The sequence below is a fragment of the Tubulanus polymorphus genome, chromosome 9 (genome assembly GCF_964204645.1).
Source record: "Tubulanus polymorphus chromosome 9, tnTubPoly1.2, whole genome shotgun sequence".
NCBI lineage: Eukaryota > Metazoa > Nemertea > Palaeonemertea > Tubulaniformes > Tubulanidae > Tubulanus > Tubulanus polymorphus.
Genome location: NC_134033.1, coordinates 15,835,101 through 15,907,189, shown reverse-complemented (window position 1 = coordinate 15,907,189; position 72,089 = coordinate 15,835,101). Strand labels below are relative to the sequence as shown.

The following is a 72,089-nucleotide window of genomic DNA, read 5'->3' as shown; positions in this document are numbered from 1 at the left end:
CAATATGTCAATTTTAATACCACGCAAAAATATCCGTAATTATACATCTCGCGTCGAAAACGGAATGGTAATTTCCGATTAGACAGGTCTCACCCTCGGGATAATCAGGTCTATATAAAAATGTATTTACGGATATCCCTTTTTGTCAGCCAATCCTTTCTGAAATGTTATCTTTCCACATCGTTTCAGATTTTAATTAAGATTCGTCGCGATCACACGAAACCTCCGCGAGAAGGGAATACATTTCGTCAAAAAAAAAGAACTCGACGCCAAGCGAACGGCGACGGAAAACGAACACACGCGAAGGACGGTGCATTAAAACCAGGCGTTCAAAAATAATTGAATCATTACAATTTACATCATATCGGTCGTAATGCGATCTGCAGGCACTTTTAAATAAGTTTCTATCTGGAAGCAACTTAATGGAAAACTGTCGACGTTCGTTCGCTGGAGCTGATGTCGGATCGAGTTTTAGTTTCATATAAAGGTCAAGGACGCGATATAGATAATCAAAAATCCCAAATTGAGGAAAACTTTACGTTCTAAACTCCATTATCACAAAGTGGCAACAAGGCAGAATACCAAAACCGTTAGAAAATAAATTGCGGAATTCTTTGGAGAAGAACGACATTTAGTCTACCGTCAAGTCTGTTGTACGTTTAATTTTGCCCGCTATGACGTCACTACGGTCGATTGTTGCGTTCGTATCTATGGCGATGCTCGGTGTGGTCTGGTCGATACGGGTGCCGGGACTACCGGATAAACAGTACGCTAGACTGGGCGATATAAACTTGGGCGGAATATTCCCGATCCAAGGCTACAGTTCTAGTAAACCGTGCGGGGATGCGTTGAGAAACACAGCTATCATGCAGTACATTGAAGCGATGGTTTACGCCGTAGAGCTAATGAATAACAGAACTGATATTCTGCCCAACGTAACGCTGGGATTCATCATTTTGGATAGTTGTATCAAAGATATGACCGCTATGGGTCAGGCGTTACATTTCGTACCGCGAGATGGCGCTAATGCAACTACTACCGGTCAGTCGGACGGAACGCGACATTACTTCCCGGTCAAAGGAGTCGTAGGCGCTATGAAGAGTAGCAGCAGTTCCCTGGTAGCGAAACTTCTCGGCCAATTTCACGTGCCTCAAATTAGCTATTCGAGCACGGCGGACGAACTGAGCCGTAAAGATGAATATCCGTATTTTCTTCGATTAGTTCCTCCCGATAAATTCCAGGTACGCGCCATGATGGATATATTAACGCGGTTTAATTGGACCTACGTATCGGTGGTCTACACGGCCGGAACGTACGGCGAAAATGCGTTTAAATCTCTATCAGACCTGACCGACTTAAGGGGCAGCTGTATCGCTTATTCGGCGCGGGTTTACGAAGATACGACCGTTAAACAATACGATACGATCGTCGATAGGTTACTGGAGGTGAAAGCGGCGCGAGCTGTGATCGTGTTCGCTGGACCGACGAACGCCAAAGGTCTGTTCGCGGCCGTGTTGAGGAAAAACGTTACGGGGCATTTTATATGGATTGGCAGCGACGCGTGGTCAGCTCGGGTAAATCAGATGTCCGGCCTAGAAGAAGCCATCCACGGCGCTTTACACGTCTTACCCATATCCGTAAACGTACCGGATTTCAATCGTTATTTTCTGACGTTAAATCCGACGAACAGGATGTCGAACCCGTGGTTCCGAGAATTCTGGGAGATGCAGTTCGGGTGCTCGTGGATAGTGGGCGGCGGAGAGCGACCCCCGTGTAACGAGACGGGACCACTACTGCCGGGTCACGTGCGACCGATGACGTCAATAGCACCTGTTATCGACTCGGTGGAAACATTCGCCCGCGCGTTAGATTCGTTAATCCGGGACCGCTGCGCGAATACCACCGATAGGGCGGCGTTAGTAGCGTGTATCGACGGTCCTAGTTTGTTGGAATATCTAAAGAATACGACATTTCGTGGTTTGACCGGTGACATATTATTCAACGAAGAATCCGATTTAATGGGTACATACGCGATCGAACAGTTCGTCCGCGGCGAATCACTACGCGCCGGTGCACTATATCATAAACAGAAAGTAGCGCTGTGGTACGCGCGTGAGAATACCATGTACTGGAACGGTTCCGAGGTCAAATGGAAGCCATTCCGACCAATAACTCCCCCTGGCGGTGATGAAAACGACGTCCTTATTCCGGAATCTGTTTGTTCGAAGCCGTGCGAACCGGGCCATTTCTACCTGCCCCGCGAACTGTCCTGTTGTTGGGAGTGTCGCGCATGCGCCGTTAACGAAATCGTAGTCAACGAAAGTACATGCGAACCGTGCGCGAAATTGCATTGGCCCAATCAAACCAGTTTCCTAGAATGCCAACCGATCGAGCCATATTTCATGGAAACCGACGATGCAGCTTTCTACACGTTGGCAATGTCGGCGGTTGTAGGAATCATTCTGACCCTGGTAACCACGATCGTGTACATACTGAAACGCAAAGAGAAACTGATCATGGCTTCGAGTCGGGAACTCAGCCATTTGATGTTGATCGGGGTTTTCATCGGATACGTAACTGTATTTCTATTGGTCGTAAAACCGACAGTTATATCGTGTAGAGCCGCTTATTTCGGGTTTAGTCTCGGGTTTACCTGGGTCTACGCGCCGCTGCTGACGAAAACCAGCCGCATTTATATCATATTCGAGTACAGTAAAAAGGCGATGAAAGCGCCACCTTTAGTCGGGCAGAAATTTCAGGTTTTCATCGCCAGTTTCATTATTACTATTCAGGTAATACTCAAAACTTCAAATCAAAGATCGTTCCTTTTTTTCACTTCTAGCATCTTCGTGTCGCCCAATGAATACCCCCATCACGATGAATACCCCCTCCATGATATCACACCAAGATAATTTGCCGCAAGACCAATCGTAAATTACTACTAAAGCTCTATTTGTTCCCGAGAAGCGCTTGACGTAAACACATTGTCAAAACTCTTTACATAAGATTATGTCTTGAAAAGCGACAATTTTAAACCATTTGAACAAAAATGTCTCTATTAGCATATTATATGACTTCACTGATGGTCAGTTTCGAATATGAATATTATGCTATAGCAGACTGCAGTCTCTGATGATGTCATAGGAGGAATTGTGAATAGGCATTTCTTGAATCTGATTTTGATATCGTCGATTTCATAAGCAAAATTTTGACAATTTCCTTTTTCCATTTTTTCAGATTATCATCAGCGTAATCAGTACGGCCATTACGCCACCGGATGTGATACTGCGCATGCCCGTATCGGTAATAAACTACGTCGAGATGTCGTGCGCGATCCCGTTTGAAGGTCTCTGCGCGTTTCTGTTATACAACTTGATACTGGTCACGATGTGTTCGTTCTACGCGTTCAAAACTCGAAAGGTACCCGACAATTTCAACGAGTCGCGATTCATAGCTCTTTGCGTGTATACGACGCTAGTAATCTGGCTGGCGTTCATATCTACTTATTTCACCACTACTAAGGCTTATTATCAGATAATACTCTTATCTCTGGCTCTGATATTCAACGGAACGGTCACATTAGTGTTTCTCTTCTTGCCGAAGATATACGCGGTGTTGTACGTAGAAACGGCGAACCAGAAAGTGAAATTCAACCGACCCGACAGCTCCATACAGCCACAAACGGCGCCGCCTAGCGGCTACCCGGGTCCGCTCGTATCAGTCGGACCCACGGGCTCCGGTTCGTCGAACCCGCACACGGCAAGGGGTAGCGCTAATCCAGCCCCGCCGCGACCAGCGACGGCTGAGGTGGTATCTACTTCCGCAGACCTTTCTACAATATATGCTGGCTGAATCAAACAGTAAAAACAATACCACGATCGATTTAGATCACGATATAGAAAATCCCTGTACACTCAGAATGAAAAGAGTCCTGAAATGTTTCCTTGGTCTTATGTTTATTGCAGGTTTCGACTGTATACTAAGGCTAAGATGAAATGAAACCTTGTTTCTCCGCAGCGGTTGGGTCATCGTGTGTAAACCGCAATGACATTTATAATCAGCTCATTTCTAAAGCTGCCGGGTCTGTAATTAGCTTGATCATGTTGTTTTTTTAAGGGTAGATAGTGGCCGGTCGGGTCATCTTTTAAACTCAGCAGAGATGAAAAAGTTATCATTTTAGTCTAATATCTAAGCCATCTTCGGGAATACTAGTTTTGTTTTTGGTTTGTTTTGCTTTACGACGTCCCAGATCTTGGTTTCCCAAGACTAACACTGTTGGATGGTGCATTAACCTCAAAAGTTCCTGAAGTCGAATATTAGGATATATTCAAAACGTCGAATAATTGATGTTAGCTCAGATGAAACATTCGTGACTCTATTTCACATATCGTGGCATTTCCAATTATCTTAACAACTCGGACTCGGCGCCTTTTCGCCATTAGTGCTCGCGGTTACCGGGAAATGTAAAATATATCATAAATCTTTGAAACGATCTTGAAATTAAATCATGTTTTATATTTTTTTTGTATGGATTGTTTTGTAAATTGTGGAAGAATTGAAAAAAATTGGAAGAATTGTCAGGCGGCTTGAATCAATCGCTTAATTTTCAAATCTACGAATCAAAAATAAAATCTTGAATCCGCCCTTTGTGAATATAAGTAAACCATCGTAATAAATGACGTATTTTGTTTAAATGCTTTTTGTGGAATAATTCTAAATATAAATCTATAACCAGATTTAACATTGACTTGGTGGCTTCATGATTTCTTGTCCAGGACCGGGTTAACTAAGATTTGACTGTATATGAAAATAAACTAATCGTATTAACGCTAGTTGATGGATTGGGTTCATAAATGAGCATGAATACGTGCGGGAAGACTGAGAAGTTAAACCTTGAGTTAGGCTGCTATTCACACCTTCTAGCAAAACACTTATAACTGCGACGTAGCATGGAAGCTTGATGTAGTTTATATCGTGGCACTGATACAGATTTCTCGCAATTTTTTAAAGAGACGCTATCCCGGGTTGATTTCCTATAATTTCCCGTCATCAAGGTCTGGCCTGCGCACGTTCCGCTCAGTATACGTCACACTGCTCCCTAAAAGTGCGGCTGGATCTATCAGCCTCCCGGCACTCGGGGGAAATTACTTAGATAATGGATTTAAAAAGCACCTGCTCTTACATCCGCTGCGAGTCGTGTTCGATGAGAAATAGCCAATGGGAAGACCTGCCGCTGCCGTCTGCTAGCTATGAGACGGAGACTGACAAATGATATGGATATGATAAATTCTGCACCGCGGTTGGTGCCCAGATCGCCGCGTGCTATCGTTGCTCAATAAAGTTTAATTGAACAAGTATGGCAGGTGAGGAGTTATCTACGGCATGCGAAGAATAAATGCAATTCAATAAAACTATTTACCGCGTGTATAAAGTTACCGTGGCAAGTGAATAGTCGACTATGGCATGTGAATAGTAAATACAATTCAACTAACGGTATATTGCTTGACGTCGTTTCGGCTGCGTGCGTTTGTTTTTATTTATTTTGACTCGGTAATAATCAGCTGATTGATGAGTGCTACTGTTGCTTGCTGCTGCTGCTGCTGCTGCTGCTGATGTAAGTTGTTTTTGTCATTTTTACGCTGTTCTGAGTTGTAAATTCACAGGTTTTGAACTAACATCATTCACCTCAGTTAAAACGATGCCACATCGCCTGCCTGTATAGTAAACTTCCAAAAGAGCCAACCACTCGTTTTCTTTCTTTCCTTTCTTCTTTGCTGGCAGGTCCGGTCTAAAAGTCAAATTTTTTTTGTAGTATACTAGTGCCGCCTTTTAACTCTTTCTAGCCTAATGCGATGCTTAAAACCCCGATAAAATGATTTCGGATCTTTTTAGTCTACCCAGGTGCGGATCTAGGATTTTTTCTAGGGGGGGTTCATAAAGAATGTTAATGTTAACATAAGATGATATGGTACCGATTATCTGCTACTGTCCGCCTGCTTTATCTTGAGTACATTCCTTCAAGAAAACGATAGAAAAATGTTTTGGTAGCTGAGCAGGGGGGGTCACGGGGCCCCTGAAACCCCCTATGAATCCTGGCCTGTATATGTTCTATTTGTTGGCCTGTAGGCTGACGTCACAAAGGGAATATTCATATTTTTACTCTGATATCAAACAGGAATAGTAAATCCTTAATTCAATGTTGAATAGGTAAAATCAGTTTTTCATAAAATGAAGTAGCCTAGGTAAGGAGAACAGCAGGGACAAGTTGTCCACGCAACTAGTCCACACTAAATTTACGAGGTATAGGACTAGTAAAGATGGTCCGCTGCCTACGTGCTACAATAAGTATCACAATGGAATATAACCTCGTTAGTGAGAATTCGTATTTATAAATGTACGCACCCGGTAAAGAAATGGGCCAAACAAAAACATGCCGTAAATAACTTGAGTTCACGAAGTCATTCAAGTGCATAGGCCTATATAAGTCTTCTATAAACTCAAGGTCATCGACCATTTCATACTAAATATCATTTCTACTTTTAAATTACCGTACCCCTTTTGTTAGTATGCACGCTGCCTTATAGGGCTCACCCCAAAAATAGACACAGAACCTGTTTCTGATCATTACCACCTTGGCATTAGTTAGTATTGGTGCAATTCAATTTTGCGTCGAAGTTTTGTTAGCTAACTAAACATAGTCGTTAGTGTACCTGTCCAAAAATATGGTCTTTGTTTAGATCTTAAAGACGACCGGTTGTAAGTTGATAGATTGCGTGGCTTTAGAATCAAAATGAACTTTCTCTGGACCGGTCTAAGCTCATTTTGGTTCTATAACCAATCTAACAACTAAAGACCAGTCTAAGTTCATTCTAGTTCTAAAGCCAATCTAACAACTTAAGACCAGTCTAAGTTCATTCTAGTTCTATAGCCAATCTAACAACTTAAGACCAGTCTCAACTCATTTTAGTTCTATAACCAATCTAACAACTTAAGACCAGTCTTAAGTTCATTCTAGTTCTATAGCCAATCTAACAACCTAAGACCAGTCTAAGCTCGTTTTGGTTCTATAACCAATCTAGCAACTTAAGACCAGTCTAAGTTCATTCTGGAGGTTCTATAACCAATCAAACAACTTAAGACCAGTCTTAAGCTCATTTTAGTTCTATTCCTTATTACCAATGATCTATATGTTATTTCGGGTCTATATGTCCAGGCTAATCAATTTAATAATTTAAGACAAGTCTTATGATTAAGGACCATTTTGAATCCCGGGGACCGAGTTGGCAGTGTGCGAATGCTCTCTGCCGAGAGTGATCTGAATATAATACATTATCAGACCGATGACACACAGCGCGCTACGTTTGTTTGCAGGATCAAAGTTCTGTGATTAGGTCACGACAGTGCGTAGCGATTTCCAGTATAAATGAGAGCTCATTGTATTCATATGAAGTCATCAGGAGACATGTGATTCACGTACGTTAGTCGTCGATACCAACCACCAGCCACGACCTCGACGCCGGCAACTGACGCCGGCTAAATCATCGCGATTAGGATTAAACCGTTTTATCGAGAGAGGTAAAGTTCTTATAAAAAATGATTCATCCATTGTTTTTAAAAAAAGATGAGTAATAATTGAAATGTCACAAAGGAGCATTTATTAGACTGTGGTTTTGTTTTTAGATGTCATCCGGTGTGTAGCAGGCCCCTATCGTTGATAGTTATGTCTGTTAGGTTTGTTTGGTGGAATTTTTTTGTTTTTCGAACAATTCAGAATCGGTCTAAAAAAAACGTATCCGGAATTAGATCATCAGTCATGAGGGAATCATCATGTGGTGTTTGTTTTTTATGAATTGTTTTGTGGAAGCGCTGTTTAGTGAAATGAAATGAAGAGATGTTAAACTTTTGAAAGAATGTCTATTTTGAAAATTAGACGCTAGAAGATTAGATGTTTTTAAAATTCCTATTTTCAAATCATGACAAATGATGGATTTCAACTGATCCGACGAAGATGATATTATTTTTCTGACGATTTCAAATTTTAGATCGATCTAAATCGCATCTTCCGAAGGACGAGTCTTGATTTAATGTTTATTTTTAATGAGATAACAATAATTATTTGGACGGAGACGGAATTTATCGTTCATCACTTGTTCCGTAACGACGACATTTGGATAAATCTCGTTAAAAATGTCGCAGCTGGAAACTTTGAAATGCCGTCGTTTTCGCGTTATTCTTTGGACACCGTGGTGAATTGAATGGCATTGTTTATGAGCAAAATTCAAACACGAATTCAATCGCGTTCTATCCATCTGTCAATCTTCAACCTTTAGTATATTATACATATGAGCGCATAATACTATTATTCGGAGAGAGGTCGCGTGATAAGATTGATTAAATTACTAGGGTTTATCATTGTTTATCGTTATTGTTCAGGGTATTGTATTTGATGAGTAATCGGTATTGTATTGTATTCGCTGTGTGTCGATGTCTGAAGGCTGGCAGTGTCATCTGCAAATGTTGCAAAACAGCCGTCGAAAAAATTATCCATTTAAAGCGCGTTTAGGCGTGTAGAGTTAGAAACGAATCGAAATCACGATCGTTTCCAGGAATTTCTCGAGTGTTTTTTACGATATCGAAAAGCCGAAACGATGTCAAAGATTTCTAATCCGTGTCAAGAGTCGCGTATTGGAACTATTTCGATTCAACTTCTATGTAACTTGTTTTTTAGACGTGGCTTTGCGAGTCGCTATATAGGGGTTTATAACAACGCTATTCGGGGAACTAGTCGGGAATTAAATCCAAAAACCAATACGACGTCTTTCCAGATTGAGATCAGCTTTTATTCTTGGTTTGGAAAAGTTGCCTATTACAAACATGGACCCTGCAATTTCGTAACTGTTTACGGTTTCATTCTGTGAATATTTATATCTTATGAGATGAGCTAGTTTAGACAACTGTTAATTGGCAAACAAGTCCCAATTTTTCAGATTCCTGAAATTCCTTTTAAACTCGAGTTCAATTTTGAGAAATAAGCTATGAGACATTTTTATCAGACTACACCTAAATCGGTACAGTTTCGAACAGGATATTTTTTGCCCATTTAGGCAGGTACCAATTTAGAAGCTGAGTTAAGGTAGTGTAAAAATCATTGAGAGTTAGTTGAAATTTTGCTTACAAAACCACAGAATGAATAGAGTTTATTGAGATGAGAATTACCGATTTAGGAGGAGTCGACTGTAATTGGGATATGAAAGTGATGCAGACGCTTCCTAGAAATTTCAAAATTTTCTCCTTTAAAACCCCTGGAAACTTATATCCATGAATGACCGATTTGTTAGGACCCTAGGGCCCGGTTCCTTAGACAAGGCTTGACAAGACTTATAAGACTGACAACTTAGGGCACAGCCTTAAGATTTAAGACAATTTCTTCAGTCAGGAATCCGGAGCTGGCTCCTGGTTTTTGGATTCTTGGGAAATAGTGTCGAATTTCTATTTTAAAAAGCGTTAAAGTGTGCTGGCAGCTACAAACCCGACTGTAGATATATGTATGGATGTAATCATGTAATAAATGTCCCCAGGATCTCTCAGTCTGTAAAGCCTGTTTTTTTCCCCAGTATAAGCCGACTATGATCAGAATATGAATGATTAATAATGAATGACAATCAGATCGCGGTGGCGTCGACGACGGACGGGTAGTTGCTTGACAACGAGCGTGTCCGGACGTCGCATTATCCCTCGTTCATTCATAAAAAATAACAGGTTTCTATTCTGTAACTGACGACGAGTGGATGAAACGCTTTAGTGATAAATTATTTTTTTATGCTGATACATTTTTCGCGGAGTTGTTAGTCTTTCCCAGGCGTTAGCTACGACTGCCACTGATCCGATACCATCGCGCTTTACTGGTTCATAGTATTCTATTTATGGTATAGAATGCGCTTAATTCGGATTATTTGTTTCCAACTAAATTCCGGTTTACGAGAAATTCGGATTAAAAGTCATTTTCTTGTTTATTAATGAACAAATGGACTGTAAATATCATTGGGATTAGACTGAAGTCCGGATTAAGATTTTGACTGTACTTACTACCGCAGATTTAGCGGGAGGAAAAACGATGTCTTGCTTTATATATCATTAGCTCTGAATGAAAAATCGTGCGCGGTTATACAGGTGGCGCCACTTACCTGCAAATCAGGTAAAAGTCGGGTGACATTTGAGGTTGCTATAGATCTCGCGCAAAATCGAACAGAAAAGTCAAATAAACCGTTAGCTAATGGAAGCATTTCGGACTTTGACCCTTTCAGTACGTCTACACCGCAGTGCGGTGTATAAATCGATGATGGGTTTTGTTGCGGTGCGGTGTTGATTTTTTGTTATCTATCGGAAGATGGCAGCACCTGTCAAACAGTGAAATACTAGTAACTAACGATACACCGCACCGCAGTGTAGACGCACTACAGTGGTATTCCCGTTATTCAACACACTAGGGTGGAATTTTTAAAAATTTTCAAATTATCTGCAGCACTATAGGGTATTAATTAGTCGACACTGAAAGGGTTAAGAATTATTTTAATTGCTTTGAAAATTATCTGATGTTCTCATTATAATTTCAGACGTCAGTGATGACCGTGCCTTTTAATATATAGAACAACAGTTTTAAAAAAAACTTACGAAATGACTAAAGAATCGAACGCAGAAATGGAACCGGTCGAATTGGACATATTCTCCCCGAAAGATTCCGATCCGCAACTTGCGGAACCGATTCCGAATGGGGACGCAAAAACGAACGGCGATCTGGTCGCCGCGGGCGATCGCGACGAACCGGCGAAGAAGAAAGACGCGAAACCCGATTGGCTGATAGCTCGCGAGAACGATCCCGATATCGACGGCGGATGGGGTTGGGTCGTCGTGTTCGGCTCGTTTATGATACACGTTATAGCAGACGGAATCGCGTACGCGTTCGGTATTATTATACTCGAGTTAACACGATACTTCGGAACAGGGAAAGGTGAAACGTCGTGGGTCGCTTCATTGATGATCGGAATTACGTTCGCTTCAGGTGAGTAGTGAGTGACCGAGGGGTGTTCGGTTCCGCGGTTCTGAACTCAGTTCCACAGTTCTGGATCCAGTTCCACAGTTCTGAACTCAGTTCCACAGTTCTGAACTCAGTTCCATTCCACAGTTCTAGATCCAGTCCCGCAGTTCTGGATCCAGTCCCGCAGTTCTGAACCCTGTTCCACAGCTTTGGACCCAGTTCCACAGTTCTAGATCCAGTACCACAGTTCTTTGTTCAGTTACACAGTACGTGATTCCAGTTCAACAATTCAGGGCCAAGTTCCACAGTTACTGGATCTAGTTCCACAGACGACTTTCAAAATCAAACCCCTTGTTTCGCTCCCGGCAGGTGTGGTGGGTTTGACCAAATCACAAAAAATCAAAACGAAATCTACCAATCAAATAAATAACAGGGCCAATCCCTATTCTAAGATAAAAAAATACCAGCCCCTGCCGGGATTTGAGCCTGGGCCTCTGACTTGTCAGTCCAGTCCATCCACTAGACCATCGAGCTGTGGTGATAAAGAAACAACAGACAAATCTCTAATCAGATCTTTAGAATTGAGACCAGATAGGTTTCGAACAAAATTTTAGATTTTTTATCCAATTTTTTTGAGAAATAATAATCTATTGTTTTGGAGCTTGGTAATAGTTTTACAAAGTCAAATTCAATGTCCACAGATATAATGAGTAGGTTTACACATTTTAAAATTTACCGTAATGATATTTGATTTCAATTTTATTTCAGGACCAATCGCCAGTACGTTCACGAACGTTTACGGTTGCCGGGTAACGACAATAATCGGCGCCATCGTAACGTCGATCGGATTCATACTCAGTATTTTCGCTCCTAACTTGTATTTCCTGTATTTCTCGTTCGGAATTCTCGGAGGTAAGCCCCTGTCTTCATCTGATAATCATCGTACGTTTAATCAAACAACCTTGAAATGTCAGGCAACCCTAGTTCTAAAACTTCAAATTTGAAATCTTTGAACTTTTAAATCTTATCTTGTTGGTTCAAACTGTCAAAGGTTTGACGTCAGACCCACTTATTCCAGATTTGTTCGGATTGATGTAAATTACATGTAATCCGTTTTATGATTCGGCAGGGTCTGAAATCTGGGAAATTAAGGGTATTCCACATTTATTTACTCCCTGCCGGGAAAATCAGGGGCCGGTTCCATAGACAGGGCTTAGACTAATGACCAGTGTAAGACCATCTTGGTTCTATTGGCAATCTAACAACTTACGCACAGACTTAAGATTTAAGACTGCTTTATGTTGTAAGTCTCGACTATGGAACCGGCCCCAGGGAATTCTTGCTCATTTCTTGAAATTCAGGGAATTTGTGAGCTTTTGATATCTTGTTGTTCTTGCTAGTGATGAGTGGCACAAGGAACCTCTTGATAAGAAACAGCCCTCAGTGAGGGATCTTACAATTAAATTAATCAGGGAATTTGAATTTTTGGTCTCTTCAATGTTGTTCTTGCTGGTGATGAGTGGCACAAGGAACTAAGACTTTAGGAACTTGACTTAATTATCAAATCAATTTGATAATCAACAGCCTCCATCTAATCTTATAATTCAATCGGGGAATTTATGGTCAAGGGTCAGGAAAATCAGGGAATTAAGGTTTCCCTAATTTGTAAGAACCCTGTTAATCGAGGACCTCAGGTACTGGTTACTAAATTCATGATTTTATCTTCAGGTCTCGGACTGGGATTGATTTATTTGCCGGCTATCGTCAGCGTCGGGCAGTACTTCGAGAAGAAGCGTTCGTTCGCGACCGGTCTCGCCGTCTGCGGTTCGGGCGTCGGTACGTTCGCGTTCGCGCCGTTAATCCAAAAACTCGTCGACGAATACAGTTGGAAGGGCGCGACGCTGATCATGGCTGGACTCGCGTTGAATTGTATGTGTTTCGGCGCGTTGTTCCGTCCGATTCAGATTCCGTCCGCCGCGAAACCGACGACGACGGCGACCGCGGAGAACGGCGACAACTCGGAGAAACGACAACTACTCGGTTCTCGCGCCGTCGACAACGAGGTTCTGTTCGAGAAACTACGCCGCGCCGCCGCGCAATCGAAACAACGACAAAACGACGACGTCAGAATCAACGATAAAATGATCACGTCGTGTCCGGAGGTGAATCAGATCCGTCGACGATCGGCCACGCGAAACGTGTTCTCGTCGGGTCCGATCGCGAGTGGCGCCGACTTCTCGCGCAGTCAACAGGAACTCAAACAGGAGATATTCAACACGTACAAGTCGAATCACATGCTGCATTTCGTGTCGTTGACGAACATTCCCGGCGCCGACGAGAATAAAGACAAACAAGGCTGCAAGGGGGCGCTGTCGGAAGCGTTCAATCAGCTTACCGATTTCGCGTTGTTGAGCAACGTCGTTTTTATGTTGTTCGCAGTTTCGAACTTCTGCACGAGTATCGGTTTCAACGCGCCATATATCTACCTGCCCGACATGGCGCGCATCAAAGGCATCGAGAAGGAGAAGGCTTCGTTTTTGATTTCGGTGATCGGAATCGGTAACACTTTCGGTCGCGTATTCTTCGGATATATCTCCGATATTCCGAAGGTTCGCGCGTGGCAGTCGGGGAAACTCGGCCGGCTGACGATCTACTCGGCCGCGTTGACGCTGTGCGGCGTCGCCACCTGTCTGAGTCCGTGGTCGACGAACTATAGTCTGCTCGTAGCGTACGCGGCCAGCTACGGGATTTTAGTCGGTGAGTTTGGTTTGTTCGTATTTAAACTCAAAACTGGAATGTTTCTACGGATATCAGCCCGGACCCTGCACCTCTTCAGACATCAACCATTTTAGTGTGAAGAGTTTTTGAAATTGCGCTGATATCTAATGTCTGATGTTTGTAGTTAATTTTTCAATTGAAAATGTCTCCTGTGAAGTCCTGAACACGTGTGAAGTGTGGACAATCAGTTTTTGAAAGTGCGCAAATAAAATGTGTAATGTCTGGTGTTTGCAGTTTATTTTCAATTGAAAATGTCCCGTGTGAAGTTCTGAACGCATGCAACGTTGTGACAACCATTTTTAGAAAGTTTGTTCATAGAATGTCTGGCGTTTTTAGTTCATTTTCAATTCAAGAAAGTCACGATTAGAATTTTGAACACATGTGACGGTGTGCAGGGTCCAAAAAACCGAAATGTATGCATTAGTTCGAATCTGTCTATGATGAATTTGTGTTTTATATTCCAGGCACGTACGTTACATTAACTGCTGTAGTTTTAGTGGATTTAATCGGTTTGGATCGTTTAACGAGTTCGTTCGGACTTTTACTGCTGTTCCAAGGAATTGCCACATTTATCGGTCCTCCTATTGCCGGTATGTAATCTAAATCTTCAGTCCAGTCTATGGTTACTGCGGTAAGGGTGTTCACGTAGAACCCACTCGGATCATATGATTGCGTAACCTCTTCAAAAATCAGAAAAAGTTCCGTACGTTTGAGGACAAACATCTAAAAGAGCTCTTACTCGACTCTTAGCCTCCTTCATTGCTACCATTATCTAAGTGTGTCGTAAGTGATTTTATGTGAGATTGAAGTAGTTTGTTGAAGTAGTTTCTATATGGCTGTCGACCGTTGCGGTAATGAGGCGACCAATATTCACTGTATGATAAAGAGCTCTTATAAATTTGTCCTTAAAAGTCCACGAATATGTACCAGAAATGTCTGGCATAAGATATGAAAAATTTTAAGGATATTTCATAACGTTCCATTCACTCTAGATGATATGATACAGTCCCCTTGTACCGGTATATCATTAGACCTCTTAAGGTCAACTGCGGTATAGAGAATTGGTGCTGCCATCTCTTGCCGCTACTAGGTTAGACCTGATAATGACTACTATTTGAGAGTAGTTTCTAATCTGTTTATGGGCTCAAATATTCTAAAAAAAAATATCTTAAAAAGTACTCTCAAAATCAAAATAATTTCTAGTGCATTTCTTCTGCGTCAATTTTCTCTCATTTTTGTGTGAAATCTAATTGTAGTCGGGGCCCAGTAACACAACCGTGACGAGACCAAAAGTGGTCTTAAATCTTAAGACTGGTCTTAAGTTGTTAGTGTGGCTATAGAACTAAGTTGGTCGTAACCTGGGGCCAGTTGCATAGTCGTGGCTTAGACTTAAGACCAGTCTAAGTCCAACTTAGACTCTTAACAAATTAAGACCAGCCTTAAGATTTAAGACCACTTTTAGACTTAAGTCATGACTGTGCAACTGGGCCCTGGTCTTAAGTCTAAGCCATGACTATGCAACTGGCCCCTGGACCTACAGTAATAGGTTAGATCCTGGTGTTAAGTTCTAAGACTGATTATAGAGACCAGTCCTCAATCTTAGCCAAGACTGTGCAACTAGTCGTGCTGGACTAAGGAGGAAACTCAAAATGGCTTTTGGCAAGGGGAAATGCTTAATCCTATAAGTTGTAACTGCCCTCATTATCTTTACACGCCTTATGATCATAGCTTAATGATTTTATATTTTGCAGGTTGGTTGTACGACGGAACCGGAAGTTACGATTTTTCGTTCTATATCATCGGATTTATGATCGCGATCAGCGGCGCCATGTTGTTCGTGTATTTCGCGCCGTGCATCAAGAACACGATCATCCCGGCGGCGGACGGCGAATCCGCGGACTGCGAGCGAGGCGCCGATAAATCGGACAAACTCGCCGATAACGGTTTAACGACGCCCTGCAACACGCCCGAAGAGATCGAGATCGCGACCTCCTAAAACATCAGTGCCTTCGTTTAATCCATCCATCTGAGTCCAGTAACAGCCCGACTGAAAAAAAAACTTGAGATATTTTTCTTATTTAGCGTTTAATACTGAACGGTTGTTGTTAGCGATGAAAGATGGAGGTTTTGAAACTTTCGAGCTTCCCGCAGTCCCCCGCGCTCAGGAGATATCGCGGAGCCCTCCCGCAGCGTCGCGCGCTGTTGAATTATATCGCTACATATGTTTTTCATTGTTCGGTGATTATGAAGGTATGATGAGTCGAGGTTTAACGGACCGTACGCTCGGTCAGGAATCAATTCCCCGAATTGGAGGAAGAAAACTCTTGGGGTGCACATTAATTCGCGTGTTTAGACTGAAAACTCTGACCGGCAGAAGAGAGTTTGTGTGTTGTATATTCTCAGGGCATGAGTTCCTCAGGCAAGATTGTCTTCAGTTTTAAAGTCAAAGCTCAGATTTAAGACTAGTCTAACAATTGGTTCAATTATAGTCGAACCAGTCTAAGCTCGTTTTTGCTCTACAGCCAATCTAACAACTCGAGACCAGTCTAAAGATTTTTGGACTCAAGTCCCAACCGCAACACCAGCACCAGGAGCAATGAATTGCAAAATCATGCTACATGCTACGTTCTATAACCAATCTAACAACTTAAGACCAGTCTAAGCTCATTTTAGTTCTATAGTCAATCTAAGGAGTAAACTTAAGACCAGTCTGAGCTTCATTTTGGTTCTCTGATAACCAATAATCTATTAACGAAAGACCAGTGTTGTGATTTAAGACCACTTTTAGACTAAGGTCAGAACTGCAAACTCTTTGTTTTCTCAATGTTGTTGGACAACTTAAAGGTCTCGATGCCAGAATAAGCCCAAGAGGAATGAATATGTCCGATCAGTAACGTTCTTTATGATTCGTCATGTTGGATATTGCCTTATGAGAAGTTATTCCTATATTAGGAATTTTAGAAATGAATGAATATTGCTTTATGTGTCGAAAGATATACGAGTGTTTTAATAGATGTCTGAATATTTTCTTTCCCACATTCAGTGTATTATTAATATTATCATTTCTTGTTGTTTGTATATATTATTCGTACAATGAAGATTACGATTGAAATGTACTTAAGGCTTAACTGAAGGTACTGGATCTTGTTTCATAGTTGGTGGTTGAGTTCGGCGCTCGTTCAATTCATTTTAAGTGTTTTGACCTTAAGCGTCAAATATTAATCCAGAAAATTGTGCAATCCTGTGATTCAACCATGTGTTTTTTCACGATTATTAGTAATTGATAATGCGACCAAATATAGGGTTTATATGCGGTGTTTTTAAAGAGATTTCTAGACTTAATTCGCCTTTTTAGTTGTGACATTTTAATAGACTTTAATAGAAATTTGATTATCTACATTTCGTATGTAGGACTCTGATCTATTGTACTACGTCATTGGACTTTATTTGCATGTTGATTTATTGTGTTCATTTTATGAAATCAGGGATATCATAAAATCAATAATTGATTGTGGCTATATCTGTATTTATCGGCTGTACCGGTATATCTGGACTCATTCTAGTTATCGCGGTGGGTCAGTACCAGTAAAACGGTACCTACACGCGGTAGACTTTGCTTTGCTCGCGGATCCGACGGGACCAACGAATTACGTGGTACGCAAATTTTGAGGCAGACGGAGCCGCGATGTTTTGACGATAAATCATGAGTGTGAAAATTTGTAATATTTTCATGCGATTACCTGAAGCTGTCCATTCCGGGGTAAACTAAAGCCGTGATCACACGAGCATTTTTGACCCGGGCCAAATTTGGTACGGGCCAAAAACGTCGGACCAGGCCCGAGCACCAGACAAATGATAGCGTTTGAATTGCAACTGGCACCGGAAATGATCCACTTCGCTTTGTTTGAGCATTGTTTAGTATCGAGTGAATGGTTCACGTGCGAACGCGCTCTCTAATTAGGCACGGGTCAAATATGGCCCGAGCCTGACCCGTGCCAATTTGGTGTGATCGCGGCTAGAATCTACTGTAATAAGACAAGCGATAACCTATACATGTATAAAGGAAAAACGTTGGGCCAGATGAATACGCGTGCAGAACTCAAATAGATAATCTGAGCTGTTTCATTACTTTATTCTTAATTTCTACATTGTAATTTGTATTGTATTAACTATTTATGTAGCGTAAGTGCAATATATATATATATATATATATATATATATATATATATATATATATATATATATATATATATATATATATATATATATATATATATATATATATATATATATATATATATATATATATGTATATATATACAAGTGTACTTTAATTTTACAAGATTATATACGTTGTAAGTGAATATGCATGTGTCCAACCAGAACTTCGGGGACCAGTAGAAATATAAAAGTATCTGATTTGTGACTGATTGTTGATGATGAGAAAATGGCTTCAAATGAGTCGCTATTCGGTTTGTATTCTCCAGTATCATTGCCAATTGTTGAAGGAAGGAATTTCCTTTTCGGTACATAATTCATCATTCTGATAATCGATGCTTTAATTAATGGTTGATTATCTGGAAGTCTGTGGCAAAATTTTGTGCGTTCAATTGTGCATTTCCGGTTTTAAATTGAAGTTTATTTTTCTGAAACTGCAACTGGAAGATTCCTTCTATGGACGCGCTATTTTGTCAAACCAGTTTTCTGGTTGAATTAGTTAACTACGTTGCCACCGGTGGTGCTGCTGGCTCTCGCGACGAAAGGAGTGTTCGTACGTTTAGGTTGTGATCGTGATCATGTTTTTGAAATATTCTATTTACTTAAATCGTATTCTTGAAGTCTTTGAAAAATAATGAATGATCTCTAGGCTAAATTTTATATGTATGTGTGAAAGTATTTTGACTGTCACTCGGGGTGTGCCAGTCCTGGGGTATGTCAGTCCAGGGGTATGTCAGTCTGGGAGTATGTCGTTGCTGGGTGTGTCAGTCTAGGGTATGTCAGTCCGGGGGTATGTCGGTGCTGGGTGTGTCAGTCTAGGGTATGTCGGTGCTGGGTGTGTCAGTCTAGGGTATGTCAGTCCGGGGGTATGTCGGTGCTGGGTATGTCAGTCTGGGAGTATGTCGGTGCTAGGTGTGTCAGTCTAGGGTATGTCAGTCCGGGGGTATGTCGGTGCTGGGTATGTGTTGGATGCTTGTGATGTTTATAATAATTCTTGGTGCAATTCTAATAATCTAGATGTATTGTTGTAATCATGCATTTCTTTCGGTGCTGATTGGTGGATTAATCAATTCGACCTTCACTAATTCGACCTTCATTTGAAGGTCAGAGTCACTTTTACTTAATGAATACTATTCCCTTAAAGGCATATTTCGAAGGAGGGGACATGAAGAGGGGTGATTTATTTGTTCACATCTAGCACAACACTTCCAAGGTTTATAAGAAGATTTGATTTGATTTTTATCGACAGACCAACAGACATAGTTGCATAATTACCAGTTAAATTTGACTAAGCCGTTACGATTAGTTCGTTTCAAATGTTTTAACCGATGAGTCAAATTTTAACCAAACCTGTCTTTGTTAGTCATGGAGAGAATCGATTCCATTTTGAAGTAGTTTGTTTGTTAGTATGTTAATGTTTATCATTCGATCCTCTTATCAAGAATGGTACATATATTTTTTTTATTCAAAATTATCCATATGTTCAACTCAACTAATATAGATAACATTGTATCATCAGTTTTATAAATACGGATATAAAGATATAAGTTCGTCACTTGACATTTTATTGTTTTTGATTGCTGGAGTGACATGGTGTTTTGATTACAAGTATGTGAAGATGTTTGACCCAGGACAAGGCTATTTCATATAGATATGAGGATGTCTGTCGACCGTACGGTGCTGCCGCTATGCTCATCGTTAGCGGGATTTCCATACACTAACTAAAGTCAACTCTGGCAATCGTCGTGCTGTCCAGTTATACTCCGTAACCCTTGCTTGCCAGAGTTCACTAACGTTAGTGTATGAAAATCCCGCTACCGACGAGCATAGAGGCAGCACCGTACGGTGAAATGTAGATATCTTAAAAATAATTACTGATAACTGATTCAGAGTGGTCCCGATGCTGAATAGAGGATGTACAGGGGTGTCCCGGGTTCGAACCAAGTAATTACTGATACTGGTTCAGAGTGGTCCCGATGCTGAATACGTCTGACCCAGGACAGGGCTATTTCATATAGATATGAGGATGTCTATAACCTAGGACAGGGCTATTTCCATGAGGATGTCTGACCCAGGACAAGGCTATTTCATATAGATATGAGGATGTTTGACCCAGGACAGGGCTATTTCATATAGATATGAGGATGTTTGACCCAGGACAGGGCTATTTCATATAGATATGAGGATGTTTGACCCAGGACAGGGCTATTTCATATAGATATGAGGATGTTTGACCCAGGACAGGGCTATTTCATATAGATATGAGGATGTCTTACCCAGGACAGGGCTTTTTCGTATAGAGATATGAGGATGTCTGACCCAGGACAAGACTATATATAATGTACCAAGGGATTTATGACCCAGGACGAGATGTTTAAGTTGCGGTTGGAGGGATAGTGGGTTGAACTGGAGGACAACATCGTCGTAGTGAATCAAATATTTAAAAAAAACAAAGGAGTAAAAAGAGTTGTTTATTTGTCAAATAAAATCTATCTGAATCATATGCCTTGAAGTGCTTTGAATAAGAAGAAGTCACGCAGTCGTTACTGCTTTCTATTGTCCTAATATTTACGTTGTCTAATTAACCCGTTTCAAATCAATTTCACTATAACTAGATGCGATCGAACCGGTTAAAGTATCGTTTCATAACATTTCGGGAGGTTTTTATATCAATGAGATATTTCAAAAGGTAAGAACTGGCAATCTGTAACCCTAGTGTGAAAACTTGGAACTAAAAGATAATCATCCAGTATCTAACATCGACGTACAAATCTAAGTGAAATTTTCACAATAGATCTTTTGTGTTTTTAGTTCACTCAAAATCCACCAGAGGGGGTACGGCATCAAAGTACCCTTCAAGAGACAGAATTTAGGCTAAATAATAACCCGTTATACATTAATTTTAGACAATATAAGAAAGATATCAAATTTGAAAACTATATAAATCGGCTTGATGACGACTTAGTGACCAGCTTATTCCAGTTCAGGATTGGGTCTTATCTCCTACCTGTAAATAAATTGTCAAATCTCCATCTACCGAGAACCGATAGATTATGCCCCACCTGTAACGTTTTAGGCGACGAACTACATTTCATTTTTGACTGTAAATTACTTACCGTATTCCGTGAAAGCAACCTAAATTCAAATACCTTTCGGAATCTTGATGTTTTAAAAAATCCAACTTTTAAACTTGCTAAATTTATCAAATTAGGTCTGGATGTATATAGATCCCTCCGGTAGTGTGTGTAAATAGTATGTTGTATATAACGTTTGTTATGTTTCAAAGTGCTTTTATCTACTGTTTTTGTAAATAATTGTAAATACTGTTTCTTTTCCTCCATATACCATGGAAATGGTTGGAGTGTAATAAATATTCGTATTCGTATTCGTATTCGTATTCCCTTTGGGAAACTGTAAAAATGACCAAAACCCCCCGAAATTAAAGTGGATAGCCTTTTTAAAACATCTATGATTTTAAAACTTTTTCAAATCATTAGTAAACCTTTTGTTTTGGCAACGTAATTAGTTGCCTAACGTTATTGAACTTATTTAGAAACGATTGTATTTTGTCATTCAAATAAAGGTGAATCGATCGTATTCATTGAACAGTCGTCCGTTGACGATGCCTGCGCCCTCTCGTGTTGCTTCTGTAAACTAATTAAATGCTAATAAAATGTAATATGCTAATTAGATGTAAAATACACTACACATTCAAACCGCTTTCATAGGCATCGGGGCATTAATAACGGGTTTGGATACAGACCGTCCCTGTTCATCTTGGATACAGCATCAGCACCACTCAGGATCAGTATCGTCTATTTCTGGTGTCATTCAAACTGTGGATACTTCACTTGTTCATCTGTTCACCTGCATCCTAGGACCTAGATTGCGATGGTATAAAACCTTCATTGGTAGCAATTTATCACAGATAATTTACGGAATAGCCTGGTTGTAAACTCTTTGGAAATTCCTGGGCATCTTTGGAAATAACAGGATTCCTTTGGTATCTTAACCGGGCACCTTTGATAATTGGATGAACACCTTTGGCATCTAATTACTGGTGACCTCCTTTGGCATCTTGGGCTCCTTTGACATCTGAATGGACACCGTAGGTACCGCTGGCCCCTTTTGCATCTCACTGGGTACATCGGGGAATTGACTGGGCACCGTTGGCGTCTGACTGGGCATCTTTGGCAACTAAGCACCGTGCATAGGGGCAAATAAGGCAACCTTCAAGGCGCCTTATCAGACACCTAAAGCAGCCTGCCGTTGCGATACCTAGACTCCCTAATCAGCAGTTGATTGCAACCATTCCCACTGTTGCCCCATCCGCCTTACTATATCTCCCAGTGAGCGTCACGGTTCATAGATGTCGATGGTAAAACCCTCAATGATAACGATTTGTCACAGATACTTAATGCAATAGCCCAGAGGTAAACTCGTTGACTTCATCACGGTTGGCTTGGGTTCGACTGTGGGGCTGGTAGGCCTACTTCTTTGCTTTTCACTTTTGATTTTCGAATCAATAAAACAATGACAAAACACAAGAAACACCCTTCTAATTCTCTATTCATCAGCACCTCCATCGAGTTCATCCTTTATTCAGCTTCAGGACTACATTCGGCGTCTTGTTCACTCGCACAACGAGTCGGTAACTACTGGGCTCAAACCTGGGATAAACCCTAGTATGTTGATATTGAATGGTACATGTATTGGTACATGTATTTTTCTTATCATCAGTTTTATAAATGCGGAAATAAAGATATAAGTTCGTCACTTGACATTTTATTGTTTTTGATTGCTGGAGTGACATGGTGTTTGGATTACAAGTATATGAGGATCTTTGATCCAGGGCAAGAAATTTTCACAATAGATCTTTTGTGTTTTTAGTTCACTGAAAATCCACCAGAGGGGGTAAGGCATCAAAGTACCCTTTGGAAAACTGTAAAAATGAGCAAAACCCCCCGAAATTAAAGTGGATAGCCTTTTTAAAACATCTATGATTTCAAAACCTTTTCATATTACCAGTAAACCTTTTGTTTTGGCGACGTAATTAGTTGCCTAACGTTATTGAACTTATCTAGAAACGATTGTATTTTGTTATTCATATAAATGTGAATCGATCGTATTCATTGAACAGTCGTTGGTTAACGATGCATGCGCCCTCTCGTGTTGCTTCTGTAAACTAATTAAATGCTTATGAAATGTAATATGCTAATTAGATATCTTTCAAATATTGGTTGAACCGCTTTCATTGGGGCATTAATAACGGGTTTGGATACAGACCATCCCTGTTCATCTTGGATACAGCATCAGGACCACTCAGGATCAGTATGATTGATTACTGGTGTCATTCAAACTGTGGATACTTCACTTGTTCATCTGTCCACCTGCATCCTAGGATCTAGATTGCGATGTTATAAAACCCTTAATGAAAGCGATTTGTCACAGTTAACGGAATAGTCCAGATGAAAACTCTGAAAATTGCTGGGCATCTTTGGAAAATAACAGGATTCCTTTGGTATCTTACTGTTGACCTCCTGTGGCATTGGGCACCTACCTTTGATGATTGAATGGACACCGTTGGCGCCACTGGGCCCCTTTAACGTGTCTCACTGGGTCACCTCGTGCAATTGACTGGGTACCGTTTGTAACTGACTGGGCTGCACCTTTGGCATCTGGCTGGGCATCTTTGGCAACTGGGTTCCTTGCTATATTTCATATAAATAGATATGAGGATGTCTGACCTAGGACAGTGCTCTATATATGCATGAGCCCAGGGGTATGACCCAGGACAGAAGGACGGCAACATCATCGTAGGGGGCAAATATCACAAAAACAAAGGAAACAAAAGAATGTTGTTTATTTGTCACAAAAATAAATGAAATGTCATTGAAGTGTCTTTAATGAGAAGTCATGCAGTCGTTACTGCTTTCCATTGTCCGAATTTTTACGTTGTCTAATTAACCCGTTTAAAATCAGTTGCTATCGAACTGGTTTCAGTATCGTTGTTTCGGGAGGGTTTTCTATCAATGAGATATTTCAAAAGGTGAGAACTTGGAACTAAAAGATAATCATCGAACTATTAAGTGTCTAACATCGACGTACAAATCTATATGAAATTTTCACAATAGATCTTTTGTGATTTTAGTTCACTGAAAATCCACCAGAGGGGGTATGGCATCAAAATACCCTTTAGAAAACTGTAAAAATGACCAGAACCCCCCGAAATTAAAGTAGATAGCTCTTTTGAAACATCTATGATTTCAAAACCTTTTCAAATTACGAATAAACCTTTTGTTTTGGCGACGTAATTAGTTGCCTAACGTTATTGAACTTATTTAGAAACGACCGTATTTTGTTATTCAAATAAATGTGAATCGATCGTATTCATTGAACAGTCGTTGGTTTACGATGCATGCGCCCTCTCGTGTTGCTTCTGTAAACTAATTAAATGCTAATGGAGATATGCTTATATTATATCCTATACACTATTCTAATATTGGTTCTGGGACATAATAACGGGTTTTGATCAAGACCATTCCTATTGATCATGGATGCATCAGGACCACTTCTGAGCACCTTCAGTGTTTCTCTGTTGCAACTGACTAGACACCTATGGTATATGGCTTAGCCCTGGGTCCGTCATCCTCATATCTCTGTCCTGGGCCAACTATCCTCATAGCTCTGTCCTGGGTTAGCCATCAACATCACTCTGACCTGGCTTATATCTCTCCTGGGTCAGCCATCTTCATAAATCATCCCGACATCAACAGAAATCATCCAAAGAAAAACGAAGCAAGAGGAGCCAGACAATGATATTAGTATCAGAGGTACCCAGTGATATGTATTTTGATTAACAGTAATTTTGATTAAAACTCGCACAAAGGAACATCACAGAATGTTGGTTTATGACATGGACTCCAAAACGAATGGATTAACCGTTTTAGAGTCCATGCTTTTTTATGACATATTTCAAACTTTGATTGCAGTTACTAAAGACATTAGAATGTTGTTTAACCTTTCGTAATTCATTGCCATTTGGATTTTACAATTTAAGTACATTTAATCAAAGTCAAAAGTCAAAATTAATCAATCATCCAAATTGAACTTAAGAGAACAAATATATATCTTATACATGTAAGATTTCACATAGAATACAAAATAAATGTATGAAATTTCCCAAAACCTTTGATGAAGTTAAAACGATAAGAGATATAAACTAATCAATTACAGATATCACAGTTGGACATAATAGCTTCGATTTTAGATGTTACAAAGTCGTTTGAAGTTGGAAAATTTCGTGACTAGACATGCAGTGATAAGACATATACAGCATAATAGCAAAACATGGTCGACCAATGATGTTCGATATAGTAAAAACTAAATAAACCTTTAGATGTTACAAAGTTGTAAATATTTTGCATAGAACTTGTGTAGAATATAATATTTACAAGTCATTATTATCACATTAAGTACGTATTTACGAATGAAAGTTATTCGTTAGCCATTATTGTTCTTATAGGTGGGATATTTATTTGAATCATTGCATACAATACAATATGAGGCAGCACCAGCTTTAGAACCAACTGAACGGATCCACTCTAGGAACTACGGAGCCCTTGGGTTTGCCTTAGTAACGAAGTGTCTGAGGAGATAGCAAAGGGTCCAGAGGAAAACTAGTTCATGGGATCCATTCGTACTAATGCCACCATCAGTCTCTGCCAACCATCTGCTGTGGAGCGATCACCCATTTGCCAAGAAGCTACCATCTGTTGTTATTATCTAGCCGAATAGATCAGCTAGTTTACGGGTCATCTGTCCCGGCATGTTGTACAGAATCAGAACGAGGAATGCGATTAGAATCAGTAAACACAATATTTTGATTATCAACCACTTGTACGGTCCCCAGATCAGATGTTTGAACACATTCCACGGATTCAGGAAGCTGAAGAACGACGTTTTCGGACGACTGAAAGAATAAAAAGTTGAATAAAATAAGAAGTGGTTCGGATACCAGGCGATGTAAGATATGAATGCGTTAGATAGGTTAACGTCTATTTTAACTTGTTTCAACGAACATTGGATGCAATGCTTTTAATTCGGCCAGTTTTGGTAATGCATACCTGATATAAGTGATGAAATGACCAGCACAGATGGGCATCTGAACAACTATACCGTATTGAAGGATTATGACAAAGTCCTTTTTGTGCTGGTCATGTTAAAACCCAAATCAGATATGTACTACTTTAAACCGAGTTCAGTAAAAATCCACTTTGGACGCATTGGTAAAGAACCAAACTACAAATGGACTATAAAATAATGGCAGAGCAAAAATACATGTAGCAACACCGTGAAATATTCGAGTTGAAAAAAATAAAATCCTACACCATGAAATCAAAAGGAGTAAAGAGTGGCATTTAAAAAAACAAGCTATCATTACATTGATTCCCATTTAAAACGTATCTAAGAACACCCAGAAACAACATGCAAAGAGTTCTTCCTAGAACTCACTGCACTGGTGGCCAGCATTAGGGTTTTAACTTTACGGAACTCGCTACAGATATAGCTATAATAAAATCTCTTCCACCTCTCAAGACTTAGTTCTACAGATGTGGAATCAAAATCAATCTCAGTTATCCAAGAGTCAAAATGAGCCCTCCTCGCCAACATCTGTGGAACCGGTTCCTAAAACACCTAGACCTCAGAGAGTATCGATTTCATATTTTTGAGCACCTGATTGACTTCATCCTTTAGTCATCGAATCGAACGTGATTCGCGATAAATGTCCGGGAGACGTATAAATAAACAACACGATCAAAGCGATCAATAACAATAAACAGAAACATTTCAATATCGTCCATTTATACATCTTCCACATGTACGATCTAAACGCTTTGATCGGACCAAAAAACCAGATAAACGAAGCGTCCGGACGGCTGTAAAAAAATAATGTTAGTCGGTTAGTTCGCGTGAATGTTAAATAGATATATGTACAAATTTTCAGGGTGCCATAAAACAAGGTACTTGGTGTTATGTATATGATGAACTGGGCTTGCCTCTGATCTCTGATAGGACGTAAATTTTCAAAAATTTTGAACACTTTGCCACGAGGGGCACATGGCTCCAAGGCAAGCAGTCTGGGGCACACGACAATTCGAGGCTCTAGGACCGTTTACTATACGTATTAAATTGACAGATCGCAATCCATTTAAAACCCTCTATATACAAAGTTCAAAAGATTAAAAGCAAATTTTATCCATCAAAAGACACAACATTTTCGAACTTTTGGCAGGTAAACTTTGTATATACCTAGTGGGTTTTAAACATATAATCTATCCTCCATGTCAGAGTGTGGCTATCCTACGAGATCGTGCAGTGTTGTTAATGAGTTACTGATTGTAAACAACATTTAACTGTTTATGATGATTCTGCTAATCATACAACATGTAGTTAGTGTTGAGGTTTGGGAAGAATTTAAAACTCACTTCGGTGCAGCGAGTGGTTCCGGTTCCGCTCTAGCCAGACCAACCGGCGCTTTCTCCGCCTCCTCAGCCGTCAACAGATGCAATTCCATTTCCACTTTACCCTGAAACCGAAGCGAGGCGGAAAAATCCGTCATAAGTTAACAGATCATTGAACCAAAAAGTCGAAATTTAAATTTAACAGTCGTACGAACTTTAAGATCGAGTTCTCCTGTTTCGGAATCCGGGGCCACGAACGGCCACCAGCCTTTCATGTGTTTATTGCGGAATATTGAAACGAGCGGCGTTTTGGAACCGGGAGCGACCATGTCGGTTTTACACGCTCGCGCCGTTTTCGCCGCTCGCGGGATTTTCGTCAGCGGTAGCTGTAAACCTCCTGAAATATCGAACGTATACGAGTCGTATAAACCTTCTAATAACGATCAAATCCTTAAAACCCACTAGAGTGGAACCTCGGCTACAACGATTCATCAGATATAACAAATATAGAATTTCGTCTAAAAATCTGATTAATTTTATACTGGATACAACAAACTATCGGTTATAATATGAACAGATTTTCTGGTCCCTTGAAGTTCGCTGTAACGAGGTTCCATTGTATACACGTATGTTCAAAAGATTAGAAATGAAATATATCAAGAATTGAAAGACATGACATTTCAGACTCCTAGATGCATCGGACAATAATCTCTAGAGACAATCCAATAACTTGGGTCTTATAATTCTGTCACAAATAGAATTTGTTCTATTCATCTTTTCTCAGTGTCTGAGTGTACGCGGGCTATTCTACTGTCAAATCCTTCTTTTGATCAGTTTGAAAATTTACCGATGAAATCGTCGGAACTGATAAGATCCGCATCCCAGACAGTCATATTCAGCACTGCCGGTACTTTATACTCCGTTTCGTCGATTGAAAACAACGACTCTTTCTTCTTAACGACGATCTTATCTTCGCATTTCAGGAAATCAAACGGATAAACGAAACGCCAGTTGAAGTTACCCTCGCCCGTGAACGAACTGAAATATTATCAATATCATCATTATTTTCATCATCATCATCATCGTCATCATCATCATCTTTCTGAACTTATAAAGCAGCACATTCAGTATAGGCTTCTTCTTGTCCATAAAATTACAAAATTAGAATCTACTATGGGTAGATCTGATTCCTACTATGAATCCTACTACGGTTATCTACTAAAGGTGACCTAAAATGTATCGCACACTGGCTTGATAATCATTAACTCAAAGGACTGTAGAAGAATAACAGACTCTAGGCTCTAATAGAGAAGATCATGTAGTGAACGTGGAAATTAAAGCTGATTAAAATTATAAACATTATTACAGGGTGTCCACTTATATTCGACTTGCTTTTTCCCTAACTATTTCCTGACATGTACCGGGTACATTGTTTCCCCGAGTTGATCTGCTAAGAATCCAATCAATTAACAAAGTCAAATAGGTAAGACATAGACAGTAACTGTTAGATTATACAAAATATATCAAGCAATATCAAGAAATTTCCCCGACCTTTCCCTGATTTTCAGCTTTTTTTAACGAAATCCCCTGACTTTTCTAAGGTAAAGAAATTTCCCTAAATTCCAGGTAAGTTGCAGCCATGTATGGATTGAATACGTACTTGTAATGAATATCGGTCATCTGTTCGTCGTCGCCCTGACCAATCAGAAAACTCTTCACGAATATATCACTCGATTTTTCTCCCGTTAAAAACGAGCTGTCGTTCAATTCGACCTCGTCGGTGTTCCAAACTATCACTCGTAATTCATAGCTATGAATAATAATAAACACAAACTACTGCTTCAGATGAGGATACAGTAAACCTCAGATGAGGGTACAGAGGGTACAGTTCATCATTGTAGGACCTAGTTCAAGTTCAACAATGGAAGACCCAGTGAACAGGGATGGGTAGGCCTGACAGTTCATCACACGAGGGCACAGTTCACCTCAGAGTTGAGGGTACAGTTCCTCAGTGGAAGACCCATTTACTCAGTAAAAGACGTAGTTCATTGTCGAAAGACCATTTTCAACAGTGAAAGACCCAGTCCCTGAGTTCATCAACAGATGACCCAAGTCATCATTGGAGGGCACTGTTCCCTATTGGAGGACAATCAGATGAGGATAAAGCGATGATTTGACAGAAAGAATCTTTACCTTTTAGGTTTGCGAGGAGTGATATCTAAAGGTGCTGAAGACGGTGGTGAATCCTTCGGAAACATATCGATCCATAACTCGATTTTACCCTGAAAACAAAAACATCATCAATTCTACTCAACTCTCATTCACTAACCCCTCATTGACCCTAAACTCTCAGAAACTACCCCTCGCTCACCCTCAACTCTCAAAAGCCACCCATCACTCATCCTCAACTCTTATCTACCCCTCATTGACCCTCAACTCTCAAACAACTCTTGCCCATTTAGGGTTGACACCGACCTGTTCAACTCCTGGTTTTTCCTCTTCATTAAACAGAGGTCGACATTCTATGTGTTCGGGGACTAACATTCGACCGATTGGTCGCGGCATCAGGTGCCAGTTCTTCAACGCCTCTAACGCCAACGGTTCATTCGATGGTTTCAATTCACCTGTTATAATTTTCAAAATTCTAACTCCGTAACTGCCACGTTTATTAACCGATGAGAATTAGGAGCGAGAATGCACGTACCATTTTCATCTTTCACCTCGATCGGTCCCGTGAAGAACTTCGGTCCGACCTTGACGATGTGAGGTTTATAGGTCGGCGGTTCGAGGCCGTGTTCTTCGCAAAGTTTGGTCAGAATCTGCGTCGGTTTCAACGGATCTCGCCACATGTTATAACCAAACCTTAAAATACAATCAGTTTACAGTGAAAGTGTGAACTGGATCTTGATACGGTGAATTTCAGTCGCAATTAAGATTGAGACAAGTGTGAAATTATGCTCCACGGTTCTTACAGATCAGGGAATCCAAGAATTCTCTGATATTTCCCTGAACCTTGAACATAAAATCCCCAATTAAATTATAAGATATCCTCAGTGAGGGCTGTTTCTTATTAAGATTCCTTGCTCCACTCGTCACCCACACCAACAATTCAAATTCCCCAATTAAATTATAAGATATCCTCAGTGGAGGCTGTTTCTTATTAAAAGGTTCCTTGCGTCACTTGTCACCAGCAAGAACAACAAGACATCAAAAATTCAAATTCCCTGATTTCCAAGAAAACAATCAGAATTCCTGGATTTTCCGAATTTCCCTGATTTTTCCGTTATTTGTATAAAACCCTGACATTAATTACGTTTCGTATTTTCTGGAGACGCCGCATCTCGCCCTGTGATTCGTGTAGAATCGGTTTTCGATGTCGATATCAGTTTCGCCGATCAGATCGTTCGATCCGGCCAGATCCCAATCGTAAACCTGAATGTTCAACTTCGACTCCATCGGAAAATTCGCCTCCATTTGGAAACATCTGCGAAATGAAAAAACAACCGAGATGAAAACAGACAGAGAAATATTCAAGAGATACGAAACATTGATTTTGCATTTGCTTTAATGGGTTCCTCCATTTTATATCGGCATATTTTATACTTGTATTCATATCTATGTATGAAGATTATGTTATGAATTGTTTCAATGCCTTTGAAAAATTAAGATTATTATTATCATTATTATTATTGATATCTGACCTGCCGAAAACCGGGTTCAACTGTTTCGATACGTAGTTCTCCGAGTCGTTGATTACTTGTTTACCGAGTCTAATCATCAGGAACGGGTCGGCTTTGCCGTTTAGATCAGCAGGATGAAGATCGTTCGCCTATCGTAGATATCAAACACGCTGTCATGTATTAACGGATACATGTGCATGGAGAAATGAGTATGTCATACCGCACATGTATCAACATGCTCATGTACATCATGTACAGTGATACATGTGCATGTTTATCAACATGAGATACATGAATACATGTCTGGATATATACGAACTTGTCATCGGAACATGTACATAGATAGAGGTACATGTTCATACATGTAGAGATACTTGTACATGTCAAATGATACATGTACATGTTGAGAATAGAGATTCATGAACATGTAGATTGGTACATGCGCATGTCAAATCATACATGTACATGTTGGGTGAATCATGCACATGTTGATATACATGCACATGTTTAGAGAATAGATTCATGAACATGCAGAGCGATACATGCACATGTCAAACGATACATGCGCATGTTGCGTGAATCGTGCATATATGCGCATGTCAGGAGATACATGCACATATAGAGATGCTGAACATGAAGAGTGATACATGCACATGTCAAGAGATACATGCACATGTCAAGAGATACATGCACATGTCAAGAGATACATGCACATGTTGTCGACTTACTCTGATAATATAAAGACGTATCATGACGTTGATTAGATCGTTACTCGGCAGATTCTTATACAATCTAAGTTCGGACATTTTCGGTTCGGGAATTTCTTCATCTTCTTCGCCGATTCTATATAAACAAATCGCTCCCTGTAAATACACGAAAATTACTAAATGCTCCCTGCAGTACCACGCTCAGTCGATACCAGAACCATCCAGCGGTGAATCGGAAACGGTTGCCGGGAGAAATCTGACCTTGAAAACGCCGACATTGCGTTCATCTTCGTCTTCATCGTCGTCCGTTTTCTTGCCGCGCAACAACGGAAATATTCTCAACCAATCCTCGAAATGATTGAACGCAGGAACTTCTTCCAGCTCGCACGGGAAATACTGATCACAACAACATCGGTAAATAGACATGAAATTTACAATTTAAACCCAACAAAAATATTTATCTTACGTAAAGTAAGAATAGAGTCTCGGTCTTAGTTCCACATTTTTGCACCTTATTCCACTAAAATTTCCGGACCCGGTTCCAGAGTTCTTGACCCAGTTCCACATTTCTGCACCTTGTTCCACCCGAAGTTCTGGACCCAGTTCCACAGTTCTAGACCCAGTTGTACATTGCACCAAGTTCCGACCAACGTTCTGGACTTAGGACTGGTCTTTGACATTTTTAGTAATTTAACCCCAATATTATAAAACCTGTTTCAACAGTTTTGGAGCAGTGGGTGTTCATTTCGAAAGGCTATTCAATTTTCCGCGATCCCGCAGCTATGCATTCGACGAAAAATCTTACCTTGATTCGTTCTATGGCCGCCTTGTCATCTTTAGGAGTATCATCTTCCAAAACAAGACTATCACTCTCACCGATCTCTTCCAACTTCTCCGTCACTTTTCCGAGCCCCTTCTACAAACAATTAATTTTGATAATTATTTTCAGATTTTTTTTCAAATCATTCGCGGATCTTTCGAATATTTCATGTTTGTTTCGCCATCTTCGAGCGGAAAGCGAAACCTCTTTCGACGCCAAACGAATACCGAATATCAGCTTTACTTACTTCCTAGAGCAGCGTTCGAAATAGAGACGTTCCATTCGTATCAATTAACATTCGATGCAATTATGTAATTAATATCGAAACAATTCCACTCCACAAAACGAAATCTACCTTGATATCCTTCAAGTTAAATCGCAACTTCTTCTTCTTTTTATCTTTCTTCTTCTTCTCCTTCTTTTTCTTCTTCTTTTTCTTGTTGTTGTTGTCGTCGGATTTGATGCTACCGGCCGTCATTGTCGAGTCGCCCGACGATTGCGATCCTCGTCTCTGACTGGCTATCATTGCTGTACGCGTTACGAAATAAATGACAATCGACTCTTACGTTATACAGTAAACCTCGCCTTACTCAGATGAGGCCAACACGGACAAAAACGAAATCATTCTTCTGACTTCCTAAGGTATTTCCCTATCTTTAAACCTTACAGTGCTGACTAATTAATACTAATTACTTAGTTCTGGCGACATTTTGAAAATGTTAACAAATTCACACCTCATTGTGTTGAATAATGAACATACCGCTATAGTGTGTCTACACCACGGTGCCGTGTATCATTAGTTACTAATATCCCATTATGTTTGACAGGATGTGCTGCCATCTTTCAATAGCGATAAAAACTAATTACTAATAGCATCAATACACCGCGCAATGCGGTGTATTAGCAGCACAGTGCATCTCTGAATCATACACCGCACTGCGGTGTAGACGTAATGAAAGAGATAACTTGGAATTCATTTTACCTCATCGGATCAATTTTGCGGATCGAATTAGGTGAGGTTTTCTGTAGCAGATCCTAGGATTTGTACCTGGATTTATGTATCAAAGACTTACCCATCCCTCCTTCCATAGTGAACTCATCAATAAGACTGTCGGAATCTTCGGAATCTGAAGTGCCGACATTACCAGTATCCTAAAAACAGGACAACATAAACTACACGTGAAACAATATACCCGGTATTCAAAAAGATGGAAACAGATGAAGTCATGGTTTATCATAGTTAGGTGTTTTCAAGCTCGTATTAAGCTCAGAGGCCGAGTAAGCAGCAGGGTTGGATGGATCAGCCGCCAGCATGACTGAAACGAAGCTCTCTTCATCAGTAAATTCATCGATATCATCTTAAAAAGCGGCCGCTGAATTTATGTATTATCATCAGTCTGTATTTGTTCGTTACAAGCATAAAAATCATTGAGTTTAACGATTCATGGATTGCTCCAGGTCCTTAAGATAACATAAAATCCCAAGCTTAGAATGAAAAATAGAGTCTGAATGTTTTTATTGAGCTGATAGTCAATCTGAAAGTCATCTTCAGGAATACTAGTGTTATAAAAAATCTAGATCGTAATGGTACTTTTAACAAAACTATGAGATATATATATATATATGATCCAGATTTTTTTAAAACACTAGTATTCCTGAAGATGACTATAAGGATAAAGTTGAAGACACTAGTTTTCCAGAAGATGACCATAAGGATAAAGTTGAAAATGCTAGTATTCCTGAAGATGATTATAAGCATTAAGTTGCTTAAACTTGCTTAAGGAAACATTTCAGACTATTTCATTCTTAGTTTGGGATCTTATGAAATCATCTCGATTCTTTCGTATTTTGTTGTTTTTTTTTCTATACGTACTTTTTTTTTGCAGTTTCCGTATATGCCATTCTGGTCAAAGTTAGAACGCGTTAAAATAAACAAACAAGAGCTGTTAGTGCGTAGAGAATATACACATCATTATTCAGATTAGGCAGATTAAGTCACGATTAATTGATTTAGTATGTTGAAGAGTTCCGATGGGTCAGTTGCTCAGTTATGGCTTAGACCATCTTTAGTTCTATAGTCAATCTAACTAGTTGAGACGAGTCATAAGATTTAAGACCACTCTTTTTGACCTGAGCCATGACTGCTCAGCTGGAACCAGGGGTCCGTTCGATGTCTTTGATTCACCCCACTAGTCTCAGATCAACTTAGTTCTAAAGTTGATCTAACAACTCAAGACCAGTCTTAAAATTCTAAGACCACTTCGGGACTTAAAGTTTTAACTATGGAACCAGGCGTTGACTTTAAACTCAGTTCGAGGTCTCATTAAATTAAAGTTCTGCAGTTTTCCATTTGGTTTTGACCCAAAATATTAGTTCATTTTGAAATGCTTGAACCATTGTAAAATTTCAACCGGAACACTGCGGTATTCGCCGGTTCCATATTTATGGCCTCGACTTAAGAGACCAGTCTAAGATCACCTTAGTTCTATAGTCAATCAAACAATTTAAGACCAGTCTTAAAATTTAAGTACACCTTTTGGACGTCTGTCTCCACTATGGAACCAGCCCCAGGCCTAGCATTTTTCAAAATGCATGCGCAAGATGTTATAATAGGAAAAAAACGTTAGTCTTTAACTGGATACAAGATTAGCGCAGATTTTTACAAAATCCTGAAGATGATGAATTGAAAACGTGCTATCATAAAAAACATGAAAAACGTAATAAAAAACATGATAATTAGAACAGAGAACATAGAATGTGATCAAATGAGAATTGAACACCGTCGTGCAATGATTCATGATTAAAATCGAAATTGAGATAAAATATAGAATAGAATTAAGATTGAATTAGTGACGATGATAACCTTACCATATAAATACACTAGAAATATATAACATCAGCAGATAAATATTAGATAAACAATACGTTATGGGGTTTACTCCTATTCCTTATTAGGGTTTATACCTATTCCTCATTAGGGTTTATTCCTATTCCTCATTAGGGTTTATTCCTATTCCTTATTAGGGTTTATTCCTCATTAGGGGTTTTCCCTATTCCTCATTAGATAACCCCCATCTATGAATGACCCTCATGTAAAAAGATTCAAATGTTTTATGTCAAAGCTATTGGGCTTGACTGCGCTCTTCCAAATAATGGAATATTTTTCTCCATAGAAGACTTCTGCCATAGTCACAGAGACGGCAGTATTGGCAGAAACTTCCAAATGCACCAATTGAAAAAGATATTAGGTAATTCCTCTCTTCCGGAAGAGTGCAATCGTAAAGGGCTTAAGGCTGCCGCAATTTTTAATGCCTGTGCTCCCATAATGCTTACTCAAATTCAATGAACGATAACATTCTTTCAAACATAATTTCATTGAAAAGACTTGAAATGTTTCCGACATAAGCATCAGAAACAGGTTTCAACTAGATTACACAACTACATTGCTAATATTTACCAGCACAAGCATAACCTGGACACTGTCTCTGAGGAAACAGATTAGCAACAGTAGAACCAATTCATGACTATTTTAGATGATGCAATTTCGAATAAACACAGTTTGACTTTTGACTCAATGACACCACGGTAAACACTAGAACTCATTTCAATGTCATTTCACAACCATTTAGGTCCTATTTATAATGAAAAACTATAACATACCTCAGCCTCAGCACCCTGAAAAACACACAATATGGAAAATGAAATATAAAATCGATGGCTCTAAGAATCTGGAACAAAGTGTGCAGGGGCGGATCTAGGGGCTAATTTTGAAGAACTCGTCATATCCCGAAAGGGAACTTTGAAGTCCAAAAAAGTGAACCTTCAGTCACACTGATGGGCTAATCAAACTTTACACCCACAGCTGTCACTTGCAACAGAACCTGAACCCAAAAGGGCACTTTGATATCCAAAAAGGCAGGCTCCCAAACCCTACACCCACAGCTGTTGTATGGTGACAATTTTTCTCACAATTGTAACAGGACCTGAACTTGTCACTTCCCAAAAGGCACTTCGATGTCCAAAAAGGCAATATTAGCACCAAGAGGCTAATCAAACTGTACACCCCGAACAGCTGCTCAATGGTGCCAATTTCTGTCACTTGTAACAAGACCTGAACTTGTCACATCCCATAAGGCACTTTTATATCTAAAAAGGCAATATCAAGCGTACTCCCCACACTGAAATGCACCAATTCTTTGTTTGTAGTCAAAATGAAAAAGGGCACTAAAAAAATATGATGTCCTTGTAAAAGCATCTGACAAGTCCTGTTGGAACCGCCCCTGCAGGTGAATGGATGAATCTAGCATACATACTTCCGTGATATCATCGAGTGTTACGTAATACTTGCTCCACCAATCCAGTTCTTCTATCTCCGGTGGCTCTTCCAATTTATATAACTTCGCCTATCGTCAAAAAAAAAAAAAATTAAAATCGATCCGATTGTTTCCTGTATCGGGACACATTTTGTAAAACATGAAGCAGATGAAGGTCGAACGCATTTTATCGGCGATAGGTGTAAAACTAAGACAGGTAGCGACTCAAACCAGCATCTTTAAGATCATAGAACTTAAATCAATAGCCGCATTCACGTTATTTAGAACGTTCTAAATACAGTCCGTTTAAATCTAGAAGGACCAAGCGTACACGCCAGTGAAAAGCCCGTTTGAAAAGACTGACCAAAAAGACTGATCTACGATAGAATTTAGAACAGACCATTTCTCGGTGTGTGAATAGAGAAATTTCGCTTTAATTTCTGTCAGTCACAGGTTTAAAAACATGTGTGAAAGCGCAGCAATGATTTGGTCCATTCTAAGTACACGCCAAATAAGAAAGGACTAACTAGCGATAGTGCGCGCGCGGCTTACATCAACACCTTTGAGGTCATAGCACCGCTTCAACTATTTATTCTAACACGGCTAGCGACGCGGTTTCAATTCTTTAGATACGCGAACAAAAGCGTGGCTCCGAGGAGAATTACGCAGAGATTTATATTTCCGACCCGATGTAGCGCGGAGATGAGATAGACGAGCAGTTTTCCATCTAAAATCGATATGAGAGATTTCGCGCATCGGAACCCGGTTCAACGGTAATCGGTAAAATTTGACTCGAGATTTTAAAGAAAAGTTCATTTCCGATGTTTATAGAGTCAAATTCGAACCGAGAATTATCGAACCAGGTCCAGATAGTTGTTTGTAATGAATATAAAATAAAGATTAACACACAAGGTAACTCGGTCTCAGGGTCCAGGGTGAAGCGACCTAAAGTTACGAAAAACATGGCATTAAAACAGGGGCTGAGAACCTTACGGATAACGGATTGAAATGAACGTAGGTCGTGAAGTGAATGATCGTAAATGAAATTGTCGTCGTAACTTACAGCCTGGTCTACATTCGGTGGTGGCATGGTGCCCGCCGGCGAGACCGGCGCAGTTTCGTCCATCTGTACGACTACGTCTCCTTCAGCCGCGGTTGGCGTCGTCTGCGGTACGAGGAACCCGCTCTGATCGGTCGCCGGATGGCCGTTTACTAACGATACCTAAATGGAATTACGAAATATCATTACATTTTTGCTAAAACATTTTTATATAGTAAGACACCTGTTTTATCGCAAAGAGGGAAGGGAGAGAGAGGGAAGTTATTTGATTTTGACTACTAGACACCTGGTGGATCCTCACTTGCTACAAGGGGAATCCTATATTGCCACACTAGTGAGTGTCCTACCATACACTAGCGACACCTGGTGGATCCTCTCCCGCCACAAGGGGAATCCTATATTGTCACATTAGTTGATGTCCCATTGCACACTAGCGACACCTGGTGGATCCTCACTAGCTACAAGGGGAATGCTATATTGCCACACTAGTGAGTGTCCTACCATACACTAGCGACACCTGGTGGATCCTCACTTGCCACAAGTGGAATATTTAATTGCCACATTAGTTGATCAAGGTTCATCATTAAAGCCACGAAATGCAGGTCAAAAGAAACGAACCTTGTCTTGACTTTTCGTGCTTCGTAAACTCGTTCTGCGAGAACCGAGTTTAGAACCGAGTTTCGAAGGTGCTTTACTTCCGACGCGGGAACCAATCTTAGAACCAGCCACAGAACCAGCTCGAGAACCAGCCACAGAACCAGCTCGAGAACCAGCCACGGAACCAGGTCGCGATCCTGCTTTCGTACCGGGCACAGAACCAACTTGAGATGCAGGTCGCGAACCGACTTTAGAACCGACGGTCGAACCAGCTCGCGAACCAACATGAGATTGCGGTTTCGTACCGGACTGCAATAAGAAACCAATAAGATTATCTATATATCAAATTTCAGTATGAGATTTCTAATTCAAAATTACGATAAGCATAAGATAAAGGTTATTGTAAAAATATAAGATAAGTTAAATAATGTATACAGAGATGATTAAAATGTGAAAATAAACATTTAAAATGAATTAGAAAAATTAAAAAAACCATAATAAAATAAACAATTAAAAACTTTGCAAACATGCCGCTGCAAACAGTTTAAATTAGGTAAGTGTGTGGTTACCATGGTTACCTGTGAGATAAAAGTAGAACATGCGGTAGGAAGAAACGGAAAATCTTCACCAACCTCAAAATCTGCGACGTCAGCAGACGCAGTTTGCAGAGAGGCAGACGGAGCTCGGAGCGAAGCAGACGGAGCGTGTAACGAGACAATAGATGGCACTAGCGAGCCGGCGCGCGGAGTCTGTGATGACGATCTCGCCGAAGGAGCAGCGCCGCCTATTGTCCCGGTACGACTAGCTACATGCGAAGAGGAATCGTTCACGCGAGAGGAGGCGTTTTTAAGAATAGATTGTCGACGTAACGACGATGAGCCTACCAATAACGACGCACGATCGCCGTATTGCGACGGGTGTAGGGATCCACCGGTCGGGGAGTGGGGTCTAGAACCGGGCTGCGAACCCGCCACCGAACCGTGGACCGATCCAAACTGCGACAGGGGGTGGTGGGATCCCACTTGCGAATGATAGACCGAACCGACTTGCGACGCGCTATCACCGGCCTGCACGGATACCGTATCCACCGGATACCGCTGCATGCTGCCTACCGCGGATACCGGCCTCGAACCGGGCGCAGATCCTCGTAACGCCGATACGCGATCACTAGGCGGAGGTCGTCTGGTCGCCGTAACGACCGTATCCCCGTCGCCGGCGATGAACGGGTGGTCGTCGAACTCGGCGAGATCGACGCGTTCCGTTCCTTCCATCGAACCAAACTGCGACAGATGTATAGATGGCGCCGCCGATGGTTGATAGTCGTCGGCGCCGAGTTGCGAGATCGAATCGGACGGTTGGATTTCTTCGTCGGTTTTCAGTCGATTGCTGCGGTTGGATCGCGCGCTCGCGACTGAGTGGTGAGACCTCGTTCCACTCACAGTCGAGTGTCTCTCGTCTACAGTCGTCAGTTCAGCTAGCAACTCATTGTCGTTGAACATCGGGTTCGTGACTCCTTCAGCCATCGGATTGTCAACCGTTTCTGAAACAAATTGCGAAAGAGATTTTTCTACTTAATTTCATAGGAATTCTTCTATTTGAATAAGTCAAAATCTATGAAAGGAGACTGTAAATCATTATCAACAGATCGAGCATTTATATCACAGATAGTCCCTCTAACCCTTTATATCAGACATAGAGTGGTCCATCGAACCCTTTATATCACAGATAGCATGGTCACTCAAATACTTATATACAGATATAGTGGTCCCTCAAATACTTTAGATCATAGATAGCATGGTCCCTCAAACCCATTAGATCAGGGATAAAGTGGTCCCTCAAACACCTTAAATCATGGATATTGTGGTCCCCCAAACCCTTTAGATAAGATAGCATGGTCCCTCAAACCATTTATATCCAAGAGGAGCTAAAAATGTCAATAAACAAAGATCCAGTTCTACAGTTCATCTGTTAAGTTTGATTCCAGAGTTAAAATCAATCTTCTGAGTTAAATTCTGAGAACTGTTGAACCGGATCCCGCTTCACAGTCGAAACAACCTGCACATTCACCATATAGTCGACTAAAGACTAACGTAACTGTGTATATAGGGCGTAACGTAGGTGGTAGAATAGATAAATAGAATAGAAAACAAAAACCATAACTACAGTGTCCGTCCATCCGTTATAGAAATACCAACTATTACCAAATCCGCTCGGAGGTATACTTCGAGATTTCTTTTCATGCAGAATTTTGCTCACGTTTAAAATAGTAGGAGGAAAGAAAGAACATGCATCGAACATACGGTAATAGTTTGTATTGACACATACGTTGAAACGTTGGCGATGCCGTGTTTATTTGAGTCGCGAATCGAAAATCTGGTTCCTTTTCAACTGCGTTAGCGTTTGATTGGATAAACAGAAAAACATTCATCATCTCAATAGAAGCATTTAGAAAGATTTAGTATTTATAATGATGATTAAAACACATCAGCTGTGTGAGTTAAATATCACTTTGGAACCGGTTGCACAGTTGTGAGTTAGAGTAAACTCTGATGAGTTAAAATTAGTTCATTTTCAATGTATTGACTCTGAATCAAATCTTAACTATCAACTGCAGAACTGGGTCCTGAAGTCTATAATCAAAATCAATTCATATCCCATTCTTTTTATTTGTAAATTCATCCCACAAAAGTTAGCCCGTGTCCAGTTTCACAGTTGCGAATTAACTATGAACTCAGGACCCAGTTTCACAATTGTGCGATGAGTTACTATCATTGTTTATAGTCAGCTGCCTGAAAATCGAAATTTCTATTAGTTACGAATAGAAAAGGTTACATTTTTTATTGTTATCATGTAATTTCTATCACAGATTTTGTTACTTTTCCTGTTCTTAACCAAGAAAATACACGTTTGTGTTAATAAACTAGGAATTAAACAAAGAAATAAAAACCTTTAGTTTAATGGCGTTATATCAATTATTTCTCTAACAAAAATTCACCCAATCAATGGCTGAATTTATAAATCCCTCTATGACATCATTGGTTATTAGTATGGATTGATGATGATGATGATGTCACGGAGGCAGCCATCTTTAAGGGGAGTGTCTACCGTCCGACTTACCCAACCACTGTCCTATATCTGGTTCTTGCTCTTCTATAAATGTATATTTGCATATGCAAATTAGGACGTGCGTATTTACATAAAATATGCTAACGACATATTCAAGATCACAACAAAATTATCTAATTTATTATATGAATGTATATATGCAAATGAGGAAATGTATATTCAAATAAATATTAAATATGCAAATAAGAATGTACCAAACATCGCAAGAAAATTCAAAATAAACTATGGGTAGAAATAAATCTTACCTGGTTCTTCTTCTTCTATAAATGTATATTTGCATATGCAAATGAGGACATGTGTATTTACATAAAATATGCGACATTGCGACAAAATATTGAATTTATTCTATGAATGCATCCTTATTATATTATTACCTCTTTTGTATTTAACTATTGTTTTCTGGTCTTTATTTTAAATTATTCTAATCTGTATTCTCCTTTCAACCTTTTAATCACTCCCTTAGTCCTTTTGTTTGATTCTTGTACGAATATCTTGTAAATCTATTCTGTATCAGTATTCCCGATGATGGTTAATAGTCTTTAGCCGAAACATTGCTCAAAATATATTACACTTCTATTCAAGAACTTAAGCTGAATTATCGTGCGATTTTTCTCGTATATTCACTTACACAGATTAATATTTATGTTATCTTCTCGACTACTGAAAGGCATCCTATTCTATGAATGTATATTTGCATAGATATGCAAATGAGGATGCATGATAAATTGAAATTAATCATGGATATGGTGAAGGTTTGACTCTAAAACTTAAACATTGGAAATGGACTAATTTTAATTTTTCAAGCCAAACTGAACCTAGAATCATGGATCCTCCCTGCAGGGATTCTAACCTGATGGTATCGAGACTCGTCACAGTACGAAACCCGCCACACTAGACCGAGTGCACAGCTTAGATGATGTCATCATTAGCCAATCAGAAATCCTGACTTATTTCAGTCTTTCCATTTATAGATTATCTGTGAAATTCGCCTCAGCGATTATACAACGAGCGATCTGATTGGTGCCGCAAGTCTTCCTACGGTAAACCTGCGCACCCGATCTAGCGAAGTAGCGTCTCGTGCTGTGGCTGAGTCTAGTGATGCTATCAGGTTCGAATCCCTGCTGAGGGATGATGAGATCCAGAGGAGTTTTCAAATACGCAGTAAAATATCTCTTACCGGTCATATCGTCTTCAATGATTCGATCGGCGTCGAATTTCTGAATGTAACTGATAACGTGGATACCGGCGGTGATCTGACGCCCGAAACTACGACAAGCGACGCATCGGATCATTATTGGCGGCCAGTATAGGTCATTCTCCGGTAATAGCTAAAACAAGTAATAAATAGAACATTCGCCGTTATATTGAAAACAAGTAACACAATGTATGTCATTTGGGTTATCACTAGAATAAATAGACTATTCCAGTCAGTAACATGATATTAGTAACTAACAATACACCGCGCTGCGGTGTAGATGCAGTAATGCAGTATGCCCGTTATTCAACGCACTGAGGTAGAATTTTCTAAAATTTTCAAATTATCACCAGCATTTTCGGGTTTTAATTAGTCAGCACCGAAAGGGTTAAATTGTGTATTTTTAACTATCAAAATCTAACTTCAATAGATCATACTATGATTATAACTAAAATACGTAACAACTAAATCGGTCTTACCACGTCCATATATTTCAGGGGCTCTTTGAAGTTAGGATGAACGCTGGCGTTTTCGATTACGGTCGATGACAGTAGAGTTCCAGCACATTCTATATCGATCCTCGGTCTATCGACGCTGAGTAGATAGAGTTTAGCGAGTTCACGAACTCCCCAGAATACGAACTACAAAAAACAGAGAAAATCAGTCGAGAGAAACGAACAATCGCGACTTACTTCACAATTTTATAGCATTTATTTATCCAACCAATCGCCGTCAAAGTTCGAGTTTTCATACTGTTGACTGAATTTAATAACGTTGTATTGTCAAAGTACTGTTGCATAAAATATTCATGCAATGTAATAGGTGATTTGACTGCTGTTATTTGAGAAGAGAACTTTATGAATTTGTAACGTATATTCTGCTCGTTGCGTTGTGTGTCGTTCGTTTCATCGTTTCTACGGAAACGGTCTCTACAATATCGGGATCCAGTTCTACAGTTTTCGGTGAACATAATTTTGAATTTTCGAAAAGGTTCACCATTAAAAAATCGCAGACTCGACTGCTTAAGATCAGACGATCCGATCGGATCTTAGTCGACCCGAGTTAGGCTTAAGATCGAAAGTTGACGTACCTCGATTCTGTATTTACAAACGGGAGGTTTGATCGAATCCGGAATCGGAATGACCGGACTTTTCTCAGCCGACGTTTTCATAGAAGCAGACGCCTGTACCGCCGGCACGTCGCTGGTCGGCGGACAGCCGGGCGGCAACTGACCTGACGAATCAGTCTGAAAATATCAAACATCGGGAAAAATTCAAAAACTTGGGTTATATGTTTCATCGAAGTAAAAATTGGTTATCTAAATTTGGAGCTATAAAGTTCAGTGGTTTATGAAAGTTGCTCATGTAAGTGACACATTAGTATTTCCCTACATCAGAAGACGTGAGTGAATTCCGTAAACCCTAGACCTACTCATGAGCAGCCTTATTAGCACATTGCACAATATACAAGCAACAAACCCAAAAAATACTCATGAGCAATAGTCAGTTTATATACCTGTCTTTAACAAAGAAAATGGCCGTACAAAAAATGCCTAAATATAGCTCCAGTCAAAGGGGTTTAAGTGGAAATTTCTTGGCAGTTTTCATTTACCTGAATCAGCTCAAAAGCCGACAGAAGTTCTCCTGCTTTCAGTTGTCCGCGGTAGATATCCCACCATTCGAGCGTCGGTAACTGATACTCGTCGTTTAACATTACAACGTTAGGAATGATTATAGATCGTCCTAAAAACTCGGGATCACCCTGAAAAATATCGGCAACAAGGAGACAGTCAACAATGAGGTACTAAAAATTCCAGTCCATGAAACTAGATCCAAGTTCATTTTTGTGAAAAAGTTTCAGCTTAAAACGGTTTAATCAGAATCGTAGTTCAGGGGCCAGTTGCTTTAAGATAACCAGTAACCTATAGATACCATAGTAACAATAAACTTTTAATTGTCACTATGTCAACTATGAACCGGTTAACTCTAAACAACTTTTGAGCAACTGGTCCCCAGAAATTTGAGTTCAACTTTTTCTCAACCCAACTGGATCTGCAGGAGAAACTTACCATTAAATCCCAGTCGTAACATTCGACGATCACGGTCGGCGGGTCGTTGCGGACGACGTCTTCGGAGAAATTGATTTCGATTCCGTTGATCGATAGCTGTTGGTTCCACTGCGGACTGAGCGTGCAGTGCAGAACCTTCGTATAGGCGCACCGATCGTAGATGATAACCCGCGCGAACGGATCCGACAAGCCCGAGTCGTCGGAACCGATCACGTTGCGACCGAGGAACATGTACGCCTGTAGATTGAACAGCAGCGTATCTGAAGTCAAACACAGAGCGAGAGAATAGAGATACAGTAATGGTGATAGCCTCGATCCGCGTCTGTAACTATTAAATCAAACTTGTCGGACAATTGAGGAACTGGATCCAGTGTTTTCTGAGTGAGAGTTGGGAGGTGAGAGAGAGAAGACAGATAGGTGCAACCATATCATCTTCTCTACTTGTTACAAATACACCTGAAAAACCTTAATCTAAATGACTGATTTGAACACATAGGTATTTACGTAAATCAACAATATTTGAGATCAAAGCAAACCCCCAACTCCCTCTCCTTTACTGGATTTAGGATTTAGCTCTGAACCCCTAACTCCCTCTCATTTACTGGATTTAGCTCTGAATCCCTTACTCCCCTCCCCTACAGGATGTAACTCTGAACCCCTAACTCCCTCTCATTTACTGGATTTAGCTCTGAATCCCTTACTCCCCTCCCCTACAGGATGTAACTCTGAACCCCTAACTCCCTCTCATTTACTGGATTTAGCTCTGAATCCCTTACTCCCCTCCCCTACAGGATGTAACTCTGAACCCCTAACTCCCTCTCATTTACTAGATTTAGCTGTGAACCCCCAACTCTCCCGTTCCCCTCCAGGATGTAAGTGTAAATACTGACCGCTATATATGATACTGGTTGGAGGTAATTGACTCTGTTGTTGTTCCTCTGTTATTGTATATCCAGCCGGTAAATCAGACAGGTAAAGTTTCTTGCCTGATTTATCCATTCCCAACCACAAATAAATCTGTAATTTAGCCTGAATCGACCAACTCGACTGACCTATTCCTTTCTTACCGGGTTGCTGAAAGAATGAGGGATAACACATTTTATATCTGTAGGTAAAGAGTCTTAATGACTCAAGAGTAGACTGCTTTGAAGAGTCTTAATGACTCAAGAGTAGACTGCTTTGAAGAGTCTTAATGACTCAAGGGTAGACAGCTTTGAAGAGTCTTAATGACCCAAGGGTAAACTGCTTTGAAGAGTCTTACTGACTCAGAATAGTCTGCTTTGAAGAGTCTTAATGACTCAGAGTAGTCTGTTTTGAAGAGTCTTAATGACTGGAGAGTAGACTGCTTGCTCACAGTTATATCAGTGGATAAACAGTCGTAATGGCTCCCAGTAGACTGCTTTAAAGAGTCTTATTGACTCAGAGTAGGATACTTACTCGAAGATAAACAGTCTTAATGACTCCGCAGTCATTACCCATCTCTTCCTCGGACAAGGCGTGTATGATATTCTTAGCCGGTATTCGAACGTAAGCCATACGTTTAGTGCCGACGATCATCCACAGGTATACGTCTGCTAGTGCGTGTTGTGGCTACAAATGACATATATCATTATAACACACAAAACCATCAGCTACTGAGATCTAAGAGACAAATTATGTGGGTCCTGCGATAGATCTCACTGAACGTTGAAATCGGTTCATTTTGAATTTTCAGTATTTCAATTTACTGTATTTTCAAATCATCAACTGAACCTCATCTAGAACTGTGGAACCGAGTCATAATTCCTGCAACAGTAATTCATTAACTCACATCGCGAGAAAGATGTTTGATTTTCTGAAGTAATTTTTTCACTTCCGGAAGTTTCGTCGCCAGATTCTCCGCGTTCAGCGCTTTTCGAATTTTGTTCGCCGTTTGTTTCAGTTGATCCTGAAATTGAAATCAAACGGATGACGATAATCGTCCAACGGACATCAACGGACGAAATATTTTCAAATATTCGAATTTCACCGACCATTTGCTGTCGGCAGATTTTCCGCCGCGCTTTGTCGAGTTTCGTACGAGCAGCGTTTCCGCTCCCTGCCAGCAGGGGGAGATACGTGTTCGTGTCTATGATCATCGCTCGGAGGCCTTTACGCAGACGCAGGTAAGCGTTCGGTACTTCCTTCGTCATCAGATCACGAGTTTCATTTATCGCTTCAGTCTGCGATAGAAAAACATGCAAGATTTTGATATTTCAAACCAAGGGAGGATCCCGAACAGAGGATGGTTCAGGGGCCAGTTCCATAGACGAGACTTTTGTCAAAGAGAACCTTAAGAAACCTTAATCTTTATAGTCATTAGATTGGCTATAGAAATAAGATGGTCTCGTCTGGTATTAACTCTATGGAACCAGCCCCAGGGGTGCAGTCGGAACATGGTTCAGGAGAGGATCCCAAAAAGGGATGGTCCAGGGGCGCAGTGCTAGTGGTGTCGGGGAGCATGAGATTCTAAGAAAATGGTACATGGATAATGAACATCATTTGAATCTTTAAAACCCTTCCAGTGCTGACAGTTTCCTACACTGGAGATAATGAAAAGATTTTGGAAAATTCCACCTTGGTATGTTGAATAACTGGCATATCGCTTTAGTGCGTCTACACCCCGGTGCAGTGTATCATTAGTTACTAATATTTCTTGTACATTGATACACCCCACTGCAGGCTAGACGCAATATAGGGTAGGCGGATTATACGCCGCACTGCGAGGTACACGCACGCACGCACACACACACACACACCGAAAAGGTAAAATGTGATTGTAGATTTTAAACGCGTACCAACGAGTCACTGATGTCGTCTAAACAGTTTTGATTGTACAATCGTTTTCGGCAGTCCTCGTACCAAGACGTCACGTACATACACGGCTTCACTCCCGAGATCGGCAGATAGTACGAAATGTTGTCCTTCGACGTGGCGAACATCGGCGGCGTCGTGCTGACAGACGGCGCTTCTAACTCCGGCTGATTCGGGTCGTCTTCTTCGACCGACTCGTCGTAACCCCACGACGTACTGTCCAGAGTGTTACCGAAGTTTCCTACAGGAAGCAGACAGGTTTCAATAGATAAGTAAGAATAGTGACATTCAGACTCAATTCTATGAGCTTTTTTTTAAACTAAGAGAGTAGTGATGTTTAGACTCAATTCTATAAGCCATTTTCAAAACTAAGAGAGTGGTGACGTTTAGACTTAATTAATTCTATGAGTCATTTTCAAAACAAAGGCAGTAGAATTGAATCAAAACGTCACTACTCTTTTATTGTTTCTTCATAATTTTAAGTTTATTTCTTCAATTAGGGTTTTAAGAGCTGTGCCAGTTGCTCAAAGGTTGTTTAGAGTTAACTAATGGATAGTTGACGTAGGGACAAGTAAAAGTTCATTGTTATTATGTTAATTATCCACCGGTTATCTTTAACCAACTTTTGAGCAACTGGAACCCCAGGTTTGGTTTTTTGGTATGAATAAGGCAGGCCCTTAATTGTAAGATCAGATGGTTTACCTATACTGATTTCAAAGTGAATCGGTTTCCCGAGATCTACGATCGATTTATCGATCATCGACGCATCAAACAAAGCGCCGAATAATATGAAATCCTCTTTGATTCCGCAAATATTCTGAAAATAATTCATGACGTAATCATCATCTCATTTTACACACATTTTCTTGCGAGATTTTGAGTTGGATGTTATAACTCAGGGGCCGGTTCCATAGTCAAGACGTAAAACCCATAAGTGGGTCAATCTCAGATCGGCTATAAAACTAACATGGTCTCAGACTGGTCTTAAGTCTGAGCCCTGACTATGGAACCGGCCCCAGGACCTAATTTCATTATTTAAGCTTTTAATTAAACTGGTTTTAGTTTTCTCTTTTCTCTTTTTTATATATGATGTAAAGCCAATGAGCATATTTTATATGGATTTTAGGCTGAATAAATTATCATTACTAATTTAATTCACACATTTTCATGCTTTTTCAGATTTTTCAAGCAGAAATTCAATTTTCACAATGTTCAATGAGATTTTTTTCACAATGAGATTTTAATCAAATAATATAGATATCATTTACAAACCTCTGATAATTCGCTAGCATCTGATATTTCGACTCCCGTTGATAGGGCTTCGTTGTCGTCGGTCAGTTGCGTTTTAATGCTCATCAGTAAGCGCCCCCTATAGGCGGCGCCTTCGCCGAGACCGCAGTTCAATTCTTTCTCTTTGTTCGTTAAAGTCGTACCACGCGGCGCTCCGTAGAAATTCAACCACGACGGTCCGAACATCGGCATAAATCCTGCAAATATTCCGAAACGCATATTATTCAAAATTCATTGTTCTAGAGATAGTCAAGTTAATCTCGAAATGCTCTAATTCGAATTCAATATACAGCAAACAACTCGCCCAACTCATACTCGCCTAACATTGCAACAAACTAACCGGTGAATTGATTTTCTAATCCTTAACTAGGACTTCACTTAACTCTAAGGTTTATTCTGCAGGTCAATCCCAGGTTTAAGTTAGTCTCAGAGTTTGGTATGAGATATTTTAAGCTGAGGACAAGATCATAGGAGCAATCACAAGATTTCTGGACTTCATAACTGGGCCACAGTCCCTTTGATATAAGCCCATTTTGGACAGTAAAACAAGGCCCATAGTTCTTGATTTAAGTCAATACATCTATCATTTTTGTCAAAAAAATCCTTTTAAGTCAATATTTGCATTGTCAAAACAAGCCCCTAGTCCTTTTAAGTGAATATTTGTATTGTAAAACTAGGCCCCTAGTCTTTTGAATTGAGCCCTTATTTGGACTACAGAACTGTGTCGCTAGTCTGTACCGTATTCTCCCGAGTTCGATATTTCGTTCAGCGGTAAAAACGTCGTCGCGACGATGTCGTTTTTCACCGTATCGTCGTCCAGTATTTGAATTTTGATCCGGTTGCACAGCGGCGGAAAAACCTCGCGGAACGTGAACTTCTCGTTCCACTCCGGTTTATATGTCTTCTTCTTAACCTTAGTTTTAGCCTTCGAAAAAAAATAACAAAAACAAATATAGCTGCAAAGCAGCGATACGGGCTTTCTGCAGTACAAGGTCCAGTCCAGTTCCACAGTTATGAGTTTATTTTTGAGTTGGAAAGTCAAATTCTAAATTGGCTACTTTGGGAACTGAGTCCAGGTTTTGAGAAAGGTCGACTGTGCTGGGGTTGATGGGTCTGGTATTGTATAGATGAAATGAAATTGAAGCTGAGTAATGTGGATGGCACCGTAACATGCTAACATCTGCAGCAGTACACAAAGCACTATCATATTTCATGGGTGGCTGAAGCCCTAAATCTTTTTTCTAATCTTTTACCTGTTCAGTTTTGTTACATAAAACATGTTTGCAATAGTACCGGTACCGATTAAATTATTTTAAGTTTTTCTTTGAATCATTTTAAGTCGACGAGCCATATTCAATACGAATTCTAGGCTCAGTAAAGTATAATCATAATCATTATCTCAATTATAAATATTACGATTATTATTATCAATAAATGTACTCACAGTATGACCGGCGAATGAAACCTGCACAAACGGATCGATCAAAGCACGACTGCCGCCGAAAAACGCTTTACGAACTCCGGCCATCACGTCTGTCGTCATCTGAGGCAAGTCTTCCGCTTTATGAATCTTGATTTCTAATTCAGCCATCTGCCGCTCTTTAGCCATACCCGTCGGTAACAATAAATTCCTGTTAAAAGGAAATATCGACGCGGGTTTAAGATAAACACGAATAGAATCCAATCCCAGTTTAGTTCCTCAGTAATGGACAAAGTTCCACAGTTCTGGACTCAGTTCCAAAGTTACAGATCCAGTTTTACAATTCTGTATACACAAATCTGGACACAGTTCCACAGTTCTATACTGTCTCCAGAACTGCGGAACTAGATCCAGAAATGTGGAACTGGATTTAGAAGTATCGAACTGGATTTTGAACTGTGGAACTGAGTCCAGAACTGTGGAACTGTCATCACTTATAATAAATGGGTGAATATTTTCAAGTTTTACTTACTCCTCGATATCGTCCAGATCATCGGCGCCCAGTTGTTTCGGGACGCTCTAAATTAATCAGCATAAAAAGAAAAACAACAAAAAATGCCTTTAATTGAAATCACATATTAATTACTCTACTAAACGGTGTATGAATGAAGCATACTCAATGAGCAATGAAGCAGATATCAGAACTTATATAATACAGAGATAGCGTTGAAACATCTGGAGGCTCGAAATAGTTAAACATTTTTTTACTGGGAAGTTTTCTAAGATATTTCAATGAGAATATAGAATGCTTAGATTAAATTCAACGAAAACAGTTTCAAAGTTTTCTAATATTTTTTTACGCGATTGAGAACGTTTTTTTTTTTGGGTGAGATTCCGAACGAAAATTTTGCATTTTCGAAGAACGGTGCTCAATGTAAACAGATCATGCTCGTTCTATTGCTGCTAGTGTGAATGCAGCACAATGTGTGCGTGTGCCCGATGAAAAACCGTTTTGCAAAAAGATGAAACAGGATAGAAAATAATAGAAACAATGCCGAAAAAGTTTTACCCATATTTTCTGTAAACGGAAAAAAAATAAGTAAATGATTAATATACATTAATGTCAAGGGGGATGAGGGGAGGGGGTGAGGGGAGGGGGAAACGGTCGAAGGGGGAGTTGTAAAGAAACACCACATGACATATTAATATTATTTCATGCAAGGCAAGGTTAGGAATTCTTAATTTATCAGCCATTTTGTCTTATCTAAATCTACCAGTGCGGGTCAAAACAAACCCACCCTCTAGATGATCTCGGCATGATCTGATAACTCATGGATCATTTTTAGAAGCAGACCAGTCCCAGTTTTTGAGTGTTTGAATGTAACTTTGACTCGGTTATGGCTGGAATTCATTCATTTCAAACGTTTAAAACCAAGAGTCAAATTTCAACTCATAACCGCGTGAAACACCTTCATCCAGGAGTATCTCATCAGCTGCACAGCCTTGACTTACATTTACTTGGCCTGTTTTAATTCTATAGCCTGTATAACAACTTAGGACCAGTCTAGCTCATTTTGGTTCTATAGCTAATCTAACAACTTAAGACTAGTTTAAGCTTATTTTGGTTCTGTAACCAATCTTACAACTTCAGACTAAGCTCATTTTAGTTCTATAACAGTCTAATCTAACCACTTAAGACCAGTCTAAGCTCATTTTGGTTCTATAGCTAATCTAACAACTTAAGACTAGTTTAAGCTTATTTTGGTTCTGTAACCAATCTTACAACTTCAGACTAAGCTCATTTTAGTTCTATAACAGTCTAATCTAACCACTTAAGACCAGTCTAAGCTCATTTTGGTTCTATAGCTAATCTAACAACTTAAGACTAGTTTAAGCTTATTTTGGTTCTGTAACCAATCTTACAACTTCAGACTAAGCTCATTTTAGTTCTATAACAGTCTAATCTAACCACTTAAGACCAGTCTAAGCTCATTTTGGTTCTATAGCGAATCTAACAACTTAAGACTAGTTTAAGCTTATTTTGGTTCTGTAAGCAATCTTACAACTTCAGACTAAGCTCATTTTAGTTCTATAACAGTCTAACTTAACAACTTAAGACCAGTCTAAGCTCATTGTAGTTCTCTATAACAAGACCAGTCTGAGCTCATGGTGGTTCTATAACCAATCTAACAACACTCCTAAGACAACTTCTAGACTCTAGTGAAGACTGTGCGACTGGACCCCGGTTGATAGCAACACCAAATAAAACCTACTTGAAGCAGTGGGAGAGAACTGCTATAAACATAAAATGAACGTAAGGAATTTGATATAATCAAATTTAAACAAAATTGATTGCACTAATTGATAATACACACCTGAGTACTAAGCATAAGGGTAAATAATAGTATGTAACAAAGTAACACCACGGTAAACAACAAGAGTTTACAAAATAATAGAAATACAATAGAAAGAAATTAAAGTTTATTCGATTAAAAAAATCAGCGGAATTGAACACTACACCGACGTCGAAGAAAGGACGACTAGAAATGACTATGAATTCAAATATTCAGCAAAATGTTTTTTTTAAAAATCTTTTACCATTTGATCCTGTGCGAAATGGAGTTAGAAATTTCAAGAAAAGTCAAAAACTATTACTAACCGCAACAGTAACTACCAACGATTAACACCTATCAGTAACTTATACTAATAGAGAACATGTATATATTACTCATGAATATAATGTTTTTAAAACGTGTTACAGGGTTTGTAGCCGCCGGACTGAGGAGAATCCAAAGATGAGTTGCTGGCAATTTTCTTAATCAATAATCAAGCCATGAAATAAGAACATGCATCCATGATCAAATTTGAAACCTATTCACTACTTTCAACTTTGACAAAGTCGTAAAGGCGCAATGGACCACGACTGAATTTGTCATTCCTGCGATAACATTCAGTGCAAAATGTACAAGTACTTCACTGCACTTCACAGCACTTACCAGCATTCAGCAGGGTTGGGTTTCATAAATGTGGAAGAGAGAACTTTTTAAAATTCGATGGCGCCAATTTCGATTCACGGTTAGCTTACCTTGACGGGTTCACCTTTACCGATAACCATTATAGTACACTTCAGGTACCCGCGAGGTCCGGCAGCGACATCGTCCGGGTCCATCAACACGGCCCATTTATTAGGAAACATGTGATCTGAATCATCGTAAAGAAAAGTCATCATAAAAAACTGTGTGCGAATTATTGTGACCAGTTTTATGGGTCATAACTGAAAACAATGGAAAGTTGTATACAAGCTATAGTAGTAAACGATGAAATAAATCTCACACAGTACCTGGAGCTGTGTAAACTGTACCGACATCCATTTTGAATACTCCGATTTTCTGACCGCGTCTGATTCCTGGTATGGAGCGACCTGTGGCAATCGCCTGTCACGACAAACGAAAATAGTAATTAAATACTGCATTGAGTTTCACAGTTTTGAGTGAGTTAGATTTAACTCACAGTGAAACTCTTTGGAAAATGAACTGATTTCAAGTTGTCTCTAACACACAAAACTGTGGAACTGGATCCTGAGTACAGAGTTAACTCTAACTCAAATCACCGTGGAACAGGATCCTGAGTTCAGAGTTAACTCTAACTCATAACTGCAGAAAAGGATCCTGCATTCAGAGTTAACTCTAACTCACAACTATAGAACTTGATCCTGAGCTCAGAGTTAACTCTAACTCACACAACTGTGGAACTGGATTCCAAATTCAGAGTAAAATCTAACTCATAAAACTATGGAAGTGGAGCCTGATTTCAGGGTTGTCTCTAACTCACAAATCCTGTTGAACTGGAATCTCTGTGATTGACAAGGGACGAGTGGAACTTACCGTTATGTTTATAACTTGATCGAACAATTGAGCTTTAGTCATTTTAAAATCAAACACGAAATACTGAAAAGAAAAAAGAAAAATGAAACGAAAATAGTTTTTCTTCATAACTGTGGATTGTTTTAGACTAGACTTGTCTTCGAGAACGTTAAGTATAAGTTAAACTCAAAACTTGTTCATGTTATCGTAAGCAGCGGAGATGAATTGTTACCTGTCTCGGGGTTTTTCTCGATATCAGTTTACTAACATCGAGCCATTTCGGCACCGATCGACTGGTAGCTAATGTGTGCAAGAATCCTCCTTCCTGAGAGTGCAGCAGTAATATAGATGTAATACATGTACATCAGTTAGTGTAATACATGTACATCAGTTAGTGTAATACATGTACATCAGTTAGTGTAATACATGTACATCAGTTAGTGTAATACATGTACATCAGTTAGTTCAATAGATGTACATCAGTTAGTTTAATAGATGTACATCAATTAGTGTTATACATGTACAGCAGTTAGTTTAATAGATGTACATCAATTAGTGTTATACATGTACAGCAGTTAGTTTAATAGATGTACATCAATTAATGTTATCCATTTACATCACTTTGTGTAATACATGTACATCAGTTAACTTATCATAATTAAAGCAATAGTTATTCATAAACAAATATACCTGGGGTCAGTTGCATTCATGGCTTAGATTTAAGACCAGTCTAAGTTCATTTTGGTTCTATAACCAATCTTACAACTTAAGACCAGCCGAAGCTAATTTTGGTTCTATAACCAATCTCACAAATTAAGACCGGTCTTAAGATTTAAGACCCATTATTTGAGTCGCAGGACTGTGCAAGTGGCGCCTGGCGTGTGCAAAACACTTATTTTTGTTAACAAAGTAAATCACTTACTGTTTGGTAACCGTTAAATACACATTTGCATATACGCATAATAATTAGCTATCGGCAGCATTGACCTTGACCCGTAGATTAGTGTGCAGACGTCGCCGTAGCGACGAAGCGGTTTGTGTACCTCTGCGAAATACGGATTGTTCGTTTGTTTAACAATGCGCGAATACTCTTTAACGTTGCCGACGGTAACGATTAAACTCGGGTTGATGTTCGCGCCCGAGAAATTCTTGCCCTCTTCCACCGAGACCGACACCTGCGCAAATATATAAACACAGCCGAACGTGTGAGAGATGAGAGAAAAAATCAAATACGTTCACCGCGGTTTGTAGCACCAGCATTCGCGGGATTTGATTTTCGGCACCATTGATTTTTTGTACCTTTACAAGGTGGCCACTTATCGCCCATTTACAAATCCCCCGGGGCCGGTTTTACGGACTGGTATTACCTTTAAAGCAGGGGCTAACTTTTAATTCATTTTCAATTTAGTTAGCCACCAGGTTAAAGGCTACACTGGTCTATAAAAACAGGCCCTGGGTTTTCCCAGAATTTTCCATGTGATTACACAAAATTCCCTCCGTGATTCAGAAAAATTTCTAGGTTTAAAATGTAACAATTCATTCATTTTTCATTTAATCACGTATTGACAAAGGAACGTGTGATCAATAGCATTATCCGAATTCTCTGGGTTTTCCAGGTTTTTGGTAAAATTGGTTAAATTCCTTGAGTTTTTCCGAATGTTGTCTAGAATTTTCTGATTCCTGAGTTTTCCAGGTCAGTGGCCACCCCACCCTCCTTTAAGGAGGCCAAATACCCGAATTACCTTAGCCACTTAAAAGGGAAAAGCTTAAGATATTTTGTTATGCTTCCATAAATTCAATTTTGAATTTATGAAAACATTTACAAAGCGAGACGGCCTACAGTACCCAGTACTAAAACCGCAAGAAATAATTATTTCTAGTTCCTAAATTAAATAGCTTCACAAAACTTAAAAGTATTTCTTAAATGTCGAAATAAATTGTTTTCATCTATAACAGTAAACTATGAAGTTGAAGTCATGAGTCCTCCAGAATGAGAACTGTCTAAGTCGAGAGTTCTCCAGAATAAGAACTGTCTAAGTCATGAGTCCTCCAGAATGAGAACTGTCTAAGTCGAGAGTTCTCCATAATGTATCCATGTTCGAGACGATAATATGTAAACAATCGCGCAATAACAACGAAAAAAATAATATGAAGTCCGAAAATGTTTCCTTAAGCCGGTGTTTATTCAATATTTTCACTAAATCCCAATAGTTCTTAGGAAGAGAGTTCAAATATCCGAATAACCATAGAAGCGATAACATTAAAAACCTCATTTTCTAATGAGTAAATACAGTTTATTAACACGAACGTTTTCGGGATCATATCCCCTCATCAGGTGAAATACAAGTGAATCAAATGATTAAACTACAGGTTTATATACAACATAAGTTACAAAATTACAAGTGCTAAATTCTAAGCTAATTACAAACCAAGTATTTAATTACAAACTAATTATTTGAATACATTTAGGATAAAGGATTTTTTCTCTTTGAAATGTGCTACCCCTAAATCGCTGAAGGCTAAAGTCATATATAAATTCAATTGTTTATGTGATATAAACACTTCCTATATTGGGAAAACTAAACGACATTTGGCCATCAGGATTAAGGAACACAGATCAAAGACTTCTGCGATTGGACAACATCTCGCAATTTGTCACACTTGTGATCAGGAATTCAGTAAGAACAAATTCAAAATTCTAGACAAAGGTTCATCTGATCTCGACTGTAAAATTAGGGAGGCCCTGTTTATTAAAGCGCAACGACCCTCTTTAAACCAACAATTATTTCAAAACGGCTCATCCTTTATCCTAAATGTATTCAAATAATTAGTTTGTAATTAAATACTTGGTTTGTAATTAGCTTAGAATTTAGCACTTGTAATTTTGTAACTTATGTTGTATATAAACCTGTAGTTTAATCATTTGATTCACTTGTATTTCACCTGATGAGGGGATATGATCCCGAAAACGTTCGTGTTAATAAACTGTATTTACTCATTAGAAAATGAGGTTTTTAATGTTATCGCTTCTATGGTTATTCAAATCCCAATAGTCATCAATTTCAAGAATTAGAATCTAATTTCAGTAATAAGTCACCTTCAGCATTCCTGAACATGACTATCAGGATATAGTTTAAACGTTGAATAAGCTCCTGGCTCAAAGAAAGTTTCTTGGACTTGTTACTTGTTTTTTGTTATTATTGCAAGATTTTCTAAATTTAGCAAAAGAAAATAAAGATTAACCTATAATTCCAGGTAAGCTACGTTATGATAATCCTGCTACGTTGAGGATGAATGAGATTTGAATCAAGCGCAAGAACCACTGACAGATACGCCCACTCAATCCCACACGCAATAAGGCGGCCGTTGCAAAAAGCCACATTTATGTGAAGCATCTCTTTTTTACTCAAATCAGACTACAGAGGCCGGTCAAATAGTCATGGCTTAGACTTGAGACCAGTCTAAGACTAACTTAGTTCTATGGCCAACTTAAGACCAGCCTTAAGATTTAAGACTACTTTTGGACTCAAGTCACGACTGTGCAACAGGGCCTGGAGCTAGAGATATATATTGACTAGTAACTTTGAACCTTTTGATGGACGTCAAAGCTTGCAATGAACATTTATCCGAAATACAATTGACTCCGTACGCTTCTCTATTGAAAAAAAAAACCCACACTAAAATGAAGAAAAGCTAAGGGAATATTTTCAGAAAATTCACTATGTTTTTCTTCATAATTGTCGGTTTTTTCTTCAATTGAATTAGAATTAGTCACTTGTCTACGGAAGCCATCTGCCTCTGTCAACTTGCCTCAACGGACCTCTGCACGCTTTGACTGGTTTCAACTGATTCGGGAATTCTCCTCATTCGGGAATTCTCCTCATGGCATATTCCGATACGCAGAATATGCACTACACCTACTCAGGAATGGGATAATCTGTAAACCTGATAGAAGCGGCCGGTAGAGAGCTCGTTAAACGTGTTGAAAGCCAACTGCATCACCGATTACTGGGATTTTTGCAACGTGTTTTCGCGGGCGTTTTTATCGAGATGAGTCGTATCTGTAGATCTGAAGCGGTTCTCGACGGCTCTCTCCCCGCGTTACATACATCTACAGCGATACCCGACGACGCTTGCATTGTTGTTTTCTCCCGGTACGAATCGATCGTCAAAACGAGGTCGCACGATATTTCTAAACGTTTACCGACGGCCATTCGCACTTCACAGACGTTAACGTGAAGCTAGAACAGAGATGACAAAAAAACAAATGAGGCCATCGTGGGTGAACACCGTCGATTGACGGGACATTCCCGAGTCTGTGTTATAAAGATTATATAAAATCCCACGCTAACAATAAAATCACCAGGATCCAGTTCCACAGTCGTGAGTTAGAGTTAACTCTGGGTTAAAATTAGTTCATTTCCGATGATTTAACTCCGAGTCAAATCTTAACTCAGAACTGTGGAACTGGGTCCAGGAGCTGCAGTTGCTCAAATGTTCAAGTAGGTTTGAGTTCATTGTTGCTATGGTATTTATCGGCCGGTTATGTTAAACCAACTTCATTCTGAATTGTAAATATATCTCATAATTTTGTTAAAGCACAAATATTCCTGAAGACGACTATTAGCAAATACATGCAGTTCAAATGTTGAACTATCAACTCGATGAAACATTTCGATCGCTGTTCATCGTTAGAGCGGGATTTCATACAACGGATAAAAACATTCACTAGGGCCGAATGAGGAGAGAATTCGAAAAATAAAAACCACCTCACAACCTGAAAATAAATAAAGAGACAACATCGAGTGAGACCGTGACCAAACGATGCAAGATCCGACCACAAATCACGAGGACTTCGACCAATCGCATTCGCCGTAACAGACGCGAGTTCGGCTCGTGCATGCGTGTGAAAACCCGAGCCGCGCCGCGCCCATCTGTGGGAAGACAACCATCGCCCGCGCGGGGGGAACACAACCATGCAATCTACCTTTTCCTTTTCGATACCCGATGACTCGTCGTCCGGGGCGCTTTTGTTCGTTTTCTGCGTGTACGGGCCGACTTGTAGAATGAGGGCCGGTCGAATGAGTATCCGAGACCCGACCGCGAGACGCACCGATTGTATGTGTATAGTTACCTTAGCGATAAATCGGTGAATTTACAACAGAAATGGAATCAATAAAACGATGGTTATCGATTGTTGTGCCTCGATTGAAATACGTTACTGAAAACAAGTCGAAATACATTTCCTATCTTTGACCTAAATACAGTAGACTGCGCGTATGCTTATTGCCTCTGGGCCCAGGTTCACATAAAGGATTGAGGCCTAAATCGTTTTAGATAAACTGAATTAATGAAGAAATTGAATCGATTTAAGAGTTAAACCTTTATGTGAAACTGGGCCCTGACCATCAAGCGGCCCGTGAAACAACCGGGTGGTCACCTTCTTTTTTCCCTATTTCCAGACATGCGCGATGTTTCCCTGACTCGATCTGCTAAGAATTCAATCAATAAACACAATCAATACATAAGACATATGCGGAAACTGTTTGATTTCATGCGCGATTTAACAATCTCAACATGTTTTCTGATTTTTAATTTTTTTTTCTATCAAAATTCCCCGATTTTTCTCTGATTTTTAGCTTTTTTACTAAATTCCCCGACTATTCCCTGATTTCCTCGTGAGTGGTCGTCAATATTGTAAACTTTTTCACCCTCCTACAATTCATGTGATGATGGATGACCCATTCACACACCGACGCCTCGGTCCCGCGAAATCTCAGGCAAACGCGCCGTCTACTGTTTTCTGTATTTATAGTTTGAACACTAACCTGAGAACAACATTAGACACAAACGGAGTCAAGCGAAACTGCAATTCAAATTGATTCAGATTATATTTTTCAATTGTAGATGACTAAAAATTTAGTGTCTTTACCTGATAATCAGCGACTTTGTCCATAGTGGGTTCAATTCGCATCGGTTTCCTGATGAAACAGAAAATAGAAATACAAATTTCATTCATCGCTGATCAGAAGTTAGTTTGAGTTGGGATTTTAATAAATCGCTTTTGCCTTCAAATATCTCAAGTTGAATCTTGATACAATTTGACTCAGAACTGAGTCAGTTACTGATAAAACTAAGCCTAAACTGGGACTAAAAACCGAGTCCTAGATAAAGTCGTGCTATGATACGATATCGTATACGTACTTAGTTTGACCTTTCGATAAATTGAGATTAATTTCCTCATCGTCTTCCGGACTGAGTTCTTCGTCTTGAGGTTCGGCCATCGCTGACATTGCCGACATTATATTCTGCTCGCTGTCCATACTCCTGTTCAATATAAAATACAACTTCAATATAACGAAGAAAATCTGGGCAACGACATCATGAGGTACTGTAGAATACCAGTCTTAAGTAAAGGTTTGACTTGTAAACCTTAAATACCTACACAGGAAATTTAATATTTTGAATCCTCCGCGGCCGCAAGATGTTTTAACATCCATTAAAGCGAAGCTTGGAGATTTCTATATTCAGTGTTTTCAATAAGAGCCAAGTCCCGGGCTAGACCTGTCTGTCGTTTTGTAAGGACCACCTGTTTTTTCAAACCAGCTTTCGTTTCAGGGACTGAGACATATTATAGGACCCTCCTGGCTTGTTAATTTCTTACTAAAAACACTGATATTATGTTTCTTTATCCTGTAATTTCAGATATTCTATTTCCTAAACTGATCAATCCCCCACCTGACTCCAGTGGGTGTGATTTAGTCTGGTATGGAGCTTTCTACAACAGGCCGCTCAACTTTTATGGCAAATAAACTTAAGATAAATATATATATTTATAAAAGAAAATGCCTAACTCAAGTCGACTAAGATCTGATCAGATCATCGGATCATAAGCAGTCAAGTCTGCGATATTTATATCCGGAACCTTCTCAACACGAGTGTACTTACGACCGCAACGGGTCCATCGAAAACTGATCGTAAGCCAAAACATAAGGAACGAACAAGTTCTTTTTCCTTAGACTGTTATTTTTCGCCGTAGCCAATCAGATGCGAGTATTGCGTCACATGACTTTTAGACTCGGTGCTGACCGAGTCCTAGTCCACCCGATCGCTCTTAAGATCGGGAGACAAATGAATTGGCAATCAGTGATCACGTGTACTATCTAGTCGGATCATAAGTCCTGAGCTTGGCCTAACTGAATTGATTGTTAGAAATACGAACTCCATGATTCCGTCTGCCGTGCCTCCATCCGTTTCGTCGGTCGCGAAATTATCGAACATCGGGAAATTGAAATCCTCTTCTTTCCATTTCACGTTAGCGCCGTCTGGTGGCGTATAAATCACTTCGAACGACACGCACGTCTGAAAACGGAGAGAGAAGTATGAAATATATGAATGGATCCTCATTATCCAATGAATGTATCCATTATCCGTTTCCGAGCGTTGACTTACCCTTAAGCTTTGTTGATTCGCGTCTATTAATGTTTCGGTGCTCGTGTAACTAAAATCAGTTATCAACGATTGTAGAATCATGCTGAATTCACCAATAAAACTACAAATAAAACAATCAAACAATTAACAATCAGTAATCAATGATTGTAGAATATTACTGAAATCATCAATAAAGCTATAGATAATCAACAATCAGTAATTAATGATTGTAGACTCATACTTAATTCACCAATAAAACAACAGACAAACAATCCAAAATCAGTTATTAATGATTGTAGAATTGATTGGAAAACCGTACTGAATAAAACGATGATTTGAAGACTTACGTTTTACTAAATTTACTTTTATTGTAGAAAGCCATGCGTAGAACTTCATTACCAGTGAGTGAAGTACCGAGCGGCCATCTGTACGTCTGAAATATACCGAATCATTTCATTCAGTTTCAATGAAACAATCTAATTGTTAAGCCTAATGTGCACATTGACAGAGTAACTGGAGACAACTAGTTGCAAGGAAGTTTTCATCGTATGGGAAGAACTGGCCGAATCAGTTCGCTTGAATGTGTCGATGTACACTAGCTTACGACTGGTAAACAACGATTTATATCCAGTTGCAGCCAGTTGGTCATGTTTTCTACTTTTGAGCAACTGGTTGTACTCAGTTACGGGATATCAGCTGATGTGCGCGTTCCATAATCAACACATGGCGCAACCGACTAAGATAAAGCAATTTGACACTTGACTTGTGATGTCCTCAAGAATATTTGTTAGATGACACAGTTGCTGTCGATATACGCGATGAGGACCTAGAGACCGGAACGAGCCACGCAGTTGCTGGTTTTTACTAGAGTTTCACTAGATGTGCGAGCGGTACTCGCTCACTAGCAACTGGATAGGACCAGTTGCTATTTCGAAGTACGCCAGGCTTGCTTTAAACTCAATCGAAGAAAAATCGATGAGCGGGTTCAACTTCAATACAGAATCATTCTCATAGCACAACTGCCTGGGGCTGGCGCGGGAAAACCCTGTAACCGTGGTTAGCAAACTGTGGTTTGGACGCAGGAAAACGCTGTTAGCTAACTATTGTCTTCGTGCGGCCACTTATCTTAAGTTGGTTAGCCTAACCACGGATAAGCCACAAACGACGGTTAGGCTAACAGGGTTTTCCTGCGCTTGATAAGAATCCAAAACGAAAATTTCCATCGTAAACATGAAATCAACACCAGCGCAACGTAAGCTTTTATGCTGAAATCTGTAACTCACCTCCCCGAAATAAACGCTGCCATTTTGCGAGGCGACTGTTTTCGTATCGTAGATATAATCTGAAAGAACGAAGTGAGAAAATATTGATTGTATTCATAACAAATTTTACGTTGATGTATCCGCCTCGGCAAGTAATAATCAATCAACTCCGGGGTAAACAGAGTCCGGGGGCACGTGATAATCAGAGGTAATCAAACTCCGGGGTAAACAGAGTCCGGGGGCACGTGATAATCAGAGGTATTCAGGGGCGGATCCGAGCTATATTCCACTCTGTTCCAAAATATAGTCAGAAAAATGTGAATAACATATTTTGTAGAAGTACAGGCACGGATTCTGACGGTAGGCACGCGCTACGGCTGCGAAAATCTCGTTTCTACAAGATGAGGTAGATAATTTCAAACAAAAAGCACATAATTCTTCAAGATTTTGTCTTTATTACCCGGAAACTACGTCTCATTGCAGTTAGTTTGCTAGAAAGTGCATCTTGCATCTATTCATTCAATCTGAACTACAGAGATTTTTTTCCACGCTAATCTCGAGTCAATCTACGCGAACAAAATCTCTGAATTGAATTTTTTCAAGTCGATTAACGTTTCCAATGTGAAATAATTGAAATCAGTATACGGCTGAGGTGGTTGTTATTGTACACCTGCCGAACGAACGACTGCTGATTAATTCATCGATGGTATTTATTCGCTGTAACGCGTGAAACAGCTGTTTACAATGAATACAATGTGGACACCAGAGTCGTACTGGATATACGCAGTCAAATACTGTGGCTGAAGTCAAGCGAGGATCATTACATCAACGACTTATCGCAACAATCGGTTAAATTTAAAAAATTGATTTAGAAATACAAATTGGGACTTCAGTAACGTGACCTATCCAAAATGATGTCTTACACTAAGGCCTAGTAAAATGAATTGGAAATATTAAGTGGGACTCAAAAATTAGAGATGACTTCAAAATTAAATCCAAATGATGACTTACACTAAGTAAATTGAATTAGAAATATAAATTGAGACTCAAAAATAGAGATGATTTCGGTAATGTGACCTATCCAAAATGATGACTTACACTTTAGAACGGGTAGATTGAATTGGAAATACAAATTGCGACTCAAAAAGAAGAGACAACTTAAGTTATTCGATGTAAATTGAATTGGAAAATACAAATTGCGACTCAAAGTGAAGAAAGTAAAGTAAAAGTTAAGTGACGCCTCAGACGATGATGACTTAACAGAGTTTGAAGAAGTCGCCTTTATTAGGGGCCTACCAAAAATAGAACAGTGGAACTGGGTACCGGTACGTACTCCCTGAACGAGGTGTCCTCGTACAAACTCACCCCTGAATGAGAGCCGACCGAATCTATTGCCTTTACCCCTCAGATTATCCACGTAACGCAATTGTAATTCCAACGCCATCTTTTAATCGTTTTAAGTACTATTTTTTCGCGATGTTCATGATCTGAAAGAGAAATAAATTAACTTCGATTAGATTCGATTTTTTTTAAAGTCTGAAATTGGGAATGCCACTGGGATGTAGATTATAAAATCCATGATGAAAAAAATGAATAAGTTTGAAAAATTTATTGAAAATTTTCAGTTTTCAACTTTTAACCATTGTCAAGGAATGTGGATTTAATAAATGGAGTCTTTAAAAGTACCGGTATTTCTACCTCTTGACCCCCTTGACTACCACTTCTCTTTTGTTCCTAAAAGCATGGTTCCCACAGTCAGGCCAACATGAATTAAAAAATCAATGGAATCTAATGAATTCCCCGAATATTTTCCTGATTTGAGGAAAATTTCTCAAGTTCCCAAATATTTCCAAACTGGGAATATTATTTCAAAATTCCCAAAAGTTTTTCCTAATTTCCCGGTACTATGGGAACCATGCGATAGGATCTAACTCTGAAATTTGAATTGAAACAACAAATGTATACATTACAATCAAAGGTAAAATAACACATCGTATCAAAAAGGCCCTAGCGGAAAAAACAATTTATTTTTTAATGGTTTTTAGAGGGGTAACCCTGCGCATGTATAGTTAGACAAAAAAATTATTCAGAATACCATGGTAACGATGAACTTTTAATTGTCACTATTGTCAACTAACCACTGGTTATAAGATAAAAAACCCACTATATACAGATTAAAATTTATAAAATCGAGAATCTATTCAATCAAAAAAAAAGACACAACATTTCGATCTCACACTACAGGGATCATCGTCATGTATTAGGCCCAAGTCTCACCAACGTTTGAGAAACTGGCCCCAGGATTATGAGTGTTTTTCTAGACGAGGTGTATCACCCATATGTATTTTACCTGTTTGTTCTAGTACGCGTGTGATAGGCCTATAAACCGTATTTTCCGTATCAAAATCCAAAATGACATTTAAGACGCAATAAAAGGTATCCAGATGTATTTAGTTCCGTAGAGCGTAGAGCCGTGTAGGGTATATACCACAAATACATTCATTTATATATATATATATATATATATTAATTAAATAGTGTATACATGCAGCAGCGCTATAAGCCTGACCCAATACGACGCGATGTATACAGAATTCCAATTCGAACATCTGTCACTATCGAACAACAGAGTTATTAACTTGCATTTTTCAACAATCAATAGCCACTCAGAGGGGATAGTTGCAGCCACTCAGTGTGAGGGGGCTTGACGTCACGGGTCGTTTCCGCTAAAGAGGGGATGTGTTCTAGATCTCAGACTCAAACCAGTTTCTCACTACAAGATTAAAAAAATAGAATAGGCCTATAGATTTGATTTCTATTTTGGTTTCACGAACCTCCAGTTTGTCTCAGCCAGTCAGACTCCTTAATTACCTCAGTTTGTTTCTGAGTCCCAGTCAGACTTGTACTAAAATATCAGTCCAGCTTGTCCCCCCCCCCCTCTTAGTTTGACGAGTCCCAAGCAGACTCTGAAATTACCTAAGTTTGTCCATTTAATCAATTCACTTTGTCTTACTCTTTGAGTCCCCTGTTGGACTCCTAACTAAGTTACCTCAGTTTCCCCTGAGTCCCAGTGAGACTCCCTGGGCCCTGTGGATTAATCACCCCAGTTTGACTTAAGAAAAAATACGTAACTAACATGATTAATTGAATTGAATTGTTTAAAAAAAATTAATTTTCAATTAAATTTCAACGGTTAAAACTAATGACATTCTCAATTTCAAAGAATTAGACAAGTCAGCATAAGACACTTATTCTTACCGATCAATATAGTATGTATTTAGTCATATTCAGAAGGAAAAACGTTGTTTTCAAAGATTTTCAAAAGTAAATCCGGTGGAAAAGTTTTGACAAGTTCAATCGCGACATGTTCATTGAACTATTCATTCGCCATCTATCGGAGAGGCTAGTAAGCAGGTTCGAATCCCGATTTATGAAAGCGTCGAAAAATCAAGGAAATTATGTGGATCAATGACGTAGGCTTAATCGAAAGAGAGTGAAAAAACTGCTGGTTAAAAAGTTACGCTTTTGAATAGTGTTGTCATTTAGTTTTGATCAAACTTTTTAAAGTTTTAAAAAGTTTTAACCTTTAGAGTACCAACTCGGCATATACCTTACAATAAGTACGAATACTTATTGGTTGGCTGCCTAATGAGCCGAAGATACAAAGAAAGATTAGAAAGAAAGAAAGGGGGCGTCACTCCGCACTTTTGGAATGCACCATGGATACAGTCCCGTAGAATGTCCAATCCGTATTTTCTAGCCATCCTGAAGCCATCTCCGCAATACAATCTGAAACATTAAAAAGAATAAAATACATGACCAAACCAGAATGATTGATCTCAGCCGGGTTCGACACTGCGACCGGTAAGTCTTCAGACGAGCACTCTAACCACTGGACCATAGACCCGTGGTAGTCGCAGGGGATTTTAAGTTTGGTTTTCAGTACGCAACTTTGTATGTGTTTGCGATTTTCAGAATACATCGCCAACAGTTTTTCAAACCGATGAAAACATACAGCTAGTGGGGTTAACTGAGGACACATCATGATGATAATTAATTGTATTTAATTCGTCGATTTGGTCGAAATAATTTGGGTGGCGTTAATCGGGTTCGAATCCCATCAGAACATTTTGATTTTCTACACTTGGCGGGAATATCAGCACTTTTCATTGGTCAGGATAATGACGTCACGCTGTCGGTATAAAAACCCAGGTCAGCTGATCCCTCCTTCCAGTTCGGCCATTTTGCAGGTAAGCAAAGATTCATTTTTTTCTATCAGGTTTTAAAAGTAAATTTATATAACTATACCTAAAATATTTCTTGTACCATTTACGTTAGGTAATTTCCGAAAATAAGTTCCGAAAGGACAAATTATAAAATAGGTGTGAAATGTGTGTAAATTTGGTTATTTTACTAATTAAAAGCACTTTCCGTGTTACTCTTAAAATTTTTGAAGAATTCGCAATTTCCATGACATTGATTTTCAATATAGATAGCCATAATTAAGAAATTATATGCAATTTCATTGTTTAAAGCATCTGTAAAAGTTAAGTAAATTTTCTGCTGTTCATTTAATCTACGCGGTAAAGCGGCTCGTTGACATGCCTAGGAGTAATACACAGACAGCTCAGTCTATTCAACCATGACTCGAATGTATAGAAACCTTTCATTCGAAGCGTCGTTCAACTTAATCCTGCTGGCTTCTATATCTATTATTAAGAAAATAATGATAAAATAATTTAATGTTAATTATTATTATTACTTAATAGAAACTCGATTTAGCTATTTCTTAGAGTCAATAATTTTCGATTTTCTTGATTTTTATAAGATTGTTTTTACATTGCAGTAGCAGCAGCAGCATCAACAGCAGCAGTTAAAAAAGCAACAGTTATAAAAGTAACAGCAGCAGTACAACGACAACTACAACAATTACAAGTTCAACAATTAAAACTTGAACTTCAACTTTGAATATGTCTACAAAATATGACCTTTTTTCGGGACTGTTAAAGCTGGTACGCGCCGAGGTGCTGACGCTCGACCCTGAAACCCTCGGCGCGTTTTTTGATTTGAGTAAGTACAAAGTCTACTTCATCAATCTCAATCTGGGGTATCTCAAATTCTCGATTATTTTTGATGAACATCTCAAATTATTTGATTTCCAACATCCGAAATTATTTGATATCAAATTCACAATCACAATTATTTTATCTAAATCTCCTTTTTATCTAAATATCCTAAATCTCAAATTGTCTAAATCTCAATTATTTCGAATATCATCAATTAAAAAATCTAATATCATCTAATTTCAATTTCTTTCAATTCTCTTTTTAATTTTGGAAAACTCAATTTATGTCACACTGATAAAATTAGGACATTTATTTTGAACATATCATTTTATGTTTCTAGTCTCTTATTCTATTTCAAATTTCAATTGTTCGGGTATAATTTTTTCATTTTGACGAATGATGCAATTCTGTCACCACCCTTAAACTCGATTGAATTTGGTAACAAATCTAATGGTGAATAAATTTTGAATTGAATTGAATAGTGAGTAGAGGCTCTGGTGGATGAGAATTAACTTGAGGAAGTAACCTCATTTCCTGGTTCCTGGTTTCGGTTTCAAATATCGTCGAAATTGTGATATATTCCTCATGTTATTCATGTGAATGCTGTATCCAGTCAATAGAGATAAGTTACAACATAAATAGATAAAACTGTCTAGGTCTCCAGACCAATGCACTTCATAGAAAATCCTGATTTACGTTCGATAAATCAAGTAATTGGACTGCGCAGTTCAGTCCATTTACTATTTAGTCAGTAAGCAGACTTCAGTTTAGTCCATATTTTAATCAGTAACTGGACTGGCCAGGTTTAGTCCATAGTGTATTTAGTCAATAACTGGACTGCGATGTAGTCCATAGTTAAGTCAATAACTGGACTGCGGTTAGGTCCATATTTTAGTCGATACCTGGACTGCGGTTTAGTCCATATTTTAGTCAATAACTGAACTGCAGTTTAGTCCATAGTTAAGTCAATAACTGGACTGCGGTTTAGTCCATAGTTTAGTCAATAACTGGACTGCGGTTTAGTCCATAGTTTAGTCAATAACTGGACTGCGGTTTAGTCCATAGTTTAGTCAATAACTGGACTGCAGTTTAGTTGATAGTTAAGTCAGGAACCGGATAGCTGTTTTGTCCGTATCCAGATACCCATCACATTATGGGACCAACATTTTAGATACCGCTGAAAAGTAGCACTAGTATTTACGGTACTTTTGTTTTTCTCTGCGACTCCAGGATCCGAAAACATGTGATTTTCTTTTTTATTAATCATTCGTCAATCGTCAGGAAATTCAGGATCACTATTTTTGATTTATTGGTTAAACTTTGTTCTTTGTATCTCTAGGTAGTTTCTCACGACAGTTTGAGATCCCGAGATTATGGCGGGAAGGAGGTACCTCGCAACTGCTATCATTTCGGCTAACTATTCTAAAGCCACACCCACTCAATGTTTATACTAGATCTAAACTACAGATATGATGTTTGATACGAATGTCGTACACTAGCTCGGCTCATAGTCCGAATCTTCATCGTCTAATTGTTGGCAAATCCTAGATATTGTGGCCTTGCGGCAAATACAGTTTACACACGATTTATTTCTAACGGATTCATTATTACGGTCAATGGTTGGCACCTCGTTAGGTACTGAGTCTTATACAGTGAGTTTACTCAGTATCGGGACCACAGTTTACTCAGTATCGGGACCACAGTTTACTCAGTATCGGGACCACAGTTTACTCAGTATCGGGACCACAGTTTACTCAGTATCGGGACCACAGTTTACTCAGTATCGGGATCACAGTTTACTCAGTATCGGGATCACAGTTTAGTCAGTATCGGGACCGCAGTTTATTCAGTATTGGGATCACAGTTTACTCAGAATCGGGATCACAGTTTACTCAGTATCGGGATCACAGTTTAGTCAGTATCGGGACCACAGTTTAGTCAGTATCGGTACCACAGTTTAGTCAGTATCGGGACCACAGTTTAGTTAGTATCGGTACCACTGTTTAGTTAGTATCAGTACCACAGTTTACTCAGTATCGGGACCACAGTTTAGTCAGTATCTGGACCACAGTTTAGTCAGTATCGGGACCACAGTTTAGTCAGTATCAGGACCACAGTTTAGTCAGTATCCGGACCACAGTTTAGTCAGTATCAGGACCATAGTTTAGTCAGTATCGGGACCACAGTTTAGTCAGCATCGGAACTGTGATTCATTTCGTTCTGAGACCAGATAATTCAGATAGGCCTTCCCTTTGACTTCATGTTTTTTTTTCAGAATTCTTTTATTTTCTTAAAGCCATGAAATGTATTTCCTCTACCGTTATCCAGGCCTGACATTTATCTAGGTCTATCCTGTTTTACACCTTACAAGTTCGACGGCAACATTTCATATTGTTTTTTCTGTAAACGGCTGCAGCTGTATTTATAGTGAATTATTCCACTGAATAATTCTATACTTGAAGGGTAAGTAGTGATTATTTGAAATACTTAATGAATGCATGTGATATAATAGGCCTAAATTCTAAATATCGTTTATTGTTCGCTGTTAAATGATGTTTGATTTTTATAGATAAAAATCTTATTGTAATTTGTAGTGAATGGATTTGATTGTATGAAGTTGCAGCAGCAGACAGTGTCGTGTGAAATGGTTTTTACCCCTGATGGTTGTTTCTGAAGGTACAGTAGTGGACAGCGTCGAGTGAAATGGATCTTACCCCGACGGTTGTTTCTGAAAATAAAAGTTGAAGATTTTTGATTGATGATGAGAATACAGAAAATACAGAAGAAATTTGAATGCAATTTTTTGTGTCCTTTTTCTGTTTGTCATGAAATAAAAATGAACTAGACTTACTTAGCAAAAACCATATAGGGAAATGTGCGGTACTCGAAGGATATATTGCAATTTTTTCGAACTAAAATTCGGTGAAAATTCATTTTACAAAAATGTATCAAATTTTATTGGATTTTTTGCCCTTAATGATACTGTAGACTTCACTTAAACTGGTAGACGGTCTATATCTAGTATAATCTGTTCCATTCAATGAAATAAAGATGAAATGTTGTTTTTCAATACATATGTTTTGCCTTTTCTGGTATTGCTCTGTTCGATGATAATAATGATAATAATAGTATACGTCTAATATAGCCCTAAAACCAGCAGCTGCTCAGAGCGCTTCACATTTTCAGTTTTATTGCCCCAGTCATTTAATAGTCTCCTGGGGTGAGGTAACATTCGAACAGCTGCTAGGCGCTCGGGGTCATCTATCGGGCCAGGTACCCATTTACTCCTGGGTGGAGAGAGGGAATGAGGATAAGTGTCTTGCCGGGGACACAATGGTAATGTACGGGGTTCAAATCCACGATGACCTGGTTTCTCAGAATGCTTCCCGTATCCCGTAAATGTTCACTTCATTTCCGTTTATTCTCTGCCTGAATCGGTAAACTGTAATGGCTGTTCGCCTATATTATAGAATACATGTATGTACTATCAACCTTCTATCTCTGTTAGCAAAAATACAAAAAAACATTAGAACATCTTTATGTATTTTTGCTGTTAGTGATTAGGCCTTATGTTCTATGTGTACTTAGAGAAAAACCCTCAGAGTGCCCATCATTGTTATCTAAAAAGTAGGAAAATCAGTAGAAACTTTGGAGTTCCATAGAGTGAAAACTGAAAGAGATAGAGCGTTATGGTAATTGAAAAGTTTGTAGGGTATATGATCCTTGGAAAATTTTGGTGGTAATTTTTCTTACTGAAAGTGACGTCCTATGCAAAAGAGCTAATTTGCATGAATTATAATCGGTGACCTATTTATTTGATAAGCCCCTAAATTTCAGGTATCAAAATGAACAAATCAGGTATCT

General features: G+C 39.4%; 4 protein-coding genes across 4 annotated transcripts; 2 read left to right on the top strand and 2 right to left on the bottom strand.

Annotated features, from left to right (window-relative positions):
- The first annotated feature begins 674 nt into the window (after positions 1–674).
- LOC141910619 (metabotropic glutamate receptor 4-like) lies at positions 675–3,852 on the top strand. Its single transcript, XM_074801313.1, has 2 exons — positions 675–2,792; positions 3,238–3,852. Exons 1-2 carry the CDS (start codon positions 675–677, stop codon positions 3,850–3,852), a joined length of 2,733 nt encoding a protein of 910 aa, XP_074657414.1.
- Positions 3,853–5,550: 1,698 nt separating this feature from the next.
- LOC141911088 (monocarboxylate transporter 14-like) lies at positions 5,551–17,997 on the top strand. Its single transcript, XM_074802050.1, has 7 exons — positions 5,551–5,614; positions 7,372–7,575; positions 10,614–11,059; positions 11,804–11,947; positions 12,764–13,792; positions 14,278–14,403; positions 15,565–17,997. Exons 3-7 carry the CDS (start codon positions 10,675–10,677, stop codon positions 15,807–15,809), a joined length of 1,929 nt encoding a protein of 642 aa, XP_074658151.1. The 5' UTR covers positions 5,551–5,614; positions 7,372–7,575; positions 10,614–10,674; the 3' UTR covers positions 15,810–17,997.
- A 6,850-nt stretch (positions 17,998–24,847) lies between these two features.
- Positions 24,848–55,523, bottom strand: LOC141910709 (otoferlin-like). The gene is made up of 43 exons (XM_074801442.1): positions 55,389–55,523; positions 54,699–54,791; positions 54,488–54,550; positions 53,944–54,037; positions 53,689–53,804; positions 51,136–51,182; positions 50,628–50,814; positions 49,922–50,108; positions 49,166–49,380; positions 48,596–48,710; positions 47,878–48,134; positions 47,074–47,262; positions 46,872–46,988; positions 46,499–46,651; positions 45,952–46,135; positions 45,062–45,321; positions 44,605–44,754; positions 44,084–44,239; positions 43,473–43,634; positions 42,976–43,126; positions 40,998–41,060; positions 39,251–40,212; positions 38,694–38,981; positions 38,079–38,237; positions 37,925–37,960; positions 37,016–37,105; positions 36,363–36,377; positions 34,576–34,605; positions 33,776–33,854; positions 33,058–33,230; positions 32,688–32,798; positions 32,144–32,278; positions 31,904–32,038; positions 31,197–31,324; positions 30,809–30,979; positions 30,200–30,357; positions 29,971–30,119; positions 29,689–29,777; positions 29,156–29,305; positions 28,343–28,533; positions 27,711–27,892; positions 27,520–27,620; positions 24,848–26,003 (listed from the first exon to the last, which is right to left on the bottom strand). Exons 1-43 carry the CDS (start codon positions 55,425–55,427, stop codon positions 25,817–25,819), a joined length of 6,717 nt encoding a protein of 2,238 aa, XP_074657543.1. The 5' UTR covers positions 55,428–55,523; the 3' UTR covers positions 24,848–25,816.
- On the bottom strand, positions 55,433–66,511 carry LOC141910618 (otoferlin-like). The gene is made up of 12 exons (XM_074801312.1): positions 66,418–66,511; positions 64,525–64,646; positions 63,181–63,239; positions 62,245–62,330; positions 61,919–62,018; positions 61,689–61,828; positions 60,671–60,793; positions 60,399–60,447; positions 59,454–59,600; positions 58,576–58,707; positions 55,556–55,641; positions 55,433–55,511 (listed from the first exon to the last, which is right to left on the bottom strand). Exons 2-12 carry the CDS (start codon positions 64,601–64,603, stop codon positions 55,433–55,435), a joined length of 1,080 nt encoding a protein of 359 aa, XP_074657413.1. The 5' UTR covers positions 64,604–64,646; positions 66,418–66,511.
- Positions 66,512–72,089: the final 5,578 nt, after the last annotated feature.

Bases quoted from the DNA above. Each gene is read 5' to 3' on its own strand.
- LOC141910619 (XM_074801313.1), top strand. From the start codon at position 675: ATGACGTCACTACGGTCGATTGTTGCGTTCGTATCTATGGCGATGCTC. The intron at 2,793-3,237 runs GTAATACTCAAA...CCATTTTTTCAG, and splicing joins GTTTCATTATTACTATTCAG to ATTATCATCAGCGTAATCAG.
- LOC141911088 (XM_074802050.1), top strand. From the start codon at position 10,675: ATGACTAAAGAATCGAACGCAGAAATGGAACCGGTCGAATTGGACATA. The intron at 11,948-12,763 runs GTAAGCCCCTGT...TTTTATCTTCAG, and splicing joins CTCGTTCGGAATTCTCGGAG to GTCTCGGACTGGGATTGATT. The intron at 14,404-15,564 runs GTATGTAATCTA...TATATTTTGCAG, and splicing joins TATCGGTCCTCCTATTGCCG to GTTGGTTGTACGACGGAACC.
- LOC141910618 (XM_074801312.1), bottom strand. From the start codon at position 64,603: ATGGCGTTGGAATTACAATTGCGTTACGTGGATAATCTGAGGGGTAAA. The intron at 60,448-60,670 runs GTACGTATACGA...CTGTTTCATCAG, and splicing joins TTATCGAAAGGTCAAACTAA to GAAACCGATGCGAATTGAAC. The intron at 58,708-59,453 runs GTAGATTGCATG...TCTCTGTTCTAG, and splicing joins CGGGTATCGAAAAGGAAAAG to CTTCACGTTAACGTCTGTGA.
- LOC141910709 (XM_074801442.1), bottom strand. From the start codon at position 55,427: ATGCGTATATGCAAATGTGTATTTAACGGTTACCAAACA. The intron at 51,183-53,688 runs GTAAGCTAACCG...TGATTAATTTAG, and splicing joins GTAAAGGTGAACCCGTCAAG to AGCGTCCCGAAACAACTGGG. The intron at 44,755-45,061 runs GTAAGTTTCTCC...GATATTTTTCAG, and splicing joins GTTACGACTGGGATTTAATG to GGTGATCCCGAGTTTTTAGG.